The sequence below is a fragment of the Halichoerus grypus genome, chromosome 10, assembly GCF_964656455.1.
Source record: "Halichoerus grypus chromosome 10, mHalGry1.hap1.1, whole genome shotgun sequence".
Lineage (NCBI taxonomy): Eukaryota > Metazoa > Chordata > Mammalia > Carnivora > Phocidae > Halichoerus > Halichoerus grypus.
Window position 1 is genome coordinate 91,549,763 of NC_135721.1, and position 72,089 is coordinate 91,621,851.

The 72,089-nt window shown below is 47.2% G+C and overlaps 1 long non-coding RNA gene and 1 pseudogene across 2 annotated transcripts; one reads left to right on the forward strand and one right to left on the reverse strand.

Annotated features, from left to right (window-relative positions):
* The first annotated feature begins 33,882 nt into the window (after nt 1-33,882).
* On the forward strand, nt 33,883-53,644 carry LOC118531919 (uncharacterized). Of its 2 annotated transcripts, none has more exons than XR_004915458.2 (5): nt 33,883-34,046; nt 34,167-34,331; nt 45,036-47,189; nt 47,871-48,183; nt 48,992-53,644. It is a non-coding gene; the product is annotated as an uncharacterized LOC118531919 (long non-coding RNA). The 2 variants fall into 2 exon arrangements; XR_013441921.1 differs by having other exon boundaries at nt 47,871-48,128.
* Nucleotides 53,645-57,104: 3,460 nt separating this feature from the next.
* On the reverse strand, nt 57,105-59,267 carry LOC118531918 (AN1-type zinc finger protein 6 pseudogene; annotated as a pseudogene).
* Nucleotides 59,268-72,089: the final 12,822 nt, after the last annotated feature.

A 72,089-nucleotide genomic window follows, 5' to 3' on the forward strand; every position in this document is an offset into this window, starting at 1 on the left:
AATAAAGAATACATGAGACTCTCTGAGCTGGTAAGCAATGTTAGGCAGCTCAGGTTTTCTCCAAATGCCAGTTCGAAACCCACTTTTTCCAGTGAGCCCTCTCATAACTTAGTCAGTATTGCTTCTTCTCTTCTCGAACTTTTCATGTACTTTTTTTTTTTAAAGAGTTATTTATTTGAGAGAGAGAGAGAGAGAGAGAAAGAGGGCATGCACACGAGTAGGGGAAGGGGCAGAGGGGGAGAATCTTCAAGCAGACTCCCCACTTAGTGCAGAGTCCAAAGCGGGGCTCGATCCCACGACCCTAAGATCATGACCTGAGCCAAAACCAAGAGTCAGATGCTCAACCAACTGAGCCACCCAGGCGCCCTTCCTGTATTTTTCTACTTAGCACATCCTTAGCAGCTTGCTGTATGTGCTATGATTTAATTGGACTTCATGATTTAATATTTCATTGGGTTGAATGCTGTAAATGTCACTGTAGCAGAATCTGCTGTTGCATTGCCCATATCCCCTCCCTGTTAATACTGCAGGGCACATCAGTCTTCTGGCTGCCTGTGTGAGCAGTTCCTTGCCTGAGGGTCTTCTCTGGCTTCCTGACATAGCAATGCTGCCCACAGGTGGGCTGAAAGTGCCAGGGAATTAAAAAACCAAAGGCTGAAGGGAGTGGGTGTGTTAATACCCCAGCTCTTTCATCTCAGGGCAATAGCAAGTGTGTCTATGCTATCTACATGGTCTCCTAGAGTTTCCCAAGATGATCGCACTCCAGCTGCCCACATGATATCTTAATTGATGAGACACCCTTTATTTGCTGCCTTCCCTTCTTTGAATCAGTTTCCTACTCCCCTACCTGGGCTCCTCGGCTCACCTTCCAAATACACTTGCACTTGGATCCTTGGAGTCCATAGTCTCTCATGGCTCCTTTCCCCCTCTGATTTCACCCCCTTCAGTTTTCCCTTCCTTCCCCTATGGTCCTCTATGCTATTCCTTATGTTCCACATATGAGTGAAACCATATGATAATTGTCTTTCTCTGCTTGACTTACTTCACTTAGCATAATCTCCTCCAGTTCCATCCATGTAGATGCAAATGGTGGGTTTCAGAGGGGAGGGAGGTGGGGGGATGGGTTAGCCAGGTGATGGGTATTAAGGAGGGCACGTGTTGAAATGAGCACTGGGTGTTATACACAAACGATGAATCATGGAACACTACATAAAAAACTAATGAGGTACTGTATGGTGACTAACATAACATAAAAAAAAAACAACAACACCTTGCACTTGGATCCTCAATCTAGAGTTGGCTCTTGGAGAAACTCACCTAAGGAACTTCACTTCACTTCTGAATTTCTTTGCAAGATCAGTTTAAGTTCTACCTCCCACAAGCAACTTTCTCTGATAGTTCATATTGTTCATGTTCAAGTTCATGTTGCTTTCTCATAGCACTAATGTTCTATGCATTATTGATGACTTGCAAGATTAGCTATTTATTGTATGTGATCTGATTTAATTGTTCTGCATGATTTAGCCCTGAATGAGATCATAATATGGCATTTTTTTGGGGGTAATAAGACATACTTTACTCATAAGTAAGTCTCCATAAATTTAAAAGCAGAGCAGTATCTTTACAGAAAAGAGAATAAAAGACAATATACCATTTTATTTAAAATTGCAGATTAGCTTTTTATAATAGAAGAGAATTGAGGTATCATTACATTTCATACCAGCTTCTCAGATTTCTATAAAATAGCACCTTAAATCCACAGTCCAAAGAAGTCACTTCTGAATATAGGAGTGAACAACCAATTTCTTCTGATTCACAAGGGAATGTAACATTCAGATTCTCCTTTGGTTATGATGCCACAGTCACGAGAATGGCAGAAAAACTCACAGTAAGTATTGTGCAACCAAGTAGGAGTTACAGGGCAGTCATCTCCCAAAAATGATTCATCAAGGTTCATATACAAATTGCAAAATATAGTGGGTTCAATCTTGGCATAGAACCAAAATTTGGTGCAGTGTACTTGCATGGAAAAAAGGAGAAAGAGCCCTCTCAGCCCCAGGAAAGTCTTCATTAGCCTGAATTGGAAACCAGATCCCACTCAGGAAACCCACAATATGGCATTTAAATATTATCTTCCCAACTAAGGTTATAAGCAACCTGTGGTGAAGAAAACTGTCTTATGTGACCTCTTAACTCTGCTGGTATACAAGTGTTGGGCACATGTAGGTACTCATTAAATATTTGATAGTCAGTTGGTTTTTTTTTTTTAAAAGATTTTATTTATTTATTTGAGAGAGAGAATGAGACAGAGAGAGAGAACATGAGATGGGGGAGGATCAGAGGGAGAAGCAGACTCCCCGCCGAGCAGGGAGCCCGATGCGGGACTCGATCCCGGGATTCCAGGATCATGACCTGAGCTGAAAGCAGTCGCTTAACCAACTGAGCCACCCAGGCGCCCTAGTCAGTTGGTTTTGATTAAGCAAAAATATTTTGTTCTACTCTATGATGGTTAATTTTATGTGTTTACTGGGTGCCCAGATATTTGGTCAAACATGATTCTGAGTGTTTTTGTAAAGGTATTTTTGGATGAGATTAACATTCAAATCCATAAATGGAGTAAAGCAGATTGCCCTCCATAATGTAGGGCCTCATCTAAGCCGTGGAAAGCCTGAATAGAATAAAAAGTTTGACCCTCCCCAAGTAAGAGAAATTCTTCTGCCTGAGAGTCTTCAAACTAAGACAGTAACATTTTGCTGCCACTGGAGTAAAATTGAAACATTGGCTCTTCTTGGGTCTCAAACCTGTTGACTCATCCTGCAGGTTTTGAGATTTGCTAGTTTCCATAACAATATGAGCCAATCCTATACCATAAATCTCTCTGTCTCCGGAGAACCATGACAAATATATACTCAAACTTGTTAAAAGTATATAATCTGGGTATGGCAAATAGGCCAATTTGCTCTATCAACCACAACACTTTATTCTTTGATCTCCCAGAAGGTGTTATTGTGTGTACCTTTCCTTTTGCAACTGCTCAGTGCATTCCTATTATATTTCTCATTAAACTAAAGTTTTACAATCTAACAGATGGCCAAATCCAATTCTTGTAAACTCCTATGGCAAATTAGTAATTTTTGATTGAGATATCAGAAGTACGTGGCTCAAATGTATTCTTTTTTTCTTCCTTTCTGGAATTAGTCAACAAATACTTACTGAGCACCTACTATAAGTGAGACCCTGGAGATGCAGTGTCTCTCACACGTGATCATAATCCAGTGGGATTCTGAAGATACCCGGAGAAATTGGGCCCACAAGATGCCATTGTCCCAAAGTTTATCAAATGTTGACCAAAGGGTCCATGCACTGTCCACTTGTTTGTCACAATCCATACTCTGGATCTTACAAACAGCAATTCCTTAAGTGTGGATTTCAATTAGAATATCTTGGCTAGAGAATCTGTAAGAAGGCAGACAGATAAGACATTGAACAACAGGGACTCCCTGGGCCTGACAGGTTTCTCCACTGAATCAGTATAATTTCAATCTGCACTCTGTATGCATTACCCTTGAGGGATAAATGCTATGCATGGATTTTCTCTCTATATTTGATGGGATGTCAGGGAGACGTTATGTAACCTGCTATCAGCACCATCCTGGCCAAATATGGCCCTCCCCACTCATCCTCTTTTTTATTTTGAACAATGACTTCATATTCATAAGGGAAATAATAAGATTTGCTGTGGGCTGCAAAGCCAGAAAAAACATGTTTCCTGGCCCAAGTGGAAACCCGCTCCGGTGCCCCTGAGGTATCCTGGAAGCACAGTCTGGCCACTCCTTCATTTCCACCTCTCCTGGCTTTCTCCTGACAGAAGCAGTACAGTGCTGGAAAGTTATTTTTATATTGAAACAAATATTGGCAGTGACACACGAGGCCTATGCTCTTGGCATGGTGTGCCCTTGTCTCTGTTCATTCTTACCCCATGGTTGCTATGGACAGGCAGAATTTTCTGGAACAGTGTCTCTCTTCAGTTTACCTGTTGCCTGGGAGACCCTCGGGAAGGGCATTTCAGGCGGAAAGGTTTAGTAGTGCAAAAACAGTTCACCCTATTTCTCTTTAACTTAACCTCCAGGTTAATTGTCTGGAATAATCACTGAACTCCCATGGCTTTTTCAACTGACTACATAACTTGGCAAAGTCAATGCTTATCTGTGTGGCTAGGTGACAAACGTGGACAGATTTGACTTGTTATTCAATTGCTTATGATATTCTGTCAAACTGAATTTAAGTATTTAGTCATTAAGGTTTTAAAGAAGTATGTTGAGGACATTATAGGGAAAATTGATGGAATTTGAATATGGACTGTGCTTTAGATAATAGGATTGTGTCAGTGTAAAGTGTTCTGATTTTGACAATAACAACTTAGGAATAAAGACGTTGTCCTTGTTCTTGTGAACGACACACTGGACTCGGGTGAATCAAAGGACAATTTCTCCTACTTAATCTCAAACAGTTTAGGAAAAAGTGAGAGAGAAAGAGAGATTGATTAAGTGAATGGAGCAATATGTAAAACTGTGAATCTGGGTAAAGAAAAAAAAGGAGTTCCTCGTACTATTCCTGCAACTTTAAGTTTGATATTCTATTAAAGTAAAAAAGTTGCCAGAAAAGAAAGATGTACAGCAGAGAAAGTAGCTGTGAGGTGTGCACACAGCCAGGATGACCTGCTCCGACAAGCAGGGATCAAATATGGTCTTGCTATTTATTTTTCAGCCACTACATATTCACTGTCCCTGTTTGCCTTAAAGTCTTTTTTTTTAATTTTATTTTTTAAATTTTATTATGTTATGTTAGTCACCATACAATACATCATTAGTTTTTGATGTGGTGATCCACCATCCATTGTTTTCGTATAACACCCAGTGCTCCATGCAGTACGTGCCCTCCTTAATACCCATCACCAGGCTAACCAATCCCCCCTTCCCCCTCCCCTCTAGAACCCTGTTTGTTTCTCAGGTCCATAGTCTCTCATGGTTCATCTCTCCCTCCAGTTCCTCCCCCCCCATTTTTCCCTTCCTTCTCCTAATGTCCTCCATGTTATTCCTTATGTTCCACACATAAGTGAAACCATATGATAATTGACTTTCTCTGCTTGACTTATTTCACTTAGCCTAATCTCCTCCAGTCCCATCCATGTTGATGTAAAAGTTGGGTATTCATCTTTTCTGATGGCTCAGTAATATTCCATTGTATATATGGACCACATCTTCTTTATCCATTCATCTGTTGAAGGGCATCTTGGCTCTTTCCACAGTTTGGCTATTGCAGACATCGCTGCTATGAACACTGGGGTGCATATGGCCCTTCTTTTCACTACATCTGTGTCTTTGGGGTAAATACCCAGTAGTGCGATTGCTGCGTCATAGGGTAGCTCTATTTTTAAATTTTTGAGGAACCCCCACACTGTTTTCCAAAGTGGCTGTACCAACTTGCATTCCCACCAACAGTGTAAGAGGGTTCCCCTTTCTCCACAACCTCTTCAACATTTGTTGTTTCTTTCCCTGTCCGTTTTGGCCATTCTAACTGGTGTAAGGTGGTATCTCAGTGTGGTTTTGATTTGGATTTCCCTGATGGTTAATGATGATGAACATTTTTTCATGTGTCTGTTAGCCATTTATATGTCTTCTTCAGAGAAGTGTCTTTTCATATCTTCTGCCCACTTTTTGACTTGATTATTTGTTTTTTGGGTGTTGAGTTTGAGAAGTTCTTTATAGATCTTGGATACCAGCCCTTTATCTGTAGTGTCATTTGCAAATATCTTCTCCCATTCTGTGGGTTGCCTCTTTGTTTTGTTGACTGTTTCCTTTGCTGTGCAGAAGTTTTTTAACTTGATGAAGTCCCAAAAGTTCATTTTTGCTTTTGTTTCACTAGCTTTTGGAGATGTATCTTGAAAGAAGTTGCTGTGGGCGATGTCAAAGAGGTTACTGCCTATGTTCTCCTCTAAGATTTTGATGGATTCCTGTCTCACATTGAGGTCTTTCAGTCTTAAAGTCTTGAAGGCAGGAAGGCCGCTACGTCTTCCTCCAGCTGCCCTGGGGCTTAGAGACAGAAGAGGGAGGAAAGTCAGTATTCATTCCACGGCCAAGTGGGCAAAGACTGCCATCGCCCAGAGTACGCTGCCATTCCCTTCTCTTGCCACATGGTGTCGCTGTTGAAGATAGGTCTTTGGTACTCGTCTGCGTGGTGCCTCAGACCCCTGCCCTGGCTGCCTTGGACTTGGACGGACAGCTACCGCATACATACAAGGTGCTGTGGGGCGTGGGGAATAGGAGGTTAACGTCCTTCGGGGATAGTGATCAATAAATATGCAGTGAATTAAAAGATTTTACTGCAATCCCTCACCCTTCCCTGTGCAATATGACCTTGCAGCTCCACTCATTTCCTTTCCTCTGGAAGCTGAGCTGACCTTGAGATGAAGCCTCAAGAAGCCTCACATGCTTTTGCCCTCTCTCAGAACCCATGTAAATAAGTCCGTTCTGGCCTGCTGGAGGGTGAGAGGCTACCATAGCAGAGATGAGCAGTCCCAGCTCAGGCCACCCTAGGCCTGCCAGCCCCCAGCTGACCCAGCAGAGGACTGCAGACAGTGAGGGAGCCCAGCTGGGGTCAGAGAAATGCCCAATCGAGCTTGGCCTCGACACTGAGGAGAGTACACAGCTGTTGTTCTAAGCCACCACCAGCCTCCCTCGTCCTGCAAAAGATGTTCACATCCTAACACCCAGAACCTGTGAATATGTTCCATAAAGGGAAAAGAGTCTTTGTAAATGTGATTAAGTTAAGGATTCTGAGATAGGGAAATTATCCTGGATTATCCGGGTGGGCACAATGTAATCACAAGGTCCTTATAAGAGGAACACAGGAAATTCAGACAGAAGGGAAGGAGATGTGACAGAAACAGAGATTGGAATGATGCAGCCATAAGCCAAGGAATGCCAGGAGCTTCTAGAAGCTGAAAGAAGCAGGAATAGATTCTCCCTTGGAGGGTCCAAAAGGAACTGGACCTGCGGACACCTGGATTTTAGCCCTGTAAGACTCATTTTGCACTTCTGACTTCCAGAACTATAAGAGAATAAATCTGTGGTGTTTCATGCCATTAATTTTGTGGTAATTTTTATTTACATCAACATGGATGGAACTAGAGGGTATTATGCTAAATGAAATAAATCAATCAGAGACAGACAACTATCATATGGTTTCACTAATATGTGGAATGTAAGAAACAGCGCAGAGGACCATAGGGGAAGGGAGGGAAAACTGAATGAGAAGAAATCAGAGAGGGAGACAAACCATGAGACACTCTTGACTCTGGGAAACAAACTGAGGGTTGCAGAAAGGGAGGTGGGTGGGCCTTGGGGTGATGGGCATTAAGGAAGGCACATGATGTGATGAGCACTGGGTGTTATATGCAACTAATGAATCATTGAACACTACATCAATAACTAATGATGTACTGTATGTTGGCCAGTTGAATTTGAATAAAAAAAAAAGAGAGTTGCATTCTACAGAAAAAAAAAAAATTATGATAACTTGTTATAGCAGCAAAAGGAAACTTATACAGACAAAGCTTGGGGGTGGTTTGTTATGCAGCAAAAGCTAGCTGATACATATACGCTCTTGTAGCCTTGTAGAAGCTTTAGGACAAGAAAGAGGAAAAGAATAGTGCTAATATGGAGGGACAGGATGTACATTACAGGCACTAAGAAGTAATGTTTTACCAGACATTTTGATGAAAATGTTTTACAAAACACTTGTTTTTTCAATTTCTCTAAATAACCATTTTGAGGTCATTCATTCACTTATGGGTTTATTAATTAGTAAACATTTACGTACCATGTGTTAGGAGTGAAGAAGAAGTGAATTTAAAGATAAATAAAATATTCTCTATGCCCTCACAAAAATCATAATTGCCTAAATCAGAGTGATTCCTTTAAGAAGCAGCCTGGCAGGCGCCTGGGTGGCTCAGTCGTTAAGCGTCTGCCTTCGGCTCAGGTCATGATCCCAGGGTCCTGGGATCGAGTCCCACATCGGGCTCCCTGTTCGGCGGGAAGCCTGCTTCTCCCTCTCCCACTCCCCCGCTTGTGTTCCTGCTCTCGCTGTGTCTCTCTCTGTCAAATAAATAAATAAAATCTTAAAAAAAAAAAAAAAAAAGAAGCAGCCTGGCGTCACCTTGTTGCCCCTCACCTCTGGTTGCACGCTGCCTGTTGCCCTTCATACTGACCTCTCTGGGCCTCTGTAGTTGGTGTACTTCACTCCCTCCTTGTTGTCCGATGAACAATGCAGTCTTAAGTCTTTCAGCCGCATCTTCCTCCCAGGCAATTTGTCTTTCCTCTTTGGCTTGGCACATATGTGGACAACTCCTGAAAAAATGACCTCTTTTATTTCAAAGGCTTCCAGGACCACCCCAGCCTCTTCTGAGAAGGTACCCCCCAGCCTGCCTTCACTTCCTCAGTGAAGGCCAGAGGGTGTAAATTGGGGCTGGACTTAGAGACCCTTCATATTTTCTGAGGAATTCTCTGGTAGCATCATGAGCAAAATGCTATGGGAACATGGGTGTGAAGGTTAATCTTATGTGTTGGCCTAAGTGGGCCATGGGATGCCAGATACCTGGTTAAACATGATTTCTGTCTGTGCCTATGAGGGTGTTTCCAGGGAAGATTAGCATTTGAATTTGTGGGTGGGCATCTTTCAATCTGTTGAGGGTCGGATATGACAAAAAGCAGAAGAAGGTTGAATTTGCTTTCTCTGCCTGACTGCTAAGCTAGGATGTCAGTCTTTTTCTGTCTTCATTGCTCCCTGGTTCTTGGGCCATCAGACTCAGACTGGAATTTATACCATGGCTCTCTGGCTCTCGGGGCTTTGAACCATACCATTGGCCTTCCTAGATCTCCAGCTTGCAGATGGCTGGTGGTGGGACTTTTCCACTTCCATAGTCATGTAAGTCAATGCCTTGTAATGTGTCTCTCTCTCTCTACCAATTCGTATATCTTTATGTATCTATTATCTATGTATCTATGTATGTATGCATGTATTGTCTATCATCTATCACCTGTATATCTATCATCTATCTATCCATCATCTATCTATCTATCTATCTAATCTATCATCATCCATCTGTCCATCTAACTTTCCTATTGGTTCTGTTTCTCGGGAGAACCCCCATTAGGACAATGGGAAAGGGAGAGAGGCTTCCTCCTGGGAGGTCAGGGAAGACTTCCACAGAGAAGAAACACAGAAATGGGTCTTACAGGACAAGCAACATTTGAATAAGGCAGGGTGTCCTGGTCTGCAGGTACAGCATGAACAAAAGTGCAAAAGCACGAAGTACATGACATCAAAACATGATTCTAAAAATGTTAAAACACAATTCTCTCGCTGATATTTTGGTGTCAAATATTTACTTAGTTCATTTATAAGGGAATCAACAGGCTGATGAAGCTAATTTAAAAGATCTGAAAAACTGGTAGAGATGGTGAGTGGATAAAGGAATGATGGAATAAGATGGTAAAAATAGATGCAAAACTGGTTGAAGTTTTATAGGACAATAAACCCATTATCTTTGAGGTTATTTACATTGCCAGAAAAAATCATTTGCCATTTGTCAATATTCAGAAATTAACATCTGGCTTTGTACTCTTGTCCTTAATCAACAGTAAATGTAAGTCAACAAGTGAGTCACCTAGCGCTGTGTAAAAATCACCCCAAAACTTAGCAGCCTGAAACAGCAAACATGTCTTATCTCAGTTTCTGTGCGTCAGGAACTTGGAAGTCACTTGGCTGGCTCAGAGTCTGGCTCAGAGTCTCTGAGAGGTTGCCATCAGGTTCTGAGCCAGAGCTTCAGTTTTTGGAAGGTGCTAGAGGACCCCCTTCCAAGCTTACTCAGGTGGCTGTTGGCAGAATGCTCTAGGTCCTTGCCATGGAGCCTCTTCCGCTCATAAGATGGGGCAGCTGGCTTACCTGAGAAGAGTGATGAGAGAGAGGGAGAGGGACAAGGATGGGGAGGGGGAGGGTAGATGAAGAGGGGAAAGAGGGGGGAAGAGGGAGAGAGAAGGAGGGAGGGTCCAGGTGGAAGCCATACTCGGTTCATAACATAATCTCAGAAGTGACATCCCATCACTTGTGCTGTGTTCTGCCCTCTGGGAGTGAGTGTCCCAGAACAGCACACTTTAGGGGAGGGGAATTAAGCGCCAACATTTGGGGAAAGGATTATCTTAGAACTTGGGGACGTTACCTTAAAACCATCACATTCCCTCCCCTTGAAGATCTGCTGCCACCCAGGCAGACCACTAGACAATGCTCTAGTATAATTTTCAGGGAGTCAGGTGGCGATCTTTTGACCTATCTCCATGTTTTGTACACTTTTTGTTAACAGTAGCATGTTTGGGGGACATGGGGTGGTCCTGTGGGGCTGGGCTAGAGAAAAGAAGTTCTGGAAGGCTGATGTACCCCATAAGCCAGCTGAGGCCCTGTCTTGTGGCTGGTCCCAGGGTGCCTCTGTGGCCTGACAGGCCCTGCAACCAGCCCACCAGGTCAGTGTTTTAGGAGGATAGATTGAATTGGATGTTATTGGCACAAAAGGAGAAAGGGAGACCGGGAGGCTGGGGACAGAGCTTGACTGTGGAGCCTGAGGGAGGGCTGTGGTGGAGGGGGCACAGGAGCAGCTCTGGAGAGGATGCTGGAGTTAGAGTCTCTGCCAGACATAGGGGCTGACCCCCAGCTTTGTTGGAAGTTACAGACAGCGTGGAAGTGGGGAAGGATGGCAGAGGCAGGAAGTGCCAGAGTGGGCCCAGAGAATGGCTGGTGCCTCATGCTGTCAGCCAAGGACCCGCCTTCATTTTTGCACAAAGGGCAAAGGTGACTGATCAGGGAGGGGAGATCTGAAGGGTGTGTGGGTGGTTGACTGAACAAGCCCCAGGCAGTCCAGGCTATGAATGTGCTGATGTCTTCGGTTCAGGAATCTTAGAGCATGCACAGATTTCCTCTTCCCTTGGTGGAGGCTGGTGATGGGGTGGTGGTGATGGTGATTGGAAGGGCAGGGATTTTTCGGGGGTGGAAGGGTCACAGAAAGTTCACAGTAATTGGAGAGCAGCTTTGTCCCAGCAACTGGCAACAAAGAAGCACCACACAACACACTTGGAGCAAGACTGAAAGGCCTGCACTGAAAACACACCAGGTACTCGCAGGCGGTGGGGCCGGGTGGCAGGAAGTTCCCTCTCTTAGATAAGGTGCAAACATTTCCTGCTGGGGCCAGACGAGTGCTTCCGGCCCCAGCACACTCTGGAGCTGGGGGCACGGATGCCTAATGGCACCTTGCATCCAGCTGATAGAAATCCAAGTTCCCAGCTCTGGGGCACTCTCTTCCAGAAGATAAGGTGTGAATGGCGGTGAATCTACAGGTAGCACATTCCTTGCTTTTTGAAAGAACAAATGCATACAGTTGTGCCAGTGGGTGGGAGGCTGGTCTGTTGGCCCTACTGGTGTGTGTATAATTGGGTTATTCCGAAAGCAAACCCTAGGCAGGGCGTTGGGGCAGGTGGTGTTCCTGAGGGTGGTCCCAGGAAGCAGAAAGGAGGGGGTGGGGAAGTGAGAAGATGGGAGGGGAGGAGCCTCCAGCGAGGGAAGGGTGTTTATGAGCAGGAACGGTTGAGGCCTTGTGGGGCTGGGGAGCCCTTACCCCAGAGCTGCCCACTGGGGACAGGGACACTCATTCATCATCCTTTGCAGAGCCACATGCCTGCTTGGGCCTGGCACTTGGGCAGGAGCACCTGCATTTTTGTTTGATTTTATTCATGCCAGAAGTATCTGTCCTTTTCTCCCTGGCCCCGATGTGTAAAAGTGCTGTCCTCTCCGAGTTAGACTGTAAATGTTCAAGTTTCAGGTTCTTTTCTTGCTGCCCTTCTGCCACCCCGTCATCATCTCATTATCCATATTCTGGGTAATTAAAATGATCACGACAAATATCTGCTGCTTGGACGCCAACAGACTTGTAGAGTGGTACCTGCGTGTATGTGCACATGTGTGCGGGCATGTGCGTGTGTGTGTGCATGTGCGCCTGTGTGCGGGCGTGTGCATGTGAGTGCCTGTGTGTGGGTGTGTGCGTGTGGGTGCCTGCGTGTGTATGCGTTTGTGTGCATACGTGCCCGTGCACCTCTGCGCACACTTAGAATGTCTACACTGCTGGGGGCGGGGGAGCATGTGAGGGGGACAGAGCAGGGGAGAAGGAGTGGCAGAAGGGACTTCTGTACAGACCCACCCAGACCTGATCACCGGAGTCCCTTTCCTTTGTTACTGTTACTCATTACTTGGATGTAGGAAGTTGTTTGCTTTGGCTGACATCCCAGGATCTAACGTGGGTGCCTTTTCTGCATTGGCCCTTTGGTCAAAATACAGCCTCCGTGACTTTTGGGGCCATGTAGAAGCAGGTAAGGAACAGGTAGACCAGATATCAAGTGAGGATAGGTGGGCTCCATTGGGTTGTGGGCTGGGGCTGGTATGACAGCATGGATCCCTCAGTAAAACCATCTGGGTTGCTGAAATCTCTGAAAATCTGAAAACTCACCCCCAATATATTAATATTACGTATATATGTACACATACACACATATGTTCTATCCTCAGGACACTGAAGCGGCATATTATTTGGGTTATAGAACACACCTCAAAATAAAAAGATAAAAGTAAAACAAAGATGAAATAAACGATATTGAAAATAATTTTTATTTTAGATTTTTTTTATTGTGGACATCTTTTTTCTTTACTAAAGTAGCACTGGAAGTATTTCTAACATGATCAAGCATGCGCCATTGCTTTTATAAACCTAAGTTCATACTTTCTGATGCAGCAATTGGGACTTCTAAGTTTGGGGTGCTTGGGATCTGGTTCTGGACCACCCTTGACACCAGGAGGCTCAGAAGGGACCTGGCGAGGCACGTCAGCCGCCCTGCCTACATCATCGCACTCACTCTTTCAGTTCTGCTCAGGGATGCGAAGGCTCATGTCAAAATGTGGCCACTAAATTTCCACTGATTTTTGGTGTTAGTGTTTTTTTTTTTTTTCTTTAACAAGGTATTGTGTTTTTATATATTTTTTACACAAACAGTTTCAAAACCCACTAAAACACTTTAGATGATTTTTTTCAACAGATGAGAAATCTATCTGCAAGTTTCTTTCAGTGCACAGATATGAAGGTTTTCAGATGTGATGTGCTTCTGTTATTTCTGGTGACGAAATCATAAGGATGAGAAAGCTTCCATGCTTTTCAAGCTCTCCATAGGATGAGTTTCTTTGAAAAGCTGTTCTGTTGTCACTGTTAAAACATCACCTTGACCTTGAAAATTCAGCTTTGTTTATAGTTTGAGACACTGCTAGGTTGCACTCCATGACTAGCCTTTGTTCAGCCAAAGAAGTAGCTGCCTTTTCATAACAGAAAATTGCCCATCTTGTCTCTAGAATTGCTTCTCTGGGAGCATCAGCTATGGGGATTCACATCCATGGTCACTCCCCAGCTTATGTCAGAGCATTGAAAAGCTTCCTCCATGTACATAAACCCACGTACCCAGGCACATGTAAACTGCACAATATGTAGAAAGAAGCTGCCCCTTCAGCTTTTCCTTCCTGGGGAGTCCCTGCTCTTCCCTCAGGATAGCTCATGGACTTTTGTGACTGCAAGGCTTGGCTGTGCAGGGTCGGTCCTTACACTAAGTACGTGGAGATGTTCTTTATCACATGTGCATGAAATAAATGTAAAGACTCTCCTGTCTATCCTTTCCAGGGGTCACACACCCCACTTTGGGGACCACCGATCCAGGCTCAGGCTGACAGAAACAAGCTTCAGGTACACTTGATGGCTTGAGCCCCCGTACCTGCACAGGTATGGAAAGTGATGCTGGAACTGCACAGCCCACTGGGTCAGGGCAGGTGTGGCCACTGTGGTCACACTGACAAGGGAGGTACCTTCCAGACTCTCCTGTACTGGCTGCTGAGGGTTCCCACTGATGGTCATCAAGGTTCCATGCAGGTCATTTCAGATGTTTATTTCAAGTCAGGTAAGTGCATTGTTCCCATTTTACACATAATGGGACTGAGCCTCAGAAGGTTGAAGATCTCAGGATAGAGAATGCAGAGACAGAAGCTGGAACACAGTTCTGTTTCCATTTGCCACACGCTGCCCGCTCGTCCCATGCCACCAGCCTGCCTCCTTCCGCCTGCCTCGCTCCACTTCCATTTGGCAGTGGGAAGGAGCATCCTGCCAAGGTGGTATTTTCTTGCTCTTTGCTGTAATGGAACACTGCCTTAGGCCCATGAGAGCTAGCTCCAGAAGTTCTGTCCTTTCCCGCTCAGGGCTGGCAGAAAACGCACGGGCACTGCAGGGGCCAAGCCTTTGTGGGGGCTGTGGGTCAAAACTGATTTTTTGCAAGGTTCTGACCCTTCCTCACTCTCCTCCAGGTAAGTGTCATGAGCAAGTGCTTGCTGCTGGTTTCACGGAGCTGGTCTTTTCAATCTGGCCCGTGGTGGTCAGTGCACCTTCAGGAATGGAAAAAAGCTCTTCTGGGCTCATCATGCATATGCCAAATTCCCAAACCATCTAAACCTGTAGATCCTAAGTTCATATCTACTTAGCCAATGAAGACTTCCTGTTTTTAAGTTCAAGGAGTTTCTTTAAAAACATAAACAAATGGAAGTTGTTTTGGACCTTGAGTAAATATTCCCTAAGAGCATTTTGTGTGAAGCATGAATAAACAACATATGGGCCATGTTTCCTTCAAAATACACACATTTCAGAGGAAAGGAGCTTAGAAAAACACATCCTGCATTTTTGCCCAGTGGAAAAATATCTGGAAAAATTACTGGACCTGATTTTCAAATTTTATTTTATTTTTTTCAGTGGTTAATTTTAACATCTAAACACAATTTCTGAAGCTGGTATTCTTGGGATGTCCATGTTGAAGAGCCATGTCTGCCCCTGTCCGCATCGCCCCACAGGGTTTGTGTTCACTGCTGGCAAAACTTGGCATTAGTCCTGAACTCAGGCCTGTGAGGGCTGGTGGGAGGGATAGCCACCTCCTGGTTTTCAAGGCGAAGAGAGGGACACCTGGCCAAACTCTCCGAGGTCCTTCATCCTGGAGAAGCTTCCGCGGGAGCCATCTCACAGTTTCTGCTGCATATCTAGCCAGGCATACAAAACCAGAAGCACCTAAAAATACAGGACAGCTTAAGGTCTACTTTTTGTTCCTGCGGGCAAGACACGGATATGAGCCAGTTGAAATGGAACAGAGAGTTTACTGGAAAGATGCTGGGGTTTCCCGAGGGATTCACAGAAGAGCTGAGCATGCAGGTTTGGAGACCTCTCTTCTAGGCAACCATCACTGACAGGACTCGGCTCCCAGCACCAGGTTCACTTTCCAGGTTCCAGGATCCGGGGGTGCGATGCCTGCCCAGTGCCAAGCTCCCCGGCTCTTCCTTCCTACGCCCTCCTCCCCCGGCATGACCTGGGCGTGACCTCTCCCAGGTTTCAGGAAGGAACTTGCCCTCTGCATTGTCAACCTAAACCACTGGGCACGCTCACCAAATATCCCTCGCCGGACTCTCATGGCCAGGTGGTGTCCACGGCTTTATTTATACATGTCTAAAGGACCCCTGCCCTCCCTCCCACCATTTTTCATAGAAATGTGTATTTATTTCAAATAACAACAACTAATCCAACACTAGCTAATCATTTACTATATTATATATAAAAATATATAGTAATATATAATACACATATGCACATACAAAGTCTAAGGACTTTCCATGTGTTACCTGAAGCTGGGGTCAAAGCTGAGTCCACCCTGCCCTGCACAGACCCGGCACTGAGCCCTGGGTGGGAGAGGCCACCACCGTTATTGGATTGCCCTGACTTTGGTGAGCGCCGAGCTGATTCATAACAAAACCACTGTTTGCCAGGTTTCAGCTGCCATACGTTCAGGACAAATGGCCCTTCCCTGCAAGGTCTAAGCCACCCTGGCTGCCATACCCTGTTTTGGCCAAGCTCAGCCTGCGCCTGGAATGGAACCTCCTGTCTCCTGGGGTCAGAGGGGGCGTGTCTGGGGCCAGGGACCTGCTTACTCAGAGGTTGTGCAATCAGGAAATCGGTCTCACGGGTGGCCCCAGAGATTTATTAGCCCCTCAGGCTGTTGGGCAAGTGGCTCATTTCACCATCTTGCCGAGACTAGGGAGGAAAAGGGGCCGAGCAGCCAGCAGGGGGACGTGGGGCTTGGGCCGCAGGCCGCCAGATCTGTGCTGTGAAACAGAATGAGTTCCCAAGTCCATGTGGGGCTCAGAGTGTACTGGAGGTTTGTTCCGAGGGGAGAGGGGGCATAGATGGGCCCCCTAATGCCTACGTTCTTCCATAATGTTCCTTGTTTGAATTCAAAATGGCTGGACTTGCTCACATTTGTGGCCAGGTAGGGAGCTAATCTCTCCCCCCTCTCCTGCTCTTCCTCTTTGCCTTCCTTCCCTCCTTCTTTCTCCCTTCCCTCCCCCTTTCCTTCCTTACTCCCATTCTGTACTATATTTCACCCTCCCTGGCCCTCCTTCCCTCCTTATCTCCCTCTTTGTTCCAGAAGGGATTTCAAGGCGGCTTAAGCAAGTAGATACACACATTCCTTTGGGTGCAAGTCCCCTTGGATCAGCACAGACACCCAGTTTATTCTGTGAGTGAGCGCTCCAGCCTCACCCTGCCGGACAGCCTAGGACAAGCTCATGGCTGTCATCTAGCCCGGGAGCCCTGTCTCCTGCAGTGCTGGCTCTCTGGCCACGTGGCTGCTTGCAGACAGTCAGCCCTCCGGGTTCTCAGCCCCCCCCCCCCCGCCCCGTCCTCCCTGTGCTCCTCTCCAGTGCCTGGGGGCCTTACGTGAGTGTGTTTGGCCCCGTGGGTCTGGCCTCAGGCCGACCCCTGGTGCCCAGCAGGGTGGGCGACATCCTGCCCTCCTGCTGAGTGCTAGGAGAGTTCCAAGTCACATACTCTTCTTCTGTTCTTCCCTTTCTTGGGCTAAGAAGGTGGATGGAAAGAGAGATGGTGAGAGAAAGTTGCTTACCTACAATGAATGTAAGTCAGTAGTGAGGTAAAAAATGATCGTAATATAACCATGCAAAGATGTGGCTGTTTTATATCTGGAACAGAGAGCAGGGGCCACACAGCAGGGATGGAGCTGGACAGCCACAGAATGGAGGCGGGGGGGACTTTCTCTTCCAGGACAGCCTCTGCCCCCTTCTCCCCTTTCCCTGACTCACGCTATCACCAAGCCAGGCTGCTTAGGGCCCCGATAGGCCTAGGTCCTAAAGTGCAGGGACAGCAACTCAGACAAAGATGTGTGTCCTTGAGCCATTTACATATAAATAACCCCAAACCAGCTATCACAGCTTACAGGACATTTATGGTTCACCTCCTGAAAGATTCTGGAAGTGGACAGTCCAGGTTAATGTGTGGGCCAAAGATTCAGGCCGTCCTGTCCTCGCCATGTGAGCTCTGTCCTCAGGCTTGACCTCAAGGCTGCAATACGGGGGCCACCCCTGTCTGTAGGCATCACTAACAGGGATCAAACTCTCTGGAAGGAAAAGACCTTCCTGGGAGGCCTCCATCCATACTCCCCCCTACATCTCTTCACCACCCCTAGGTACAAGGGAGGCTGGGGAGACACATCTGGATATCTCAGCCTTTGTAAGTGCGGGAGGGGCTGGGAATGGAGACGGGGGGGGGGGTGGGGGATCAACCAAGAGGGTCTACCACATAGGAAAAGTGGCCATTCTGTGTAGTTCAGTTTCGGGGGGTGGAAAGCTTCAGTTGGGGTAGCAAGAAAAGAACACAGACACTTAGGACAGGTCAGCACAGTTGGTGGTGCCAGGACGGATGCACCGCCACCCTCCAGCCTGGAGCCCCGCCTCTGCGAGGTCTCCCTGTGCCAGTGAAGTTTCTTCTTCAGCTTAGCTCCTGGACGGACACAGACTGTTCCAAGTTTCAAAATAAAGGGAGCTCTTGCTCCCATGAGCCATCCGCTTCAAGGGCTCACTTACGACTTTGCGGCTTCCTCCGCTGGAGCCTTGCTCTGATGGAGACAATCGGAGTGTTCTGGCCACCGGAAGGGCTTAGCAAAGCCCTCTGAATGCAACACTGTGAGGCAATCATCTGGAATCGTGACTCAGGCTTTGTCTTCCTGCTCCGGGCTATATGAGGGGCCAGCTGCGAGATGAAGGAGTTATTCAAAACAGATTTTAAAGTTTGGACACAGGTGTCCTTTTCTTCAACCATTAACTTCTCCGCACTCTCCGGCATCCGGTGTCCTAGCTCTCCCTGAGGGCGATGGCTGGCCAGACACTTTTGGAAGTTTGGAATTTTTCCTAGTAAATAGATATGGTCCTGCTCAGTCACTGGCTATTTGACACGACACAATTTAAAACACACAGTATTCATCATGAGCCGAAAGTCTGAGGCAATTTGTTGGTGGGGAGAATGCAGGAGATTAGGCTGTGCAGACCTGAGTCCTGGGTCTGGACCCCATTTCTGTGGGACCTTTGAGAGGGGTCTTTCATGGAGTCTGATGCCGTCTTCAAACCTCCACTTTCTCACCTGTGAAAGAGCAAAATGACAACCTTGACTCCTCCTTCCATCCTCACAGGACCTTGTCAGGATCAAGTACACACTGGGGAGGGAAGGAATGCTTTAGCACTCTGTAAGAAGAAAAAGTCGCCTCCCTGATTCTCCAAACCTTCCGCAACCTGAAACCACCAGCTGGGTTTTCTTTTTTGCTTTGTTTAATTTGAATTCTCCTGGTTTCTTGGAAAAGTGTATGTTATCCCGGGATATGAGCAGAGGCTGGAGGAACGGCAAGCAGTAGAAATTAAGGTAGGCACAGAGGGAAAGCTCACTGTGGAAATTCTGGAGTGTTCACATCAATAGAAATCATAACCTATAATTTACTATTTTTTTTTTTTTAAAGGTTTTATTTATTTATTTGAGAGAGAGAGAATGAGAGAGAGCACATGAGAGGGGGGAGGGTCAGAGGGAGAAGCACACTCCCTGCAGAGCAGGGAGCCCGATGTGGGACTCGATCCAGGGACTCCAGGATCATGACCTGAGCCGAAGGCAGTCGCTTAACCAACTGAGCCACCCAGGCGCCCTATAATTTACTATTTTTAGGTTCTCCATTTTATCCAATTATTAGTTTCATGAAAGGGATACACAATATTTTGGATGCACATCATAAACACAGTACCTTAAACTGGGAACTCTCAGAGGATGGTACTGGGCCAGCAGCATCTACCTCCTCTGTAACTTGTTAGAAATGCAAATTCTCAGGCCAGCCCCTGACCTGCCGAGTCAGCAGCTGCAGCATTTTGGGGGGTGCTGGAGCCCATATCTGGGTTTTAACCAGCCCCGGGGGGATTCTGATGTGTGTACTCTAGTCTGAGAACCACCTGCTTCAACAATGTGGGCGTATATCTGTCTCACACGGGACGAGTCTGGGGTTGAGGCAACCCGGGTGTGGTGTGATCAGCATGCGCCCACACGCCTCTGTTAATCCCGAGGACCGCTTCCTCCTCTGTTGGCTTCGCCCTTGGGCCAGTTCCCCTCTGTGACAGAAGATGGCTGCAAGCTGTAATTAGGATACAACACTCCCTTTTCCATGGCCAACAGGAGGGAGGACCTGTCTTCCAATGGTGGAATAACAGGCTCTGCTCTGGTTGGATTGGGCCAACCCAAGCGACGTCCTGCCTAGACCAAAAATAACCACTAATAATAACCACCAACCTCTGGGAGGGGGGTGAGGTACAGTGATTGGCCAAAACCCAGATTCATGAGCCAATCGGTGGCAAGAGGAGGCGGGATGTCGTTGGCTGGCCGGAACCCAGCTCCCTGGTGCACAGCGCCGTGGGGTCCCGCCATGTGTGAGCCTCCACCTGTGCTCCCGTGCCTCGGTTTCTCCTTTTGTGAGATGACTACACTAGAGAATGGTTGAGATGCTGGGTCATTCCACAAATGGCTGATCAGCTCGCAAGCAGCTAGCAGGCCGGCGCTGCTTTTATGCAGAATGCTGGTAAGACGGGTTTGCACCCCTGCCCTGGGGGCGTGCAGTGGAGCTGAGAAGACTGAATGCAGGTGGGAGAGTGAGGGAAGGGTGAGGGTAACGAGCACCAGGGGCTTATCAGTCGGGAGCAGGCCTCTCCCGGCGGCCGGGTCAGCACTCACAGGGAAGTATGGTGGGGTGAATCCAACGTGCTTGCTTCTTAAAGTTGTGTCAAGTGGAAAAGAATGCGGCATACCTGACATAGAAGCATGTGGTTTACATTTGCAGTGTGAAACTGGTTTTAGACCGACTTTAAGCGGGTATCTATAGGGAATGTGATGACGTAAGGCAGTTATTGCAGTGCTTAAGGGAACATTGATTTTCTATAGTTTTAAGTTTGATTTACTAGATTTAAAAGGGCTGCGTGAGTGCTATACCGGTTTTCCACCGTTGCTGTCATAGATTGCCACAAGCTTAGTGGCTTAAAACAACGGGAATATATTCCAGTCCTATAGTTTGGAAGCAGCAACATGAGTCTCGTTGACCCAGAATCAGTGCGTTACCGGGGCAGTGTTCCCTTCTGGAGGCTCTGGGAGAGAATCTGTTTCCTTGTGTTTTCCTGGGGTGCCTGTGGGGTGGCCCATTCTGCCATCGTAAAGCATTTCTCTGAGGCTGCTTCCTTGGAACGTGTCTTTCTCGGACTCCCCTGTCCAACTTCCGCTTTCTGAGGATCCTTGTGATAATCCAGGGTCATTTCCCTATTTTATGGTCATCTGCTTAGCAAACTTAATTCCATCACCACCTCCAGTCCCTTTTTCCATGCAACCTGACATATTCACGAGTTCTGGGGATTAAGATGTGAACCTCTTTGGCAGAGCCATTATTCTTTCTACCACAGGTGCTTAGAAAAATCTTCCTGGGAGATTTCTAACACTGTCTCGACAGGCATCAGGAGTATATCCCATTTTAAAATACAGTTTGCAAGATTGAAGAACTATAATTCATTAATGTGGTAATTTTATAATAATGTGCCTCTCCCTGTGCAGATAAATCACAATTCTCTTTGTCCAAGGCCCCTTGCAATGTGACATTGCTACCCCTCCCACCAAAAAAGGGTAATTTCTCTACCTTTTTGAATCTGCACCAGACTCCTGACAGGCTTTCTCTAAGAGAAGATGGCTGGAGCCTGGGTCTCAAGTCACCGCGAGCCATCCACACTCCGTTTTTTTGGAATCTGAAATTATCTAAACATTAGCAAAGAGGAAATGAGAATCTATTTATATGTACACAGATTTTACCAGAGATACAAATAGAATAATAATTTGTAAGTCAAACTTAAAGTTTAAGGTGGAAAATGAGGCTTTAAAATGTTCGCATCTTCAGTAAAACATGCATTAATTTGAGATGCATTCAGGCATCTTCTCCTTTGATTTAGTAGGAGATGCGGGTGGAGCCCCCACTCCTGAGCCCCACACTTGAGATCTGCATTCAAGCTGGATGCGCCTATCTGCTAGTGCTGGGAGTGCGGGCTGCTACGGGCTCACAGTTGCCACCTCTCCGAGAATTGCCCCGAGACCACAGGGCCCTTTTCCCACAGATCCCCTGGAGGTGGACACAGCCCACAGTCACACTGGGCTGGAACTGGTTACAGGTAGTCAGAACCCTGGCATCCAGCTGGAGCAGACGGAGGGGTGCAATTCACGCTCCAGAGCTCCCTGTGGATCAGACCAAAGCTTTCTACCTTGAAGACTGCTTGCATCTTGCAGAGGAACCCTACATGGTGGGGTTTCTTGTTTCTTTAATGCATTCCTGGACTGTATTTGCTAATATTTCACTTATGATGTTTCCATCAATAATCATAAAAAGATTAGTCTATTGGTTTTTCATTTTGTGTTTTCTTAGGATTTGGTATCATATGTGCTGAATAAAAATAATTAGGCAACTTTCTCTTTTTATTGACCTAGAACATTTAAAATGGCATTGGAATTATCCGTTACTTAAATTTGGGGGTTTCATCACATTTCATAAAAATTATCTGGACCTTGGGCGGGGGAGGATTCAGACCTTCAGTAACATTCTCAAATGTTCTGGGGTAACTTGTCTGTTTTAATATTCTCTCTCTCTCTTTTTTTTAAGGTCAGAAATTTTTTCTAGGTAAGGAAAAATACAGATGCTGAATATGTTCCCAGAGCACTTTCATTCATTCTGTTTCATTTGCATGGAGTGAAACAAAGTGTTCTCTCAAAATTATTCTATTTTCCTCCGTTTCTATTGTTAGTTCTTCATCTCATTTCTGATTTTGAGTTGTTCACTTTCCTTTTTGTTCTCATGCTATGAAAATAGCATTATTGTTTTTTAGCATGTAAAAAGCACAAGCAATATAAAAAATAAAGTTAAAAAAAGCCACCCCACATTGGATCACCTTGAGAGGAAACCACAAATAATTAGTGGTTGCCACTTTCTTCATGATCTCTTCATGCAAACAGGTACACACGTGCACTATCTAGTGTTACACCAGCCTTAAGCTTCTGGATGAGAACAACTTTGATGTGATCTTCTTTTATTTTTATGTGTATCACATGAATTCAGTTTGCCAATATTTTGCTTAAGATCTTTCTTTTTTTAATGTGTTCATAAGTGATCAGTCTACGGTTTACTCTTCTCTTATTGGCCTTGTCTTGTTTTGACTTGAAAGCTTCAGAGGCAGGAAAGTGTCCTTCTTCTGCTGTCGGAACTGTGCTGACCACTACTGCAGCCCCCAGCCGTGTGTGGCCCCTGAGCACGAGAAGGATAGCTCGTGAGTGCCAAGGGTGAAATACACACCTGCTGTTGAAGACTTGCCATGAAACACGAGCATATAAAACATCTCAATAAAGTCATGAAGGACTAAATGTTGAACCGGTAATATGTTAGATGTATGTCGGGTGAAATAGAACGTATCCTAGAAAGAAAACATGCATCATCAACTAAAAACTACTTATTCTGGGTATTTAAAAGCCTCTGGTGGAGCCAAAAAACAAAAGATAGTGAACAGAGAGCAGAGTAGAGGGTGGATGATGTGGGACGGGCTTCGAGCTAGAAGGCCCAGGGACACCTTGGTCTGCTGGAAGCTCTGGGAACCCTCTCCAGCTCTCTTCATGACCTAGCTCACGTTACTGCATGCACTTGCACTTGGGGTCTTAGGAACACGAAGGTGGTGTCTGCACCCTCACGGAAAGCCCATACCGTGGGCCTATCCTTGGCTCCCAAAGCTGCCATGGGAGGAGGTTGTAGGTCACACATAGAAGGAAAACAGGAGAAATCAATGCAATGCAGATCATGCGACTCTGCTTTTCCCTGGGGCATATGTTCCCCATGGTTTTGCGGGGCTTCCAGCACCTGGAAGGAGGCAGGAGTGTGCAGCCTGCAGCCAGCCGTTTTAGGACCGTATTAAACCAATTAGTCATCTCACAATAAGGAGAATAAACACAAGGGTGGGGAAAGCAAACAAAGATTGTTCCTGCAACTTTTAGAATAAACATCATTTTATTAGACATTTATGGACAGCCATGAATTTCTTGCTGGATAATCAAACAGTGAACGGCTTTCTGTTTATCCTGACAGCAGGGATTCAGACTGATATCATCCTTTCCGAGCGAGTGTCATCATTCCAGTCTTCATGGACCCTCCTGGGCCAATAAATAAATAAATGAACAAGGAAAGATAAAACAAAGACCCGGGTCCTAGGGTGGGTGTGCCCGCGATCTCTTTGGAGTTTCTGTGAGATGTCAGCAGTGATGACTGTATTCCCAACGAGCTTAGCAGTCTTTGTGGCAAAGCTCATTATTTCTTCAATCTAGAATGACCAGTACCAGAAATTGGAAGTTGGCTCTCATTATGGAAACCGGGAGTCTTTGAGCAACTCCTGGGGTCTACGGCAGGGCAAGGTTTGGGCCGTGTGCTCAGGGTTGGGGCTCAGGCCACAGGTGTGTCACTGATCTGTTTAGCAGGTTGGTTTCTGATGGCCACAAAGTGGGGGTCTTTTGTGGAACGATGTCAAGAAGCACTGAAAGCCCCCGTGCACAGCTCCCTACAGAAGAGAATGTGGAAATCCCTGAAATGCCTACCCTAAAAAATGCTTTTCAGCCAAGATCCCAAGACCCTGGTGAAATGCAAATGTTGCATGGTGGGGACCCTCCCATGATGGTCACCCAGTGACACCTGAGCTTGAATCAGTTTATAACTCTGGGTCCAGGAATGATAGGTGCTCAGCCCCAGAGGCAAGGCGAGCAGAGTGGGGATGTCCAGCCACCCCTGCTTCTAACATTTGCCCCAAGCCCACCCTTCATGAGGCTGAGGCTCCATGTTCGAGGCCACAGAGGGGGAGGATGTGGAGGGAAGGAAGGAAGGAGAGACAGTGAGGGAAAGAGCTTGGGTGGTGTGCTTGGGAAGGCCTTTCTAAAGAGGAGGCTCCACAAGGTGAAAAGCCATAAAAGACCAAGGGGCTGGATGGCCTCCCTGGATTCAGTGATGGGGGTGGGAGGGTGGCAAGGGCCAGATCATGTGGGCCTGGGAGACCACTGAGAAGACTCTGGATTGTATCATTACTCCAATAGGATGGATGCATTGGAGAGTTTTGAGAGGGGGAATGGCATGCTCTAGTTCCTGTGCATAAAGGATCGCTCTGGGTAAATGAGAAGGGAGGGTAGACCACTAGAGGGGAGAGAAGAAACAGGAAAGACCACAGGAGGAGAGCTAGCCTGACATGGGGGGGAGCATGGAGGATGGATCCCCTGCGACCCAATCAGGTATGTCTCCCTGTCTGGCTTCATGCTGTCTCTGACACCAAGAACCCTGTTTTTTTAAGCTCCGAGGCCTGAACATCCCCTCCCCCAAAGGTCCAGCTATGAAAACTGGCCCAGCACTTCATCACTTCTCATTAATCGTTTCCGCTGATCAAACACTAGGGACCTTACATTCATGTATCATTCAGACCCCACTAAGATCTGGCAAATGGTGAACATGATGGTCCTCACACAGGTGAGAAGACAGTGCTAGCAGAACTTGTTAACGTGTCCAATGTCACCGAGCTGGGCCATGGAGGAGGTGACAATTGAATCCCGATTGGTCTGGTTCCAGAAGCTGGTGCTCTTCCTACAATTTGGTCTGAGCTTGGCTGGGGAGTGGGGTAGGCCTGGGATGGGCATCTCTCCCCCTTCCTCCCCATCCATCCCTGTTCTAACCAGGCATGTATGATGGTAACAAGAACTATCTGGGGCCAACCTGGAGAGTCGTTTGTTCTGATATTTGAAAAATTCCTTGTCCAACATGTGAGTAGACCAACAAGACTCTACACTCTGGGTGCCAGGTCCTGGGAGGCTCCCCTCAGAGAGGGGGACCTGTTTGGTCAACTTTCCTTCACATGTGTTCCTGAAAGGCTGTGCCCTCCAGTCACAGAGTTGGATGACATGATGCTAACCTGGGGTCATGCCTGGAGAGGGGGATGTGCCATAGGAGAAATGCATGGTCCAGAATAAGCAGGTGACTCCATGGCGTTTTGGCTTTCCTGAGACTCTGTCAGGTGGGAAGTCCATTCTTGGGAAAGCCCACACCCTGGATGGTGGCCAGCAACCCCCAGGGGACCGTCCCCATCTGTGGACAGGGCTCAGACGCCAGGCCTTCCCAGCGATGTGTGTGCAGTGCAGGGCAGGGGGCAGGAGAGCCAGACTTGGGGTCATGGCTGGGCTTTCCACCCCAGGGCCACCAGTGGTCAAGGAGTCTGTTCCCTTGGACTCGTCCATCAGGTCACTACCCAGCTGACAGCTGCTTCTTGTTACTTTTTGGGGAAGCATAAATCTGGATCCATTTTTCTTTGAATGAGATTTCCAGATTTACATCAGTGAGACATAGCTTGGTTTATAATTGACTTCCTCTATAGATATCAGTGGGCTTTACTCTGAGAATATGTCCTACAGGAAAATGTGGACTGATCACCACCACCTGTTTGCCAGGCAGCATGCCAAGCACTCTTCATGCTTTCCCTTCTTTTGTCCTTTCAGACACCCTGTAGGATATATATTATTGCTGCCTCCAACCATACATTTATTCAGTAAGTTGAGGGCCGGCCGGGTCCCCACCTCTGGCTCAGGGCTGGGCCCCTGACGTCAAGAAGGATGGCAGGACACCTGCTTCCAAGCTAGCGGGGATTGCAGGCAAAGAAGCTGGGGGCCTATAGACAGCATGTCAACTGCCGGGTCACATCCTGAGAACTTTAACCCTGGGCTGCTGGTGGGCCACAGGCCACCTTGAGCTCACCTTGGCCTCACTCTGGACACCCTGGGAACATTACAAACTACACGCATACCTAGTGTGTGGCCTGGATCCTGGGAACCACTTGTCTAAACTCTTAGTCATAAGGGAAGGATTTTTGTCTCTGTTTAAGAAATAATGGCAAACCTATGAACTAAGTTTCTACATTGTAAGGACCCCTAACCCATGTCCCACAGCTTGGGCTTGAGGCAGCAGGGATATAAGAAATGGCCCAGTCTCTCAGAGTCTTTTGTGACTCCCACCCCAGTGGCTCTCCCTGAGTCCAGGTGGAGGCTTCATGTCAGAAGATGGGAAGATTCTGGATCTTTGGGTCCCTGAAGGGGCACTTCTGAAGCCAGCAGATTCTTCTTCACTTGGGAAGAGGATTCTGCACGGAACAGTTGAGGCAGTTTGATTTATATGATGATTAATTAATGTGTTTGGGCTCACACAGCCCAAGGAAGGGACACAGGGACAGCCTCCCTTTGAGGTTAGAGCTTACATCGAATGTTCCAAGTGGAGGATTTGGTTTTGTTCTGGTTAGAGGAAACCCGTTCTTCCTCTCAGCCAGGGGTTCTCCAGCATGAGAAGCATTAGTACCATCTCAAGGGCCCTCGTGCCCCACTTTGTGATTTGGGGGGCCCCAGGAGGGGCCGAGAGCTTGCATTTTTTACCGGCTTCTCAGGGGAAGGAGGTGCTGCCACGTGGGACTCACCCTGAAGAATCACAGCTTGAAGGGGAGATGGGACATATGGTCACCAGGTTTTCAGAAGGAGAAATCTCAACATAGGAAAATGGCGTCCTGCCTTGTTTCTACCATCAGCCCCAACAGGGCAGGGGCCGCTCTGGGGTTCCGAGTCATGGCGTCATAAATGTGAGAGCTGAGAAACATCCACCAGGGTCTCGCAGCCCTGGCAGCTTTTAGAATTACCCAGTGGAGCTTTTGAAGAATGCTGATATAGGCAGCTGTCCTGCTCAGTCTGATTGGAACCTTTGGGGTGACGTGGGGACAGAGAACATGTTTTAGTGTTAATTCATTCTAATGAACTAACTGGCTGAGAACTGGATTTAGTATATACGCTCTCAAAGTGGGGGTCCCCGAACCATCAACATCACCTGGGAACTCACTGGAAATGAAAACTCTCAGACTTCACCCCAGACCTGCTGCATCAGCAACTCTGAGGCGGGGGCCCAGCCATTTAACATGCCCTCTGGGGGATGCTGGTGCACGCTCAAGTTTTGAACTGCCACTCTAGAACATTCCCTCACAGGTGAGACATCTGAAGGCCAGTGGTTAAAGGACTGGTCATATCACATAAGCAGCCAGCAGCAGAGTTGGATTTAGAATCCAGACTTCCTGCTTGTTAATGCCCTCCTGCCACCCTATTCTGCTTCCCTTCCACATAATTCAGCTCAGGGTCTTGGTGAGCCTCCCCCACCTCCTCTTCAGGCAGGCACCCATCTCTGCCCACACTGAGCTAGCGAATAGAAATGCAAAGCAAACAGGCGGATCAGCCAAATGGGTAAAAAGAAGCCTGGGGCCAGTGGACTGCTTGTTTGCAGGGTGGCAGGTGTGGTGGCCAGGCCCCAGGTGCAGTTCTCAGCTGCAGGAACAATGCATAGAACCAGAGCATTATGCTGCCAAATCCAGTGATGGAGACTTTCATGTTGGGGGCCGCCGGGCTGTGCGTTTTTAACACTTTGGAAATCCAAGCTTTTCCTGGAGGGAAGAAAGGAAGTAGCCGAGAATAATTAAAGCTGTCTAAGGATGACAGGGAGACAATCTCTGATAAAAAGAAAAAGAGCATTGTGCCTGTAAGGAGCTGGCTGTTTAAGCCGGGCAGTTTATCAGCACAGACAAGGGCCTTTACGTGGTGTTTGCATCCAGTGTGCTGGTGTGTCTAAGCCACTGGATCAGAGAGCAGCAGCTGAAGTTCCAGCTGTGGTGAAAAACCTTCCCTATGGGACACACTGGCTTTGGATAGAGAACCACGTGGAACAAGGGTTGGGAGGGGGCCTGGAGGCAGCCCGTGCCACCACCCTACACTTGCTGACAAGGCTTCTTGCCCTGGGATGTGCACATGAATAGCCTGGGAGTCCTGCTAAAATGCAGATTCTGATTCTGAGGTCTGGGGTAAGGCACAGGATTCTGGATTTCTGACAAGCTGACAGATGTCCTTGGTGTTTTGGTCATATGCATGTTGGTCAACAAGTTCCTAGAGATTGTCACTGAATTTGTTGGAAGTCCAATGTTCCCTTGCAGGATCAGGCACATGACCAGCGGTACAGATATTCAGTGGCCCTAGATCTCAATCCCCAGGAGAGGCAGGGAAGACAAGAGGAGTACCATCAGAATGGGGTCAAAGAAAAACACATCCGGACATAGGAAAGGAGACACTTCATTGACAAAGACCATTGCAATTGGGGAGATGGGTCAGACCATCTCAAAGGGAAAGGAATTTTCCTTGAAAGGGAGGAGTAAGCAAGGCTAGCAAGAACCTGCATGGGGGTGGGGGGCTGAGTGGATTGAGCAGGTGGTGGGACAGGACAGCTGAGCAGGCAATGTCTTTGCCTTCAGCCAGCCAACTCTCTTCTCGGGGAGGGGGTCTAAGGAGGGGGTGTTAAGGAGGGGCCGTCCACATTCTGATGCGTGCTCAGGCTGAGGAATGCCAAAGTTCAAGGGCCTCACCGGGGAAGGAGGGAAGCTTAACTAGAGTTTGAGTAATTCAAGCTAGCAGATTTGTTGTCCTGATTGGTCAGTGGCAACATGCAATTCAGCTAATCATTGATGAGGCAGAGAACGGGAAGTTGGAGGGTCTGTGTGTGGTCTTGTCATAGATAAACAAGGGGAGGTATCTGTGCATCTCACCTAACTCATGTGGGGAGGGTGGTTCTTTACAGAAGGCTGTTTCCAGGAAGGATTTCTTAACAGTGAATTCTTGGGCTCAGGTAAAGATTAACATTGTCAATGCCCACTGACAGGTGTCATCCATATAATTGGCCATTTCTGTCAATATATAACCTTCAGAGAGTTAAAAATAAGACTTATCAGATATAAAGTGAACACAAGCCCAATACCGTATTTAGCTCATCAGCAAGGGCATCAGTAACATGGTGGGCTTGACTCGAAAAGCAGTAGAGAGTCAGGGTTCCAGCCCACCATGAAAAGCATCCCAAAATAAGTTTGCTGACCTAGGGCCACCGCTGGTTGGTGAATACCCTACAGGGCACAAAAAACCCCAAAGCTGTAATACTTGTGATTATTTCCCTACAGGACAGAAATCTTTTTTTAATTTTTTAAAATTTTTTTATTATGTTAATCACCATACATTACATCATTAGTTTTAGATGTAGTGTTCCATGATTCATTGTTTGTGCATAACACCCAGTGCTCCATGCAGAACGTGCCCTCCTCAATACCCATCACCAGGCTAACCCATCCTCCCACCCCCCTCCCCTCTAGAACCCTCAGTTTGTTTTTCAGAGTCCATCGTCTCTCATGGTTCGTCTCCCCCTCCGATTTCCCCCCTTCCATTATTCCCCTCCTGCTATCTTCTTCTTTTTTTTTTTTCTTAACATATATTGCATTATTTGTTTCAGAGGTACAGATCTGAGATTCAACAGTCTTACACAATTCACAGCGCTTACCAGAGCACATACCCTCCCCAGTGTCTATCACCCAGTCACCCCATCCCTCCCACCCCACCCCCCACTCCAGCAACCCTCAGTTTGTTTCCTGAGATTAAGAATTCCTCATATTAGTGAGGTCATATGATACATGTCTTTCTCTGACTTATTTCGCTCAGCATAACACTCTCCAGTTCTATCCACATCATTGCAAATGGCAAGGTTTCATTCCTTTTGATGGCTGCATAATATTCCATTGTATATATATACCACATCTTCTTTAACAGGACAGAAATCTTATGCATTCCCACTAGACAAGGTCACTAATACATCACTGCATTTCACAGTGTCTAACCTCTAATAATAAATAGTAAACAGTACGTCAAGCTCAGGTCCACTCTCCTAGGCAACTGAAGAATCCTTGGGTAATCTTATGGAACATCACCCTGGTATGGTCATAAGAGGTCATGCTACCCACATTTTTGCCTTACTTCCACATTTTAAATGCTTTTATTAACAGCTCCAAGAATTAAAGAGGACCTGCTTATGAGCGGATGTGTTCAAAGCACATCCCCCCTCTTACCTGACTCCCTCCAAGTGTTACAATAACAAGAACAGAACTTGGGGGCCACTCTTTCTGTGCCCGCTGACGGCCACCTAGCGATCCTGTTATTTTGTCGTTTGGTGCCACTGAATTTTCCACAAGGACTATTTTGGGAAACTTTAAAGTATTAAGAGTGAACAAGGGCCTGCTTCTATCTACATCACCCCACAGCGCAAAAACAGTTTAGTAAGTTTCAAAACAAAAATATTTTCCTGAGGACTGAACAATACAAGATATCAGGAGCCTAATGTGTTGAGGCTCTGACGAGAAGTCCTGCCAAATGAAGCTATAATTAGTTCTCTCAAGAGCCAGGAGCCCTTGTTTGTACACCCAGATGAGCCCACATTTCCTAAAGCCATCAAAACCCGCTTTAATTAGTCTGTTAATAGAAACTTGCTGTGAGTCCAGGTACTCCTGGCATCCAAGTTTTGCCTCCAGTCTCTGTTCATTCAGTTCAACATCACGTAGCAGGAGGAATCCAGTGATTTTGTTAACGAAAATAAGTTGACTTATCAGGTTTTAACAATCAGATTGAAAAACAGGAATCGTTTGGTAATCTTTCCAGTTAAAATATGAACAATATGATGTTAGTTCTTGGCAAACTCTCAGGTTTTCTAAATAATTTAATTACCCGTATTATTTATAGAAAAGAGTGTTTTTTTGTTTGTTTTGATTTTAAGCTTGGGATGCCCCTGGTGTTCTGACCAGCAACCCCCACCCCAGCCATGGCTCTCCCCATGCATGGCCTGAGAGCTCAGTCCTGTCCCTGTCATTTAATGTTCTCAGTTAGGGGCTCCTCCACTGGACAGTTGGGAGTGCCCTGAGCTCCCCACCATTTCCTGCCACAACCTTCATGCTTCCTCCTTCTGTCTGAAATAATCTTTCCTTCCTCATCTGCTTTATGAGACCTCTAGTTCAGCCTTCAAAGCCTGGCCCGTGAGTGAGCCTTTTGATTCCATCTGAGCAGTTAACAAACTCCTCTTTCAAGCCGCACCTGGTTTTGGATCGAACGATTAATACTACTGTCTACTAATACCATTAATATTTATCTATCAATACTCCTCTGAGTGATAACAATTCCACTACAACTAATTGCAGAAACCCTGGCTGCTGTGTATCAAGCACCCCTTATGTGCTGGATGTCAGGCCAAATCCTTTATATTTTGTCCCCCATAGTTCTCAGAACATCCCCAGGAAGTAATCTGTCACCATTCGACAGAGAAACTGAAGTTCAGAGGGATTAAAATCTTTTTTTTTTAAAGATTTTATTTATTTATTTGACAGAGAGAGACACAGCGAGAGAGGGAACACAAGCAGGGGGAGCGGGAGAGGGAGAAGCAGGCTTCCCGCTGAGCAGGGAGCCCGATGCGGGGCTCGAACCCAGGACCCTGGGATCATGACCTGAGCTGAAGGCAGATGCTTAACAACTGAGCCACACAGGTGCCCCGAGAGATTGAAATCTTACTAATAGAGGTGACATGGCTCTCAAGTAGGACTTGAAGACGTGTTTGTCCCCAAAGAGCATGCTAATTAAAATAAGGTGACACTAAGTTCCCCCCCGCACCCCCCGCCGTGGGAATAGTTGCTATTAAGAGTAACTCTGATCCCATGGGTTCTTCCCTCACTTATTCTTGTAGGACGTTGGCTCCCTTAAAGTTCCCTCCAGGATTTCTGGTGGGTCTCAGAGCGTCCCTCACATGTGCCCATGAGCTTGTCAAATCCCATCGGCTGTGACACACCTGCTGGGGACCAGGGGGTCCCCTGTGGGCGGCTCTGGGTTGGGTCCTGGCTGCTGGGCGCCAATTCTCCACCAGGTGTCATGCTCTCTCCTTCCTGGCACTGCTCTCTTCCACCCCCTGTGGCCTCTGAGGATGCTGGGTGGGTGGGTGGGGGGACCTGCAACTCCTCCAGGACCTCGCTTTGTGTTGCATTCTGGGAAGGAAGGCCTCAAGTTCATGTTTATTACATTCCAGCATTTTATCACCTTGTTGCTGATTTCCCTAAGACTCAGACATGAGTCCCTGGGAGGTCATGCCACACTGTCCCAGTGTTGATGCCTCAGTGGACTGAGAGCCCCTTCCCCAAGCTGGCGGAGGTGTGCTGACTGGGTGTGCTCACGGGGCCCAGATGCTCCGCCCTTGGGAAGGACAGCCCCCAAGCAGCGTGTGCCATTGCCCAGACTTGTGTGGCCCAGCTTAAGTGTACACTCTTCAGAAGCCCTCAGAGTGGTTTTTTGGTGGGTCAATGCCGTGGAGTGACTGGGCCGGCCCCCAGATCCCTCTGTTCACTTCAGCAGGTGCAGAGTGCTGGGCCTGCTTTCCCCAGGTGGGGGGCTGCACGGCACCACACTGCTCACCATAGCCTCAAGCCCGCTGGTCCAGTGACTGAGTGGATGAAGGCACACACAATGGAATTATGTCTGCTAGCCATGTACTGACTCTAACACTGAGGCTTATTTTACTTTGGTGTACTTTGTCTTTAGGTCTATAAAAACTAAAAATAAAGGGATTTTGTGTAGGTTATGAATAATAATTAAAAAAAAAACAATAGATCACCTCTTGAGTTTCCTTCTGGTCTAAGTAGAGATTACGGCACAGCCTCAGGTTTCATGTCAACAAATAAAAACAAGCTCAAACATGAATCTATCTGTCAATAACCACTCAACTGGGCCTCACTCAGAACCTTTCAGGTTGGGTCCTGCGGTTCTGCAAGCACATTATACTCGCCCAAGTGTCTTTCCCACAAAGGACATTCACTTTTTTCTCCTGATTACTAACTTAATCGCAGAGTGATCAGGGAATGTGTGAAACCTGCTCTTTGGCATCTGCTGAGCTTTGCTCTGTGGCCTCCCGTGTAGTTGGTTTTTATTTAAGTTCTGGGCTGGCTTTGAGGAAGTAGGTGAGGTGTCTCTGATGCTCTAAGAGCTGTCGTGCAGAACCTCAGCTCTCTGTCCAGGATTCTGCCGACCATGCAGACCCCTGTGCCCTCCCCCCTCCTTTTCTCCTTTCCACTCCTGGGAAAGGCTCAATTTGCAAATCATCCACAGCTTTGAGTTTGTGTGGTGGACAGAGTGATGACCAGGCCACGCAGTAATAAAGAGAACCAAAGTCGAGATCAAGTTAAAACATGCCACCATCAGAGCTGTCAGAGTGCCTGTCACATCAGCTTGAGAATCAGCCTTCCTGCATTTGTCAACCCAGTTGGGCAACAGTCAACACGTCATTAATTTGTCATAAGAAATTCTTGACCTTTGCACAGCATCTTACTCTTCGCAAAACATTCTGCAGCTATTTGCTTCTTGGCTCCTTGCCTAGGTCTGTGGTGATCTTGCCTTAGGAATCAGGGATTCCTGACCCCTGTGGCCGCTGTGCTACTCACCAGCATCCCTTCTGTGAGCACACGTGGTGAAGAGCATCACACGTGCTGAGACCCTGGAGGTAAGGCTTCTGATCCCAGCTGGGTACTAAGCTTGCTGTCTGACCTGAGGCAAGTCTTTTGGGGATTTTGCTTCTTCATCTGAATATTAAAGTAATTGGATCAAATTGGTAATTTTTCAGATGAAATCTTCTCAGTATGTAAAATGAGCTGTTTGGATTGAAGTATGAAGGAATGGGCCTGCAGTCCTCTATCTGTTCCCCTCTGGCTTCCCCATCTTCTACAGAATCCTCTCTGGCACTGGCGCACTCCCTAGGGCTCCATGGAAACACTTGACCTCAGGATAAGTAAGTCTCTGTTTACCCTAACATTTTGTGGCTCATTTGGTTTCCTCCTCTGTAAAAGCAAAAGGTCTGGATTCAATTGTCTCCAAAGACTAGTTGACGTCTGTGCTTTAACACCCCGGTTGTAGGATGCTTAGCGGAATGAATGGGCGGCCCCCTCTTCTTGGTCACAGGCCTGGACTTCCCCACCCAGGGGGAACAGTTTCCTCCTATGAGAACTGAGAGGGATCAGGTTTGGCTAGTCTGGGCACCATTTCTGAACATGGGGGGCTGCCGCCTACTGACTTCTGGGAGGACTGTGCTTCCCATAGCATTGACTTATCTATACCTTTCTTTCCATACCACAAATAGTTCCCTGGGGTACCACGCAGGGATAAAGTCCCTCCATAACAAGATCCTGTTATACACTTGGTCACATATTTCCTTTGAATAGTCATCAGTGGAAGAAAAGCTCCTCCCCAAATTACTTCTTTTCCCCTAGGAAAGACTTCATTTGTAATGTAAAAACCCATGGGTAGAATTCTGTTTCTGGGCAAGATGGAATAACAGGGACTGGAATGATACTCTTACCTGAAAAGAAAATAGACACGATATATGAAATGACGATTTTCAGAACAATGGACATCACACAACGGAGGACAGTAACCCTTGAAAGACAGGAAACAAATGACGCAAGCTCTATGATTGCCCCAGCTCACCACTTTGAGAGAGTTTCCAGGCCATGGGGCAAGAAATGGGGAAGCCAGTTGGAGCTTGGTAGATACCCTAATTTAAAAGACAGAGCTGAGAATCCAGAAAGACCAGGGTGACTAGAATTTATAGGACAGACTACCAGAGAGGAGAGACAGGCCTCAAGAGAGGGTGCTCCGGAGATGTGCAGAGGTTACACCTCAAATATTCAGTAGATTATTGCTCAGCTCATGCATGAGCAATGTCAAAGGCTAGGGAAAGAATTGTCTGAAAGGGTTAAACAATGCCCAGTCCTTACACAGGGCTGGAGATAGTGCCTGTTCTCATCAACACGATTTGAAAATCTCATGAAGTTCACTTACATATCTTCTTTGAAGACATGGCTATTCAATTCTTTGCCTGTTTTTCAATTAGGCTGTTTTGGTAGTTGTCATTCAGTTGTGGAAAATTTTTATGTATTCTGAAAATCAATCCATTATCTGTATTCTGAAAATTAATCCATTATTAGATACATGACTTACAAATAGGTTCTCTCATCATTTGTATTGATTTTCACTCTGCTGATAGTGTCTTGGGATACATAAGAATTTTTGATTTTCATAAAGTAAATTTGTGGGTTTTTCTTTTGTTGCCTGTGCCTTTGGAGTCATTGTCATATCCAATGTCATGAGGCTTCCCTCTGTGGTTTTTTTTTAAGATTTTATTTATTTATTCATGAGAGACAGAGAGAGAGAGAGAGGGGCAGAGGGAGAACCAGGCTCCCTGTGCAGCAGGGAGCCCAATGCAGGACTCGATCCCAGGACCCTGGGACCATGACCTGAGCTGAAGGCAGACACCTAACCAACTGAGCCACCCAGGCTCCCCCCTCTATGTTTTCTAAGAGTCTTACAATTTTAGTTCTTACATTTAGATCTTTGATTCATTTGAGTTAATTTTTCTTATGGTGGAAAGTAAGGGTTCGACAGTGTTTGTCTTCATGGCAGATATCCAGTTTTCCCAACATCATTTGTTGAAAGGACTGTCCCCTCCCCATTGACTGTCTTGACACACCTGACAGAATCATCTGACCAGATATGTTACGGTTTATTTTTGGACTCTGAATTCTATTCCACTGGTCTATCTGCCCATCTTTATGCTAGTACCACACTGTTTTGATTATTGGAGTTTTATAGTAAGTTTTGAAATCCGATTTTGTTCTTTTTTTTTTTCAAGATTGTTTTGACTATTGGAGTTCCATGAGATTCATACAAATTTTAGTATGAATTTTTTATTTCTGCAAAAAAAGATGTCCTTGGGATTTTGAGAGGGATTGCATTGAACCTGTAGTTCACTTTGCATAGTATTGGCATCTTAATAGTATTAAGTTTTCCAGTCCATGAATATGGGATGTCTATATTTATTAATGTCTTTAATTTCTTTCAACAGTGTTTTGTAGTTTTCAGTGTACAAGTCTTTCACCTTCTGCATTAAGTTTATTCCTAAGTATTTTATTTTTTAATACTACTGTAAAAAAGAGTCATGTTCTTAATTTCTTTTCTTCATTTCTTATTGTTAGTGTATAGAAATAAGCTAATTTTTGCAGTTGATTTTGTATCCTGTAACTGCTGAATCCTTTTTTTTTTTTTTTTTTTTTAGTTTTAGCAGGGTTTTTTTCTGTTGTGATTTTTTTTGTTTTGTAAAATCTATAGAGTTTTCTACATATTAAATTATGTTGTCTGTGAACAGAGATAATTTTACTTCTTCTTTTCCAATTTGCATAACTTATTCTTTTTTTTTTTTTTTTCTTGCCTAATTGCTCTGGTTGGGACTTGTAACACTGTGTTGAATAAAAGTGTTGAAAACAGGCAACTTTGTCTTCTTACTGATCTTAGAGGAAAAGCTTCAGTCTTTCATCATTGAGTATAATGTTAGCTGTGGGTTTTTCATGTACAGCCTTTATTAGGTTGAAATTTTTTTCTTTTTTTAGTTTTTGAGAATTTTATATGAAAGAGCGTTGCAATTTGTAGATTTGTGAAATACTTTTTTTCTGCATTAATTCAGATGATCATGTGATTGCTTTTGTTGTTCTTCAATTGTTACTTTTTTTTTTTTTTAAAGATTTTATTTACTTATCTGACAGAGAGAGACACAGCAAGAGAAGGAACACAAGCAGGGGGAGTGGCAGACAGAGGGAGAAGCAGGCTTCCCACTGAGCGGGGAGCCTGATGTGAGGCTCGATCCCAGGACCCTGGGATCATGACCTGAGCTGAAGGCAGACGCTTAACGACTGAGCCACCCAGGTGCCCCACTATTTTTTTTTTTTTTAATGTTGAATCATCCTTGCTTTCCAGGAATGAATTCCACTGAGTCATGGCTTTTAATCCTTTTAATATGCTGTGGAATCCAGTGTACTAATACTTTTTGAGGATTTTTACATTAACATTTATAGGATCTATTGGTCTGTAGTTTCTTTTTCTTATAGTGTCTTTGTCTGGCTTTAGTATCAGGCATATGCTGGCCTCATAGAATGAGTTAGGAACAGTTCACTCCTCTTCAATTTTTTGAAAAAAAGTTTGAGAAAGTTTAGAGTTGATTCTTCTTTAAATAACTGGTAGAATTCACCAGTGAACACAAGAAACAACATGTGTTGGTGAGGATGTGGAGAAAAAGGAACTCTTGTGCACTGCTGGTGGGAATGCAAATTGGTGCAGCCACTGTAGAAAACAGTATAGGGGTTCCTCAAAAAATTGAAAATAGAGTTACCCTTCAAACCAGTAATTGCACTACTGGGTATTTACTCAAAGAATACAAAAACACTAATTTGAAAGGATATATGCACCCCTATGTTAATTGCAGCATTATTTATAGTAGCTAAAATATGGAAATATGAAAGCAGGCTGGTGTCCATCAATAGATGAATGGATGAAGAATATGTGATTTATATATATATATATAATATATATATTATATATATAATGTATATATAATGAAATATTATTTATCCATAAAGGAATGAAATCTTGCCATTTGCAATGACATGGATGGAGCTAGAGAGTTTAATGCTAAGTGAAAAAAGTCAGAGAAAGACAAATTCCATTCATTTGTGGAATTTAAGAAACAAAGCAAATGAATAAAGGAAAAAAAGAGAGACAGAGAGACAAACCAAGAAACAGACTCTTAACTAAAGAGAACAAACTGATGGTTACCAGAGGGGAGGTGGCCGGCGGGGGGTGGGGGGGAGATGGGTGAAATAGGTGATGGGGGTTAAGGAATGCACTTATCATCATGAGCACTGACGACTAATGTAGAGAATTGTTGAATCACTATATTGTACACCTGAAACTAATATAACAGTGTATGTTAACTAAAATAATAATAAGACAAAAAAGGAGAAAATACATGAGCACAGACATTAGCTCTAGGGGAGAAATGGGAGACATGAAGTAGCAGTACTCTGAAATGTTGTATTTTGAAGAAAAATACCAGACCTCATTTCACAAGGATATCACTCTATAAATTATGAAACATAACAATAGATAATATACACTTAAAAAAAAAGGCATTTTTATGACTAAATGGCAGCTTTATCACACTTCCTAAAAACTCACTGAAAATCATAATTGATTGGTTTTCTCTGAGCAGATAAACACATTTTTCTTAGTTTTGTCTCAGTGTGCTATCTTTGAATTTATTCTACTTTGCGTTCATCAAGGTTTTTGGATTTGTAGATACACATCTTTCCTTAAATTTCCTTAAATGGGAAATTTTTGGTCATTATTTCTTCAAGTAATCTCTCTACACTGTTCTCCCTCTCTTCCCCAAATGGGACTCCTGTGATGTGTATATTGGTCCACTTGATAATGTCTCATAAGTGCCTTAGGCTCTGTTCTCTTTTCTCATTCTTTTTTCTTTTTCTTCCCTAGACTTGATAATTTAATATGACCTGTCTTCAAGTTCACAGATCCTTTCTTTCTTTTGCCTGTTTGAGTGTGCTGTTGAACATCTCTAGGGAATTTTTCACTTCATTTCTTGTATTTTTTGGCTGTAGAATGTCTGCTTTTTAAATGCTTTCTATCCCTTTATTGGCATTCTCATCCTGTTTGTATTTTCCTTATTTCTTTTAGTGTTTGTCCCTGTTTTCCTTTAGTTCTTGAAGCATATTTAAAACAGTTATTTTGGAGTCTTTGTCTATTAAGCCTCATGCCCGTGTTTCTTCAGGGATGGATTGTGGAAATTTATTTTGTTTCTTTGAGTGGGTCATGTTTTCCAGTTTCTTTGTATGTCTTGTGATATATTGTTAAAAATTGATCATTTGACAAAACAGCCATCTCTCCCAGTCTTTACAGAGAGGCTCTGTGCAAGGGAGAGCCTGGTGTGAGAGCTCATGGTCTCTGCAGGTCTTTTCCAGGCCTATTTTCTTCCTCAGCCTGTGTATATGCTTTTTAAATTCCCCCTGTATATACGGCTGCTTTTAAGTATCTTAATTTCTCTAAGAGTCTTACCCTTGCTTCTTCTCAAGGCCTTAGCTGTTTTGTCATATTTCTCTATCAGTAATCTCTTGCCCTAAGTATCTGCAGGATGTTAGTCTCCCTGCATCTTTCATGAACCATGCCTGTTGCCCTTCATGACTTTTCTTAGCCTGAGTTAAGCTTCTGAGCTTTGAGTTAGGTGAAATTGAGACCAATCCTTCAGGCAGCCCCCAGACAGAATAGAACATTGCAAATTGGATACACTTTGCCCTCTCTGCTTTAGGGAAGGGAACCGGTGACTGGACAGCCACATTCTCTAAATCATACTATGGTATGGTATGTACCATACCAGTTGGGCATGGGATAAGAGCAAGTAAAAACATCACAAACATTCCTACCATTCTGGATGTGGCTTATTCTTGATTGTCTACTTGGTTGCTATAGATTTTTGATTCCCAAATCTTCTATAAAGTTACTTTGGTCTGTCTCTGCTTTACTTAGTGTTTCTATGGGAGAACAAGAGCCTGGAGTTTCGTAGCCTGCCATCTGGGTGATGTCACTCCATCTGAATATCACCTTATTTAACCCTCATACCAAGACCATTATGGAACTCCTGTTATTACCCCCATTTCACAGATAAGAAGCCAAGACCTCCAAATTTAATCAACTCACTCCAAGTCTGGGAGCAAGAACAGTGCAAAGTGGGATTCAGACCAGGCAGTCTGGCTCCAGAGGTCACATTCTGAACCTTTCCATTGTCTTTTTATGTTGGTGGGTTCTCCCCTCTCATCAATACTGAAATTAGACCATGTAAGGGCCCTAATGTCAGGAAACTCACCTGGGCTTAGAACTTTAAACTGTTTTTGTGATTTATAATGCTGCTCTAACAGCAATACCCTGTGTTATATAACATATCATTTTACCCATATGTTGGTATAGGTCACACAAGTGTGGGCATGAAGTGAATTTTGGTAGGTACCTCTCTAAGTGGTGTTCTGCCCACCCTCCATGCTGTGCAGGGCTTGTCTTCCCTGACGTTCAGAGTGTTAAGTTAGATGAATTATGTAAAGTGCTTAGAAGAAAACTGGACACAGCCTATGCCTTTGGCACATGTAGTCTTGAATATTTCAATGTTTTTGTCATTGCTTCATTCATTCTTGACAGCTCCACAGTGATGGCCCAGGGCTGACGGTGCCAACTCAGCTCCACTAGAGGTGTTTCCGGTCCAAACCTCCTCTCAGTGAAGCTCCTAATCATGCTTGATCACAGCTTTTTTGGAATCATCACCTCAGGCTTGCCTCCAAAGCTGGGCTGTGGGAAAGAGGTCTGTTAGAATTGACAGAGGAACAGGGAACAACAACACAAAACAAACCCAGACAAAAGACAACAGACTGAACTTTCAGTCTGGCCTGAACGTTTGTCCTCCACCTTATCTGGGTGAGATAACTTTTGGAGAAAGCCAGCAATCTGAAGATACTTGCTGTTTTCTCTTAAGAGGGGGTTAGCATCTTTGCTTTGGGAATGAGAGTGGAGATGCTTTCCAAACCTCAGCGTGAAGAGTTTGCAAATAAGTCTACATCTGATGATTTCAGGTGCGGTGGTCCAGGAGATTGTGCACAAGGGGATTCATCTGCTTCCTGTCTGTGGCTAGTAAATGACGGGTGTTCCTTACATAATGTTTACATTGTCCAGCGCTTATCGCCCAGAAGCTGGGACCAAGTGCTGGTTCCAGATGTGCTGATGGTGCAGGCTACCTTGCACAAAGCCCTGTGCGGGATAAAAGCACAGTTTATCCCATAGGTTTTGCTTTTTGTCTGAACATATGTTAACACCCCTGAGCACACCCAGCCCAGACCTTGAATGACTGGGTGTTGGTAGGGGTGAAGGTCAGGTGAACAAACGTGGGCTGAGTTGAGAAGTTAATCCTTGCTGCACAGGGGCCAAAGGTGTATACTGCCTACACGTGTATGAGGATGTGTCTGGACAAGGTCTTGTGGCTTAAGAGCCCGCAACACTCAGCCTATTGAGCAATTTTAACAATCATAGAAATGATTTTTCTGTCCAGCACTATCTAAAGCATGGCCATTCCAAAGCTTATCTTGAAAGCTTTTCTCTTCTTACCACAAAACCACCCAATTCCAAACTCCATTAATAACCAATTTCTAATAAAGAGAAGAAGCCAGGCACCTCCAACTCCCTAATTTTGCTTCTTCTTCTGTAAAGTGATTTCTCTTTTGCCAAATCTTGCCAGAACTCTTGTGTATTAAATATTCACAGTGATCTAATCGTTGCAGAGCCTTTACACTCACAGAAATGGACCTTAAAGAGTGAGTTGATAAATCCAGTGACTACATCCTTGAAGAGAATTACTATATATTGATAGTATTAAATATGAAGAACTGACATAACTATTCCTATCATTTCAGATTCTTATTCCATAGATTAAACACACACACACACACACAAAACCTAAAACTTGCATGTTATTTTGATTCCTAGGAGAACAGATATTCATGGTAGAGAATTTGAAAATATAAAAAAAAAGGTACCAAGAAGTGAAATTAAAATCTCCCGTAACCGCCCTCAGAAAAAGTTGATATTAGCACCATAGAGGTGTTTTCCCTGATGTACATATACAGACTTAAACAATGAAGCTGAGTTAGAGCCATACAGCGTGTTCTGTTGTTCAGCCTTAAAACATCTTGTCATATAGTGAATATTTTCCCCTGGCAGACAGAAAGATTATTCTTGAATGCAGATTTTAATGGCTGCCGTGGAATTCAATTGTACGCAGCTCCCAAATGTATTTCATCGAACCCCTGTTGCTGATCATGGTTTCAAAATTTTCACAACTCTAAATAAAACAGCGATAAAATCAGATTTGCATTCACCTCATTATTTTCTTAGAATAAAGTCCTAGAATTAAAATACCTGGGATAGAACGTGTGCACCATGTTCAAGGTTTGGGGATTTGACTTTTCACTGCAGTCCTGAGACATATTGCGGGGTCTCAGGCACAGGCTGTTCCCCTTCTCAATGATTTTCACGCTTGGAAAGGTCATGTTTTGTCTCCTTTTTTATGATATGTTAGGTGTGGCCACAGGAGGAGACATGGGAAAGGCACACACACCAAAAACCTCCAAAGCTGATTATACTCACAGGTCCTAGAGAGGGGTCATCACATGCCATGCATGATCACAGGGGCAAGCACCGGGTTTGGGGAAGCAGGAAATGAGCAGAAGACAGGAGTGAGGGGAAGGTGTTGGCCACCGGTTTCTGTGGGAAAGGCAAGACAGGACAAAGTGTGCAGGATAGGATTGGCAAGTCTGAATAATTTCTGTGGCTCTAACTATTGGGCAGTGTCCAACTGGTTCTGGGATGATAAAGACAGGAATTTTGCCTCCCGGGCTAGGTAGGCCAGCAAGAGGAAGTCTGGCCTGGATTGCTTAGTTTGCAATATCAAAGCCATGCTCGCTGGGCCCTTTAGAATTGGCTAGCCCAGAGAAGGGCAGTCTCTTCCCAGTTGGAAAGTTTTTTTTTTTTTTTTTTTTTTTTTTAAGATGTCAAAACATCACACTGTACAGATAATAAAACCACATACAATTCAGGGAGGTAAAGCAGTAAACCCTCTTCTTATGCTTGAACCTGCTGGACTATGTACAGGGCCATGGGCCTCCCTTCTGTGATATTTCCACATGCAGATTTCACAGGTCTTGAAATGATGGGGTAGATTTTGTAGCTTTTGGCTATTTTAGCTGTCAGTCAACATTTCCTGAGTAGCTGATAAAAAAAGAAAGCACTTGCCCCAAATATACCTCAGGCACTAAGTCTAGAACCAAAATGTCCCTGCTAGTCACACATTAAATGCATTTCTGGTTTGGGATGCCCTGAAGAGGAAGGACTTGAGGAGGGCACACAGGACAGAGTGGGTGTGTGAGGGTCACTGAGACACATTTTGCCCATACCTCTTTTGGCCAGGTTTGGCCCTTTTCAGGAGTCCAGTAGCCAGGAAAACCTCTCCCTGCTGCAGAGAACTTCCTTGCTCATGGCAGCATGGACAAGCTGGATCTTAACAATGGAGAAGTCCCAAGGCACCTCTGTTAGAGACCACAGACCACCTGTTGAATGTCCCTCTGGCTTCAGGACAATGACTGAGCTTGCTTAACAAGGGGCACATTACGTAGGTTCTGTATGAGCTTGGCATAGTTAACAGGGGGCTGTTTGCAAGGATACTAATCATAGAATAACAATGGTACCAATAGTCGCAGTTAGTTATGAAGCATCTCTTGGCACCAAGCACAACTGGCAGAGTTCCTGAAATATATTGCAGTGTGCTGAGGGGGGTTACACCAAGTCACTTCAAGCAACCTCAAACTCACCATCTTCATGGTGTAGACAGGTAAAGTGACATTTCCATCCCAGAGTTGAGAAAAAGGAGGTGTATAGAAGTTATGTGATTTTTCCAAGATCCTAGAGCCAGAATTTAATGGAAACAGGAATTACTCCCACTTTATTCTAACCCTAACCTAATACTCTTTCCACTATTATGCATTGCTTTGTTTGAAGATGAAAGCACATTTGTTTTGTGTTTTTGTTGAGACTGCAAAATCAGCAACAGTTACTGATGACCCTTGGTTGGAGTTTGGATAACTTGAAAATTGCCCTGCACAGATTTACCCCCAGAGGCTGAAGAGCTTTCTGTCTGAGGTGTCTGCAGAGGATCCTTTTGGGTCTTCATTGGGTAGATCTTGTACAGAATGGCTCCAAGTCTGTTAAGCCAGAAATCAAAATTAGTTTCTTTCTTTTTTTTTTTTTTGGCTTCTAATGGATTGCTCATTTCAACAACCTTCACAGTCCTTGCCTTGTAGGAGTTTGTATTCTGGAGGAATTGCAAAGTTTGTGGTTGAGATTTATAGACAAAGAGCCATATCTACCAGCTCCATCCATCCATCCATTCATCCATCCATCCGTCCATCCACCCATCCGTCCATTTATTGTATTTTTGCTGTTAGGCAGCTCAAAAATAAACAAATCTTGTATCAATCAGGATAAGCTTGGTTGTGCTACAGTAATTCACTCTTAGTGAACTGAAACAGGAAAAAATTGATTTCTCCTGCCTGGAACATTGCTGGTCACCATAGCAGAGAGGAAAGTTCTGAAAGCAATTAAATGCTCTGGCACTTAAATGCTCTAACTTGAAAGTGGCAGGTGCCATTTCCATCCTAAGTAAGTGTCCAGAGCCAGCCCCATGGAACCATCAGCAGAGGACAAAGAAGGACAGTCCTTTCCTGAACCTGGAGGGCAGGCGCGGCCAGTGTTTGCGGAACAGTGTTGCTGACCACAGATCTCCTATTTCAACAGAGGGTTTCTAATCATTTGAGGATGTGGTGGTTGCTCACGTTGGTCAAAACAAGAGTTGACCTTTGGTCTGGCGTTGAGGTTAGCATGAGGAACCGAGTGTGGATTTTTAGAAGGTGAATACATACTTCAGGCAAATGTTCGCTAAACCTCACTGTTTGGAAATGGTTTTCCTCTTGCAGCTTAAATTTTTCTTTGCTACCTATTTCAGATGAAGGTGATAGAAAGGGGAGAAACAGAATGAAAAAAAGAAAAGCATGCACACACTCGGCTGCAGACCAAACACTCATCCCCAAACCTCCTTCTTTGTCCCTTTTTGGCTTCTGTTCCTTCTTCCTCCTCAGCTCATGGCATTTGCTTCATTCAAGTCATTTTAAACACTTGACTATTTCCTAAGTCTAAATAAAAATGAGAGTATTAATAGCAGAAAGATTTAAAATCTGCTCTTTTTAAAAAAAATAAATATTTTGGCTCTTTGTCTTTTGAAAGTCTTGGCTTTACTCTCTATGCCTGCTGCTTTATTTATTTAGACCTAGCCAAGAAAATTCCCCTTCCCCATGAGGTATCTGCAAAATCTGCTGTCCTATGTGCTTGTGAAGGCCAGAGAGAGGGCTGTGGCCCCACGGCCGTGCGGCCTCGCTGCCGACCAGGCATTAGTGAAATCCCTCCGAGCCCTTTCCCAGCAGCCAGAGACAACAGCTTTTGGCTGTTTCTGGCAGACACTTACTTTCCCCCCCAAGCAGGTCGTAAATCTCCCTGCTAGGCTGCCTTCCTCCACTGGGAATGCCGGAAGCACGGTGGCAGCTTGAGGTCTCATGGCTTCCCAGAGTTATGACAAAAACACAACCAAAGGATTGGGGGGCAAGTGACATTTGTCCTCCGCACAATTGTTACCTTAGGTTTCTCACCATCTTGGCTCTCCAGGGGACTTCTACCTGGAAGGTAGGTCCAGGAAGTCCCCTGTGACTGTCCCCTCTGCCCAAGCGCACAGGTACCAGGCTTCTGAAGAGAGACAAGTTGGATGCAGCTGAAAGTAGAGTTTTGCTTGAGTCCTTGTCACTCATGGTAGTGTAAGACAAGGATGTGGAGTCACACTGCCTCCCGGTACGGCCAAGTCCTACCCTAGATCTTCTCTGTAGGTCTGGGGACCCATCATCCCCAAGCCTGGGCACCTCCGCCGCCGGCTCCGCCTGGACCACAGTGACTGTGGGACCCAGCCGCCCCCCGACGCAGGTCCGTGCTGACAGCAGCCAGGCCTTGGGCTCTTTCTCCCCTGCCCAGAGGCAGACCCACTGCACAACCGGCCCTCCTCCCCATCTGCCTTGGTGCCCCCAGGGACCGGCCCCTCCACTGCCACCTCGCCCTCTAGACCCTGTGGCTTTTTAACTCTTTCTTTTGTTCCGTCACCTTCTCTGGGGTCTGGCTCCCCCCTCTGATCTCTGCCTCCCCAGGGAAGCTCTGTTCCCTCTGCCTGCAGCAAACATCCTTCCACACGCAGACACAAACACGCACAGCCAGCACACACACCACACACGACTCACACACTCACATCAATACACAGAGATATCACACACACTCACATCACACACAGCACAGCCCCTCACGTACACACACCACACACACACTCACATCACACACACCACAGCCCCTCACGTACACACACCACACACACACTCACATCACACACACCACAGCCCCTCACGTACACACACCACACACACACTCACATCACACACACCACAGCCCCTCACGTACACACATCACACACACACTCACATCACACACAGCACAGCCCCTCAGGTACACACACCACACACACACTCACATCACACACACCACAGCCCCTCACGTACACACACCACACACACACTCACATCACACACAGCACAGCCCCTCACGTACACACACCACACACACACTCACATCACACACACCACAGCCCCTCACGTACACACACCACACACACACTCACATCACACACACCACAGCCCCTCACGTACACACACCACACACACACTCACATCACACACACCACAGCCCCTCACATACACACACCACACACACACTAACATCATACACACTACACTCTCCCCCCACAAACACCACATTCACACAGACATCACACACACCATACTCTGCCCCATAAATACACATACCACACAAATACACACTCATCATACACAGCACACTCTCCCCCTCAACACACCACACAAACACCACACAAACACAGACATGACACACAAACATACACCATGGACACCACACACACGAACCCCCTCACCCCACACACCTGGAGCACCCGGGCAGGCAGTCTGCAGATGGAGATACGTGGAGCCGGAACCGGAAGGATGCCGAGAGATCACCGGTTTGTGTGTGGTCTCTGGCTGCGGGGGAGGGAAGGGGTGGTAAGAGCAGGTGGCAGTGATTTTCTGTCCTGCCTGATCTCCTGGGCACTTCTCGCTGCCCCTTGGCCTGAGGCTTCCAGGCACCACTGGCACCTGCTCAGCCTGCCCAGGACCAGGGACCCTCGGCCAGAGGGACTTCCATGTCCTCATGCATCCCTTTGGAGATGCTTTCTACCTCCTTCCTTGGAAGGTCCTGGCAAGACTGGGCCCACTTGCCCCCCGGGGCCACCATCTCACACTGTGCCCTGCATTGGCTTTCCTTCTTCCCTTGCCCCCTGGGACCAACCCCCAAGTGCATGTGTGCTCCCCAGTCCTCATGTCAGGGCAAGCCCAGCAGAGCGCACATGGCTCTAGCAGCTGGTCTGTAGCCTCTCAGGCTCTTTCAGGGGTGGCTCCCGTCTCCCTCCACACCGGGTCCTGTCCCTGACCCCTTATCCTAGGGGCTTCGGCTCTGTCCCTGGTGCAGGGACTGAAGTGTAAGCCACAAAAGCAGATATGCTGGAGTCCTCACCCCCAGTCCCTCAGAATGTAACCTCAGTTGCTCTAGGATATTTACAGAGGCAATCCAGTCATAATGAGGTCACTAGGGTGGGCCCTAATCCCGAGAGGGTCATCATACAAGAGGAGAAATCTGTTCACAGGGACAGATGTGGAGGGAAGACAATGTGAAGAGGCCCAGGGAGAAGACAGCACCTGGTCGTTTGCCTGTCTTGACCTGGAGCATCAGGCTACACAATGTCTTCGTTCTGAGCCTGGAGGTGCTCAGAAAAGCCTCTCCTAGTGACTGGTGATTCACAGTATTACATGCAGATGGAACGCAAGCCCGCCACTTCCCTTGCTCACCTGAGACCCTGTGGGGTGCGGTGGAGAGGAGCCCTGAGCCTTCTCTAGTTCTGGAGGTGAGAGGGGCTGGCGAGGAGGTGCAGTCCAGGCCCATCTCACTGTGGGCTTCAGGCAAGTGACCCTGGCTGTTCCTTAGTCTCTCCCCTGTGAAATGTAAAATGTAATTCTCGCTTTCCTGACCGCGATCCAAGACAGCACGGAAAGCCCCTCTGAGGAGGGAAAGTGATAGCCAGGGAAGTCACATTGTTGTCCCATAGGGCAGGGCTGGTCAAAATTCCAGAAGCTCTTGGAGCCTCTTGGGGGCCTGCTGGGGTGAAAGAGCATGGGTTTTGAGGCCACACAGAGTTCAAACTGCAGACCCCCTGCTTCCTAGCTTTGTAACTCACCTGAACAATGGGGGATGGGTGACAACCACTGAGTTCCTGTGGGAGCCTTTGGTGCCCTGTGGGCAATCTGTAAATGTCGTCATCAATATCCTGAAAACCACAGTGGCTGCTAGTGGTCTGGGCATGAAACAAAGGTAGTCATAAGAATAGAAAAGAAAACCTGCTGAGCCACAGAGGGTCCAGGGGAAATAAGTTAGAAAGTTCAGGAAAGCACCGGGACTTAGCCAAAAAAGTCTTTGGGGGAAAAAGAAATCAGGCCTTCGGTGAATACCTATTCTTCACTTTGGCCAGGAAGGCACAAGAAGACTTGCTCCCTGATGTTTCTTTATTGGGGGGTGGGGGATGGTCTCACCTCCTGCAGTAGAAGTGACCTCAGGATGCAGGAGGGGAGGGCATGTGGCCCACCCTGCTGGGCCCAGCCTCAGAGACAACTGAGGATTTTAACCAACCTCCTGAGCTGGGCCCTGGGTGACTGAACTCAGGTAGAATCTTATTTTCTCCCTCTTTTCTTTTTTCCTTTAACAAACACATAGGTGACCGCTCATCTGGGCTGGTGTGGTCTGGGAAAGAGCCGCATCTGTCCTTCTCTGAGAACAAGGAGGCTGTCCTCAGTCACCCTCACGATGGACTCTGCAAACTAAAGCATCTCTTGTCCAGAAAAGGGGAAGGGATTGCCCTGGCGCCATGTCTCATGGGTGCCGTGGAGCTCTCGCCGTTCCCGGGCAGGGCCTGGTCTGGGTCTCCTGGGGTGCGCTGGCCTTCTGGGTGGCTCTCAGCAGGACAGTCCTTCAAACCCCACCGGATGCAGGGACGGGAGCCACAGCACTCGGTGTGTGGTCCAGGACTTGGAGAGAGAGACCTAGGAGGGGGGCTGGTGGTGAGGAGAAGGCCACTCCACAGTCCCACGCATGGTCTGCCCTGCAGCTGCCACGGTCCAGTGTTTTCTTCTGACCCTCACTGTGACCTGGCTGTTCCCTTGGAAAGGTTTGTCCAGGCAGCTGCCAATATCCAGGATGGAGACTCTGGGGACAGCATCTCGAAAGCAGCCCACATGAGTTTTAGCTAGAAATAAAAAAAGGATAACATTCAAAAGACAAAGCAGTTCCCTGTTCTTGGCTTGTTACTGTTCCTATTGCTGTGCTCTCAGCGGGGCTCAGGACTGGTCGCCTCCAAGAGGGTTTTGGCCCTGTTGGCACCTGTGTCCTTGTAGAGAGTCCACACAGCTCACAGGGGTCCTTTCTTCCTCACTGGGGCCATTTGCCCAGGTCCTCTGCTTCTCTTGGCTGTGGGAAGGGTCTTTAGAGAGGACAGCTTCGGGTGTGTGCAATAACAAATTTGAGCCCAAAGCCCAACAGCCATCATGGAGCTCTTGCTCTGTGCCACAAAACATGCTTCCTGTGGAACGGACTCTTCTACCAGGGAGGGCTGGGTTCATTACCAACATCCACCACAGCTCTGGTCAAAGCACAGATGTGGTTCCATGCCCATAGGTGGTGATGGTGCTATGAGGGCCTTCCTGGAAGACTTGATGGCAGAGCTGGGTTTTGAGGGGTGAATAGGAGTCTGGGGTAACGGAAGTGTGGGAATGGAGAAGGTAGACATTCCAGGCAGGCCATAAGCATGTTCAATGACATGAGACAGGCCAGTGTGTTTAGGAAACAGAGCATCTCAGAATGTCAGAGGGCTCATTGTGAACAGGCAGATGGGTCTGAGTGAGAATACACTAGGGCTGCCTGATCATCTTCTCTGTACATGACCTCTTCAGCCATATAACTTGTACTCCTAGAGCCCTCCTGCTGGCTCCTCGCTGGAGACCTCTGTGTCCAGCCACCCCATCATACTCACAGCTAGGTTAAACTCTCTGCCCTCTCCTGACCAGGTAAACGTACCCATCAGCATAGCCATATCCCCCCTACATTTCAAACAGAATTCTGAATCAGCCTGTACTTGCTGGGGGTGTCAGGATCTCTCACCTGAGTTATTTCACTTGATTCTCACATTCTTCCCTGAGAAATGGGTTTGCTGAGCCCCATGTCCAGGCGACAAAATGGAGGCTCGAGGATCATGACTTGTTTCAAGCCAAAGAGCCAGGAAGTGTAAGCTGGGTCTTGCCACCTGGTTCAAGAAAAGGTCCACCAACAACAACCCCCTACAACCCCACGCACACCCACAGGTATTGTAGCGCCCACAGACGGTCACTGTAGGTGACAGGTATCTTCCCTGCAAGAGATGGGTCCTGCAAGTCCAAGTTCAAAGGGCTGTGATCTGGTGATGATCATGGCTGATGTCTCCTGGGTGCCGAATACTCTATGTGCCTTCTCTGGTCACCCCTTGGGAGCCAATGATGTGCGGGCTTATTTCCCAGCTCTTCAGGTGAGAAAGCTGAGGCTGGGCCCAGGTAAGCGACTCATCCAAGTGCCCAGTCTGCCAGGCGAGGACAGGAAAGCCGTGTTTGCTCAGGGTTCTCCTGCCTTGTGGGTCCAGCACTGCAACCTCAAGAGGGGGCAATAAGCTGCTGGATCCTGCCTTTGTTTCCCCCGAGCAGAAGGGAGAGGAAGAGGACAGCCTTTGCCTGCCAATGCTCCTGTGCTCTTCAGCACCAACAGGAGCCGGCCGTTAGATGTGCTCTGGCTGGGAGAAAACACAAACGCAGGACCTGTGATTGATGTCAGGTTGCTAAGGAAAGAAGAGCTTCCAGCCTGGGGCACAGAGGGGACTCACCCATTCTGTCCCCTCTTGTAGTCCTTCCTCCTCAGGGCTGCTGGACATAGGAGATGACACTGCTGCAGGCTTCGAGGAACCCCAGTCCTCCCTGGACCCCCTCACCTTGCTCATCTCATCAGCCCTGCACACATCTTATCAGACAATTTGGGTGCAATGACCAAATGGTGTGGATAGCATAACGATTGACCTTGATTAGTAGTGGGACTTTGGAAACGTTGGCTTTGCGTGTGTGAAAGTGCTTGCTACTTGGCATTCTGTTTTCAAATTTAAAAATGACATTTGTGGCTGGTGGCCCCATGGAGGCCATGGAGGCCTCCTTACTTTCACAGTTGAGGAGACAAGCTTAGAGAAGGCACACTATTTGCCCACTGTGATCTGGGAGCATACCCTGTGATAAAGGCGTGCATGCTGGAAGCATCGCTGAGCCTTGCTCCTTCAGCACCCTGACCAGAAAGCAGACTGAGGAAGTGGGTGACTGACAGATGAAAAAACGATGTTCCTGTGGCTCCCAGGCAAGGAGGATGTGCCAACTACAGGGACAGCCCAGAACTTTGTAGCAGGAGAAAGTCCTCAGTAAGATCAGGAAGAACGTGCAGGTTGGGTTCTCAGGGAGGCAGACCCTGGGGCAGGTCGAATCTTAGGGATGCTCCTGGGATTCCATCCCCCCTGCCCCTCAGAAGAGATAAGAAGGACGCAGGGTGGGGCTGAAGAGAAGAGGCCCTGTGACACCATCTGGCCAGAGAACCCAGCACACCCTGTGGGGAGCTCTGAGACTGGGATTACCCTTCGGAGTTGTCCTAGGAGGGACACGTGTCCCCAGATCTTGGGTTACATTACTCAGTCTTTGGATGCCTCCCTCAAGGAAGGGGGCATGACTGGGTGAGGTGGCTCTCTGCAGCTGAGACAAATCCCCAGGGAGCTGACCATGCAGCTGAGGGCTCTGGAGCTAAGGGTACACCCTTAATTCCTGAAGGCAGCTGAGGGTTACATTTCAGCATCCTCTGCACACCACCCCTGAGACATCAGCCTCTCTCAAGATATGAATCATGCCTGGCAGGAATCTGAAACCATCTGTCTTTCTGCAGATACCATGGCAGCCTCCCCAGCCATCATTCCTTGTCAGCATCACCCAGTTTTCCCAGCCAGAGTCAGAGAATTTTGCATAGACATTCCATCAACTGACATCCTCAAGGGTGACTATGTGCCTGGTTCTACTGGGGAAGTTGAGGCAGCTGGGCCGGGGAGAAAGAGGCCAGTCAGGCTAAGAGCAGCTGTCTCTGGTGTAATTAGAACTGCACAGTGTCCTTCTGCATGCCTCTGCTCCGACCCAGGTGGCAACAGGAACACAGTATACCACACAGAGATGGTCCCATGGGCAGCTCTCAGGTGCAGGCACAGATTACTCCTGAGCTGAAGCTTGTCCAGCTCCAACATTGGTCCCAAGACCATCCTGTGGGGACAAGAGAAAGTCTGGTTCATTTTTTGTGTGTAATAGTCTTCTGATTCCATCTGGTTTTGTTATCAGGGTCTATAAGGTGGGAGCATGCTAGAGAGGTAGCCAGAGGCTCATCATGGGGCCTTGTGGACCTTGGATTCCTGAAATTTTTCCCCTCTAGGTGTGATGGGAAACCACTGGGTGTTCTTTCTTTTTTGCTTTTACCTTTGTTACTCAAATGCAATGTGCATCCAGAAAAGTGCACAAATTAGTAGGTGTGTAGATAGCTTTGGGGTGTATTGCCATCTCAAGATATTAAGTCTTCTAATCCATGAACATGGGATATCTTTTCATTTATTTAGATCTATTTTAATTTCTTTCAGCAATCCTGTAGTTTTCAGTGTACAAATTTTTGTACCTCCTTGGTTAAATTTATCCCCAAGTATTTTATTCTTTTTGATGCTGTGGTAAATATAATTGTTTTCTTAATGTAATTTTCTGGTTGTTTATTGATATTGTATGGAAATACAACTGATTTCTATGTGTTGATCTTGAATCCTGTAATTTTGCTGAGTGTGTTTATTGCCTCTAGTAGTCTTTTTTTGTGGATTCTTCTGGGTTTTCTATATATCAGATCATGTTATCTGTGAATATTGATGATCTTACTTCTTTATTTTTAATTTGGATACTATTATGGGCTAATTTTGTTCCCCCCAAATTCATATGTTGAGACCTAAACTCTAATACCTCAGAATGTGACTGTATTTGGAGATAGACTTTGTGGAGGTAATTAAGGTGAAATGAGGCCATGTGGATAGGCCCCATTCCAATCTGACTGGGGTCCTTATAATAAGAGAACATTTGGATGCAGGATGTGTGTACAGAGAGGGACAGGCATGTGAAGAGGGTGGCCATCTGTAAGCCACGGAGAGAGACCTCAGGAGAAACCAAACCTGCCAACACCTGATCTCAGACTTTCAGCCTTTGGAACTATGAAAAAATAAACTTCTGTTGTTTACACCCCCCAGCCTGTGGTATTCTGTATGGCAGCACTAGCAAACTAATACAGACACCTTTGTTTTAATAACAGTGACCTTCCAGAAAATTGTTGCATCTGCTTCATGATCTTTGCTGGGTCACAACCGAGGTCTTTCTGGGGACTGTCTGCAGAGTTGAGGCCCTGACTAGGATTTTCTGACAAAGAGTTGCAGATCTTCTACTCATGTGGGGAGAAGAACTTATTCTGGTGTATCGGTTTTCCTGGCAAGGCTGGCTAGGTCGGGCAACATCCCAAAGAAACAGAGGTCTCTCCTGTTTTCCTTCCTTGGTCCCCAAGCCAAGACCATCCTTGCCATTTTAGGACAGCTTTGCCCTCCCCTTCTCCTTTGGCCTTTACCACCCTCTACCCAAGATGGGTGTGGGCAAGTTAATTTGATGGCAAGACTCATTGTCCTCTTCTTTTCAGTGATTATGTTGTTCCCCCTCCTCTCTGTTACCGTCTGGTCTCAGTGTTGACTTTCATCAGAGGGGTGACTGTATCCTCTCTGTGGTTCCCCAAACACTAGGCGCTCTGCCTCACCCTCTCTCATGCCAGACAGTTGGGCCCCATGCAGCCCCAGCTTTGACCAACCCACCTCCTAGTGACATGGAACAAAAGACCCAGGAGGAGGGTGGGTATCCCACCCTTTTTACCTCTTCTGGACCTCCTATAACAACTCCCCATGTCCCCCGGTGGGCCACTGAGCTTTGCCTCCAGTGCCATTTCCCTTCTTGTAAAATGGGAATAATGACATGATCCACCTACTCTTTGTGGTGGTCAATCTAAGAGGTTGTAAATGCAACATGAAGAAATGGCAGCTCAGGGAAAATGCCTTCTCCAGACAATATCACCTTCAAAGGTCATTCCATTTGGAATTGTGCAACCACCTTCTAGCATGGAGAAAAATTCTCCAGAATGACCAATAAGGCCATTCATTGGTGCAAGAAATAGGAAAGGCCTCTGCATGTAAGTCTGAAGCCTGAAGTGTTCTCAGCTTCTGCTGCATTTCCCTTTAGACCAAGTCAGACCTCAATTTGTTGTTTATCCATCCATGGCTCAATTTTACGACCATGATGCTTCTCCCCTTCAGACTTGGGTTTGAATCCTGGCTCTCTTACCACTGAGGTGAGAGACTATAAGAGCTGTGTCCACTTGAATGTTGCCTCAGTTTCCTCTTCTGTAAAATGGGGGTGCTAATCCCTGTTTCATGGTGTTATCATGAAGATGAAATGAAAGAGTGGTTCTAGGTACTGGATCTAGAATGTCCCAGGAGATTCATTCTAAGATAATAATAAAGTATTTATGTACAGGAAAGTTCATAGAGAGTGGTTTATTACAGGGAATAATAGAAAACAATCTAGGTGTTTAGGACTAAGGGAGTCAGTAAATCCATTGAGACCCAGGAGACCCATTACAGGACAGCAGGATATGGTCCCTACAAAAGATGATGTAGGTATACTTTCAGTGACATGGAAGGGTGGTCACAATAGAGTGTAAATTGTTAAAATACAGATTATGGCACTTTTCTTTAGAATAGTCTTTGGCAATGGGGCCATATTAGTTGTATCAGTCAGCATCTTCCCACCCACAACTGTTTCAGGGAGCTTCCCTTTGCCCATGTCCTCATGGCCAGGCTTGGGCCAGGGACCCTGTCCTAGCCATGTTCATCAGACCAGGAGTGGTTAGTTGAGCAAAGCTGAGCAACCAGATTATTTCTTTTGAGAAGAATCTTGGAAAGCAGACAGAGTGCTAGGCACAAGCATTTTGGAGGTGACCCCCCCCCCCCGGGGGTGTGGAGCAGGGAGGATGGTGGGTCAGGAGCCAATAAGGGAAGCTATTCTGTAGGAGGCCAACTGGACTAGGAGGAGGTAGGGTGGAAAGATCTGCAGCCTCAGGGAACGAGAGTGAAGGAGATGATGGAGAGTCTGAGAGTCACCACAGACGCCTTGTCACCATCATGGAGCTCAGCTGCACCCTGCCCCCTTGCCATTGAGAGGTGTCTCTCTGGGGATGGTCAGTTTGCCATCATCATGAGTGGTCCTGGGCCTCCGGGCAGAGAAAGAAAGTAGAGCCCACAGTAAGTATTGAAAGAAGCCTGAGGATAAGAAATAGAACCTTCCACATGCCATACAGTAAATGGGGGTCAGTGCCTGTCTCTATGCTCCCACCTTCACCAGGTCAGGGCACACAGACTGGCTTCCAGCTACCAGCGTTGTGGTCTCTCTGCCTTCAGCTCACTTAGTCCATGGAAGTCTGCTGGTGTACAGGACAAAAATGCTGGAGAATTAACATTTCCCACCCCTAGCAACAGACCTCAACCAATGACTCATGGGGGTGGGTGTAGAAATACCCCAGCTCCCTTGCTCCTTGGGGGTGGGGTAACTCAGGATTGCATGTCTACTCTGGGTCCTAAACTTCCAAGAAGGATAGAGTCTCAGTTGCCCTCAGTGGTGACCTGCTTGCCAGCACACCCTTTGTGGGCTCCCTTCTCTTTCTGGCCTCACTTCCCCACTCCTCCACTCCTGTATCTTGGGATGAGATAATCTACTCACACCCACATCCTTGTCTTGGGTCTGCTTCTGGGAGGACCCAAACAGGAGCATATCACCAAGTTTGGTTTTCTCTGCCCCTTCTTGCATCCTGTAGACTTGTCATTTTGCAGCTGACATGGGGTGTGGGGGGGTGTTATGGACGGAATGTTTGCATCCTCCCACCCCTCTGAATTCACATATTGAAACATATTCCTCCAAGGGGATGGCATCAGAAGGTGGGGCTTTTGGAAGGTGCTGAACTCATGAGGGTGGAGCCCTCGCGAATAGGATTAGTGCCTTCATAAAAGAAACCCCAGAGAGTTCCCTTACCTTCCCATCACGGGGGGCCCAATGAAAAGATGGTGGTCAACCAACAAGCAACAGGGTCCTCACCATACACCAAATCTGCCGGCACCTGGATTTTGCACTTCCAGCTTTCAGAACCGTGAGGAATATATTTCTGTTTTGTTTTGTTTTGTTTTGTTTTGTTTTGTTTTATGGTTTTCCTTTTTATGTAATCAAAGACTGGTGGATAAACATAAATACAGCACAGTTACTTCAGATCATTCTTCATATTGTATACACACAGACCGATGAACGTAATCTGAAAGAAACCTGCAGTCGGCAATGAAACGCATACAACTTTTCCTTCCCTCGCTCAAAAAAATTTAAAAACACACAAATTTAGAATCTCATCAGCACACACTCTCTTGTGACAAATGATTCAGACATAAATAGTGGGTGCAAAGAAACTATATACTAACATATGTAGAACCTTTGTTAATGAAAACCCAGAAGCAGCTGTAAGGATGAAGATACATTCAGTGACTGGTAACTAGTTGTGCCCTGAGGGGCGCCATCGACAGAGATCGTGCTGCAGAGAAAAGCTATGTTACACACACAATGAGAAAATAAACTGCAAGATCAATGCATTCATGTTTAATACTGGAAAAATCACGACCCTCCAAAATTTCTCCACATTTGTTATAAAAGCCCTCTGCACTCAACTAAAATTAAAATGATCTTAAAAGGATAATACTTGTAAAGTTACTTAAGTCTTTTCAGCCACAGAAACTGCAATGGAAATAAATGTTCAGAGTCATTTTCAAAACAAAAACAAAAATCTATTCTTCTGATGACATGCATGATTAAAACGTCTATGCAAGATACATTGCTCTACATTCCCAATGACTAGGAAAAAAAACCTCAAGTCGATTTTTAGTTTGCAGATGGTCAAAGGATTTTGTATTCCAGCAGGAGTTCAAATCTTCTGGATCTTTTCACCAACAACTACTGGATGTTCTTTTCTGATTTTCTCAGCAGCATCAGCTTTGTAACTGTAAGAGCAATTGTGAACATCGGAGTAACGGTGTACCTCACAGTAAACATTTCCACACCGGCATTCAAACCCAGTAAGTCCCACTTTCTTCCTGCACATGAAACAGCGATTCTTTTTTTGTTTTGGTCTTTCAAGAGATTTGCTTTGCTCTTCAGATGGCTGTCGTGCTGTGTCTGACACGGAAGCTTGCAGGTCTTCTGTTTCAGGTCCTGCTTTGTCCACAGATGTACTGTCCACTTGGGAAGATGCTACAGATTCTGATAAAGTGACTGATTTGATACAGGGCTTGGTTGCACAGATGAAGAGGTGGGGTCTAACGGTGACCAAGCGTCCAGGACGCCGCCGTCTGTGCATTGGACGGGTAAACATTCAGACAGACTACTGACAGGAGCTGCAGGGGGGCTTATTCTGCCATTACTACTATTCTGTCTCTGAAGATGTTCTCTATAGCACATTGCACACATGCCATTTGTACGAGGGTTTCTGTAAAATCCGCAGCCAGTGGAACAAAGCACAGGCACTTGGCTGTGATTAGTTTCTTGAGCCATGTTCCTCTGTTGCATACCCGGTGGCGGCCCTCCCCGCCTGCCACATGCTGCCCGCCGCCACCGATCACCGCCAAAGAGTGGGGACAGGTGAGGCCGCCGAACCCCTGCTCCCTCCATCCCGCCGCCGTGGCCGCCGCCCAATGTATTTCTGTTGTTTAAAATCCACTCAGTCTCTGTGACCCTGCAGCCCAAACAGACTAGGGTGGGTTTGTCACCTTTAGCTGTCTGAGGTCATTGACAGTCACCATCTTCTGCTCTGACTCCCGGGTCTTAGGGGCACTTCTTGTGGTTTAGAGACTCAAAGATCAGGTTCTTTCGCAACAAAGAGCTTCTCACCTTCGTCGCACCACAGCCGTGTGGTTGAGTCTGTCACCCCAGAGGGAAGCCGCTTGTCTGGCTGGAGTGGCTCCCACAGCGGCGCGGGGAGAGGTTGCCCTTGGAGTCCTCTGCTCAGATAAAAAGGGATTTCAGCTAGGTGCTGCCAAGAGTTATGCACGGGGGCAGGGGGCAGCTTAAATGTATTAGCGAAGTTGTCTGCTGAGTAATGGAATTGCTGAAATAATTTGCCGCATTAAACAAACACGGGAATGCAAAACACAAAACCAACCAAACCAGACAAAACCTCCCTTCAACCTGCCGTGCACCCAACAACTGCTTGTTTGCCTTCTCTACGGTACGGCTACGGAACGGCCGTGGCCTGGGAAAATTCTGTTTGTGGAGACAGGACATCCTGCAGGGGTTATTCCTCGGGGTGAAGGGTTAAGTTGTCCCCTGCACGTCGGCACATTCACACTCCAGATGTCAAGATGCAATTTTGTTTGTCTTTGCTGGGGAGACTCAAGGCTATCTAGTGATGTCAGATGTTTTCTGCTTGCATTTCTCAATTAACATTTTCTAAAATAAAATTTCTTTTTTTTTTTAAGATTTTATTTATTTATTTATTTAAGAGAGAGAGAGAGAGAGAGACAGAGAGTACAAGCAGGGGGAGAGGCAGGGGGAGAGGGAGAGGGAGAAGCAGACTCCCCACTGAGCTGGGAGCTCGATGTGGGGCTCGATCCCAGGACCTGGAGATTGTGACCTGAGCCGAAGGCAGATGCTTAACCCTCTGAGCTACCCAGGGGCCCCTCTAAAATAAAATTTCTAAAGAAAGCAAAATTGAGAACACTGGAGATGTGGCAGAAATCACACGGGACCCTGCTCACTGACTCTACATTTTCTAGGCCACTCAACCTTCCCGCTTCCCTCACTATGGTTCACCCGGTGGTGTCCTGCCCACTTCTTGGCGGGCTCTGTCTGACTTTCCACCAGCATGGGGTCATTCCTGTCCCCGCTGGCTCTTCCCAGGGCCGTGAGAAGCTGTGCCACTCACAGCTCCAGGTGGTTGCCAATGGGGGACTCACCCCAAGAGCAGCTCTCCCCCAAGGCCTGAGGGAGCTGGTCAGCACATGCCCTGCAACCTGGCCTTTGGCTGGGGTAACGCTGAGGCATGTGATTTGCAGTCTCTAGAGTTTCTCTAAGGCATTAAGCTCATTGCCCACCTAATGCCGCACTGGCTTGCTGGTGCCTATTCACTGGCTACCTTCTTCACAGTTCTTGACTGAGATTTGGGGGAACCCAAACCAAGGCACACTGCCCCGAATTAGTTTTCTAAAGCAAGTCTGACCGTGTTATGCCCAGGATCAAACACCTCGAGGATTTTCCCACCACTGCCAGAAAAAGAAAAAAGCCCTTTGTTTGGTGCTAAGACCTTTCTTCATCTGTCCTCAAGCTTCCTTACCAACCTCACCTTGTGCCCGCCACCCTCGAACCCCTGCAGGTGCCTCTAGAGCTGCACCTGCTCCAGCCTGCCCCTGTATTCTTGCACAACCTCTTTGTCAAAATGAATGCTGTTGGCCTCGTGGCCCCAGATCAGATGGCATCTCCTTGAGCAGCCTCCCTTGATTTTCCCAAAGTTCCTGTTGGCTCCTCTCTGCTTCCACAACTTTCAGTGTGACCCTCTATACAGCTCATGCGCGTATGATGCTGTGTTCCTGGGCTCGAGGTGAGTCCCCTCCACCAATGATGAGTGTCCTGTCCCCTGGGACACAGTCTTATTCGTCTTATAGCTCCAGAGATGACCAAAAGGGCTGGCTCTCAAAAGTGTTTTATTTTTACCAAAGAATAAGCAATGCGTGGATTTGTGTCTTATTCTCCCTGGAGTTCTGGGGGCGGGGGGGCTTTGTACAATGTAACTCAAACCCTGCCATCATATGCTTGGACATGGCTTGTCAGCTCACTGACACGTCACCAGCACCTATGACTGATGCTGTGACCTGGCCTCTGCCCAGCTCTCCGAAGGCACTTCCCTTCTTCACTCAGCCACACTGACCTTTACTGTCCTTTGCACATACTGGCCTCATCAGGCTCCAGGGTCACGGGACTTGCTGCCCTCTCTACCCAGGAGGCCCTGCCCGGAGACTTACCAGCTGGCTTCACCCTAACGACAGGTCGGAGGTCACTCTTTCCCTGGCTGCCCTGCCTAAGGAGGCTCACCCTTCGACAGGCACAGAACCCTATTTGGTGTGAGCACCGGAGCCCAACTTCTTCCTTGGTTAGTTGTCTGCTCGTTTGCTGTCTCAGGGTGAGGGAGCTTATGCTCGTTTGCATAAGCCCCATGAGTGCGGGGACTTTATCAGTGATCTCTGTTTCTCTATCCCTGACATCTACCCAGTGCTGGCCTGACACACGGAGCAACCATTACCTCCTGAATGGATGTTGGTTTCCAATTCTCAAAGCATTCCATGCATCCAGAGATAAAACAGCCACACGGACATGAATACTACACTCAGGTCCCATTGTCTGGCATCCTTAGGTTACGAGTGAAATTTTCCACACTGTTGAAGTTTAGACATTGAAAAAGTAAAGTGCAGTTTCCAGACATTGTTCTAAAATATATTAAACACAGACTTCTCGGTCTTCAGGAAATAAGCGTACCACACAAATGTCAACCTTTTCCTGAGCCATCCCTTTCAAGCACATAGCTCTCTCCTGCACTGGGGCATGGCTTGTCGCGGACTGGAAAAGGCTTGGTCCTGATCCACCCAGGTATCAGTGCCAACCAGCGCGAGGGTGCTGGAGGTTGGAGGTCCCCGGGGGCTTCTGGAGCCAGAGCTGAGGGCCAGCCATTCGGCTGGGGTGCCAAACGAGTCGCTGCTGAAACAGCTTCCGCGGGCGTGGGCACATTCTAGCAACAGCCTGGAGCGCCTCCGCCCAGAGCGCGTGACTCACGGTCCCTACCCGCCCACCCCCACGGGGGACAAGTGCCCCCTGCCCCACTCCCACCCCTGAAGTTTTCTCCTTGCTGGGAAGGCCACCTCAGGTTTGTTCTGATGAGAAGTTTCATACCTCTTTCTCCTCAAAGACTGAGTGCTGCAAAAGCAGTTGAAAAATAAATAGAAAAAGCTCCTCTTTGAGGCTGCACACAACAGTGAAGAGAGACGCAGAGAGACGGGAAGGCCTGGAATGGGGTGCGAAAGGAGATCTGAATAGGGGTAAACAGGGAGATGAGGGAGGGGGACACAAGAAGGGAGGTGCAGGCTGGGACGGGCCACTTTGCCAAAGAGTCAAAGGGGACAAATCATGACCCGCAGTCACCCAAGCATTTTGGTCAAGTGGGATGGATAAAGGAAAAATATTTGTTTATCAGATATTTCAGGAATGTGTGCTCTTTCTCACAGTTGATAGCTTTCCCTGGAAAATGTCCCACGTGGACAGAATTGGCAGGGGCAGAACACAGAGCAGCCAATGTGCGACCACCAGGGCACGGCCCAGAGGACAGCCTTGCGGCCGCCGCCTGCAAAAAAAGGTGGCCCTCCCTCACCCTGAACCGACCAACGGTGATCGGCAAGGGAGACATTTCCGGAAAGGCAAAGTGCACGGCCCCGAGCCCGTGCCAGCCACTCACTGTGGATGGGCGTGAGAGCCAGCCATGGCTTGGCACCATGCAGGGGCTCTGCTTATCAGCTGCCAGACCGGTTCCCCAGGACGGGTTTTGGAACTGATGGTCTTGCGCTTTCTTTCCCTCCACTTCTTACTGTTCTGCGAGGCTCCAGAGAGTGAGGGGGAGAAGCAAGCAGACTCTTGGTCCTGTTGAATGCATGGGGGAGACGTCTAGACCCTGGGGTCTCCAGTGGCCAGGAGGGCCATAACCGGCTAGAGTTCCTGTTCCTGCTTGCCCCTTACTGCCACTGCCCAGCCTACCGGTGCCACCCAGCCCAGGCTAGAGGGAACTTTCGGGGACTCCAGGGCACGCTCTTAAACCTTGGTACTTATCAGAATCATCTGCATGAAATCCAGATGCCCAGGGGTCCCGGAATCAGCATCTTGTGAAGCTTGCGGGTGATTCTGGTGTGCAGACAGGCCGTGACTCACGGCTTTGTAGGAAAGAAGAACTGAAAGTGCCTTTCTGACTTAGTTTCTGGGCCCCATTCATGTCACCTCCCTGGTGTTTCTCGAAGTCCACCTGCCCGTGTCCATCCTCATCCAGGGCCAGCTGCTCTCCCCAGGCTGTGGCAGGACCTTCCTCTTTGGTGTCCCAGCTCTGCTCTGTCCCTTTCCCCAGGCTTTTTTTCTTTTTTAAGATTTATTTATTTTAGAGAGAAAGAGAGAGTGTGTGCACACAAGTGGGGGGAGGGGCAGAGAGAGGGCGAGAGAATCTCAAGCAGACTCCCTGCTGAGCATGGACCCTGACACAGGGTTTGATCTCAGGACCCTGAGATCCCAACCTGAGCTGAAATCAAGAGTCCGATGCTTAACTAACTGAGCCACCCAGGCGCCCCATTCCTTCCCCTAGTTTTAATACACTTGCTTTCAGGCCAAAGACCAAGATGCCAAGAATGTCCTCCAGGGCTCTGGCCTCCTTTGCAGCCTCCTTCTCCTTAATGCCCTCCAGCCATGGGGCTTTTCCTTTCAGTTCCTCAGTTGTGCAGGCCTCATCCTACTCAGGGGTTTGCACATGCTGATCCCTCTTCTAAACACTCCATTCCCCACCCTAGATCATTCCTCCCGAGGATTGCAATATAGCACCTCTTCCTCTGAGAAGCCTTCCTTGACCACCATCCCTCCACCACTCAACATGAGATGTACTCCCCGTCATGGGTCTTGTCACCTTTTTCACTTTGTGTGCTTGCATGTGCAGGTGTGTACAAGTGTCCATATGCACGTGTGCATGCCCATGCATGTGTATGTGGTTGTAGGACGATTTGACCCAGCGTCAGCCCCCTGGCTCAGCCACCAGCTCCACACAGTGGAGAGCCAATGCAGTGCCTGTTTGCCTGCTGATGCATCCCCAGCACTTTGCAGGGAGCCCCTCCCACAGTACGTGCTCCACAGATTTGTGTTAACTGAAGAACGGATTCTCGTACCTGATCCGGCGAGAAGACGCTCACAGACGTGCCTCCCCATTTGTGAACCACTCCTTCTGATCTCTCTGGTCTCCTGTTCCCAGGTTGGACCTGTCCTGCTGCCTGTCGGAGTCTAACAGATGTGGCTTTCAGCTCTCGCCCCAGCTGAGGCCTGGGGTGGTGTGAAGTGTCACTGCTGCCCCCTCCCAGTGTTGGCCTGGGGTGGGGCGGTACCTGTTTTCCAGTGAAGGTCCTGCCCTCACCACGGTCGTGGGGCTCCCCTTGGGACCGGCTGTCAGGTGTGTGGCCTCTTCTGATGTCCAACCTGGATTCAGCCTTTATCCTTGAAGCCTGGATTTACTTTTTGGAAACTGCCATATATAATTGGGTGTCAAATGGCTGGGAAAATGTCGGCTGTTTGGTCATAAAGGATCGGTGTGGCTTTTCCACTGAGGTTTGTAAACGGGTGCAGAGGCAACTCCAAAGTGAAGAGACAGAGGGTATGTGAGTGATTCCCCTTCGGCTGGCCCACCCTGTCCCCTCTGCAGCCCTGCAGAAGGACCTGACCAAGACCCAGCGGGTTCTGAACCCAGTGTGTCAGCCCAGGCTGCCTCCTCCTCCTTGCCTTGCAGACCTGTTCCTACAGAGTGTTCCAGACTTCCCCTGGCTGATTTCCCAGGGCTCTGCAAGGTCTGGCCAGCAGAGGGCACGGTCCCCTACATTCTGGAGGCAGGAGGACAAGAGTAGCCTTGGGGGCCTCTGCGGCTCCAACTTCACCCTTTCCAAGCTATAGGGAGCCACAGAGGTGCCTGGTGGGAGCTCGAGGAGGCATGGGTGTCCCTGAGGGAATTTCACAGAGGTGGCCGTTCCCCAGATGGGGGTCCCCCAGCAGAGCTCTCCCAAGCTGGGTGCACAGATGCCCCCTCTGCCCTCAGTCCTGGCCCAGGCCCAGGCTCCTCTGTGCCAGGAACAGACCATTGTCCTAGACTGGGGTCTCCCCATGGGGGGGCAGCCGGGAGAACTCAAGAAGAGACCCCTGATCTGCTCTCCGTGTTTGCCTTGGGCTGGGCCGGGTGAGAGGCAGCAGCTCAGGCGATTTCACGTTTATGTGGACAAATGCTACCGAGTACCTTACGACACGCCAGCCACAGTGATAAGCACTGGGTGAACCAAAACGTGAAGGCCCAGCCCTCGTGCCCTGTGCTGTCCGGTGGGGAAGACACATTCAACACATAATTGCATGCATTACTCCAAATTACAAATGTGGTGAGTACAATGAAAAACAAGAGAGGGTGCCCTGCGAGAACATTGGGGGTTCCGCCTGCTGTGGGGGCTGGGGGTGGGTCCATGAGGCCCTCCTCCTCCTGAAGGTCAAACACCGGGGCGTGACCTCCCTCATCCCTCTGTTCCAACCATCCCTTTAGCAGGGATGCCCTGGCCTCACTTTAGCAGAGCAATGTGCCCGTCCCCCTTTCAAGGCCTAAGTTAAAACGCTTTTCTGCTCTGAAGCTGCCCCTCCCATTGGGCTCCACGCACCTGTAGCCATGTCAGCTCCGGGGAGGCTCCTACTCAATTTTTACCATTTCCAGCACTGTTTTCCATTTGCATCACATGTGTTACTCTGCTCTCCCTGTACTGGGTGTGAACTCCTCGCAGAAAGGCATTCCATGTTGGAGGGCATCAGAATGTCTTGGGATTAACCTGTCACTCGGCACGTTATTTATCTCTCAGGCTCCTGCTATCCCTGCGGGGTCCCAAGGATAACAATGATGAGCCAAAAAGATAGAAAAATGGGGTGAACTGTGCACAGATTTTTAGGGAAAATGCCTGGGTGAGAGCAAACCTGGGGAGAGCTGGGATGAAGCCGGCGCTGTATCTCAGCCTGGCCGCTCAGAAAGGCTGTGCCCTCCAAAACCAAGAGGTGGCCCGATGTTGCGTGTTTGCACAGAGATTTCCTGTGCTTGTGTTCACGTGCTAGTATTGCTCAAGGACTTCCAAAAGGCTCAGTCATAGTGGATTCACCCTCTGTCCGAATCCCTGTCATCTGAACAAAACGTGAGTCCCTGCTTAGTGACAAACCAGGCTGGAGGGCTCGGGGGTTCCTGGCCTCAGCCTAGGACACCCCAGCTGGAGACAGGGCATGTGCCTCCAACTCATCTGCTTTGTCTGGCCTCGCCTGTCCCCGCCTCCCACCTGCCTCAGTGGTGCAAAGGCAGGATGTTTACTTGGTGGTGCAGCCTCTTGCGTGGGTTTTCGCACAACTTTGAGACTTGTGAGAAAGACACGGGGTGTGCAGCTTTTGAGGGTCTGAGAAAGGTCCCTGAGGGGTGACACGCTCCGGGGAAAAGTCTCCCTGTGCGTGAAGGGTTCGACTGTGAGTGGGAAATGCCCCTGCGTGGCCCGTTGGATGCTGGCTCTTCTTTCAGAAGCCCGCAGAGCTTGGCCTGGGAAGTGCTGCTGCAGCAAGATGTATTCGCACGAGAAATGGGATTTCTAAACTGCATCCCCTGCACATTGCCCAAGAAAGAGCATTGGAAATGCTGCTCCCCAGCCTCATCCCTCCTTGCTCCCGAGGAGGGTCGGTGCTGGCCTCTCAGGTCTGGGATGCAGACAGCGTGGAGCAAGTCCAGCCTGGGTGCGAGGAAGGACAGGAAGGAGGGTGGGTCTGGCTTCTGGCATCGGCCTCTGGGCCAACTTTGGTTTTGGGGGCTTCAGGCAATGGATAAAGCGGAGACCCAGTTTTTCAGTCAGTGCGAGAAGCTGATAGAAGGCCCACAGGGATTAAACCAGCAAAGACTTAAAGGCTGGAAGTAAGGAGAGCTTTTGCCAATTGAAGTGTGAGCCTATGGAATTCTGGAAGAACAAAGGGATCAAACAGAATTTTAAGAAGTGCTGTTCTGGTTCATCCCCCTTGTCATTCTTCCAGATACTCGAGTGAAAACTGAAGCTAACTTCATATTTTGGTTTTGGGGCTGTGTTCCTTTGAGTGTGACTCCATGTGTAGACCAGGCTATATGAAGCTCCAGTTTGTATTTCGGTTACACACACACACACACAGAGCACACACACATACACACCACACATATATCACACACACATACCACACACACATCACATACATGCCACACACACCAGATATATGCCATACACACCACACACATACCACACCACACACGCACATACACTACACCTCACATACATACCACATACACCACACACATCCTATACATGCTACATATATCACATACATGCCACACACACCATACACACCACACACACACACACCACAGACACATCATATACACACCACACACATACCACACCACACACAGACACATCACACCTCACATACATACCACATACACCACACACATCCTATACATGCTACATATATCACATACATGCCACACACACCATACACACCACACACACACACCCCACAGACACATCATATACACACCACACACATACCACACCACACACAGACACACCACACCTCACATACATACCACATACACCACACACATCCTATACATGCTACATATATCACATACATGCCACACACACCATACACACCACACACACACTACAGACACATCATACACACACCACACACACACACCACACATGCACCACACATGCACCACACACACCAACACATATGCCACACACCAACACACACACATACACACCATACATATCACATACAAGCCACACACACACACACACCACACATCACATACACACTATGCACACAGCACACACATCATATACACACCAACACATATGCCACACACACAGTGCACACACATACACACCATACATTCACACACATGCCACACACACCACACACACACATCATACACACACCATACACACATCGCATACACCCCGAAGACACACTACACACACATACCACACACACCACACATGCATACACACACTACACATACACCACACACACATCACATACACACCACACGCATACCACACACACACCATACATATCACACACCACACACACAATCGAAACACATCTGAGAGATTTACTTCTCAGGTAAGAGTTGAGATTATTCAACCCAACGTGCAAATACATTTAATCAATTGTTCATTCATCTATAAAACCCCATATCTATCTTCCAGATGGATTAAAGTGCAGTTTTATTTCCTTTCCTCATTCATTTATTGTCTCCTAGGCAAAGTCATTTGCACTCCAGCTACCTTCAAAAGGCATGTTGCCCAGGCTAAGAAAGTAAGCCTCCTCTCTGGTTGAAATTTCACAGTGAACCTTGGTCCAGAAATAAATCATAAAAATAGATAGTCTTTCCTCATTTGCTGTAGGCAGCAAAGTGTATCCAGCCCTGTCAAATTAAAACTGCTTACCAGGAACCGTGTCAGCTCTGGGTGAGACTATTATAGACCAGACTTGCCAAACTCCTCAGCATTTGCGGACAGAACAGCTTCCCAGGCAGCTAAGAGCTGATGTGCCAGGAAAAGTAAAATCCAATGACAAGATGGATGAGCATTTCTGCTTCTTGTTTTGTACCTAATTACCCAGAGGAAAGGGCGACAATGGGGACTGTAAATTGTGCTTGGAAAACAATCCTGGGTGTGGCTCTCCCCTTCTGTGGCCTCCCAGAGGCCAACCCCACAGCAAAGCAGTATCTTTCCCCGGGCTGTTTCTCCTTGGCCAGGAGGGGCCTCCTTCTAAAGCAACCTCTTCAAACACGCTTTCCTGCTCCAAGTGCCCTGCCCACCCTTCCTCAGCATTTCCCTTCTCCAAGCGAGGCCTCACCCCCTTCCTGTTTTCCTGGCCCCTAATGACTCCAACCCAGGGAAGGGAAATGTGATACTGATCCCTCTTCTTTGTTTTCACTCTCCAGACCTGCCTTAGCACTAGATCCCATCCACGAGAGGAACTGCTTTGGGTATTTAAAAAGGGGGTTCACTGAACCACACGACTCATTCCAGCGTGTGTCTTCGGCCAGTGTCGTGATGCACTAGGACCCTTGTCTTTACATACACACCCGCATGGGTGCAGAAGCCGCCGCGGCCCCGGCGAAGTAGCTGGGTGATAGATCACCCACCCACAAAGGCTACAGTCGAGCTATGAGACAACAGCTTAACAGCATCCAGATATTAAAGTAAAACATTGAGAAAAAACAAACAAAATGTGATTTCTAGTTTTTAGGTTATGCTTCTTTAAAACACAAATATTGTCAAAGGGAAATTTTGGACATTTTAGGCAATGTACTTGTCCCAAATTTTGGAGCCCGCTGCTATATATTTTCCCCAGATGTTGGCACTGGTGCAATGTAAGTTTTCCAGAATTGCTACCGTGTGGGGTAGAGAATGACAATAACTGGTTTCTTACCCAAAGAGACACAGCTGGGGGTGGGGATAGTGTAGGGGGCCTGGCCCCAGGGTTTGGTCTCCCCCATGGAGGAGGGTGAGGAGATAGATTCTCCGTGGGTGTGATGCATGGAAGCAAAGGTGAGTGGCTGCTTCTGACATGGTCGGGAGGCCTATGCACCATCTGGCCTTTCCCATACTGCCCTCTTGACCCGAACTTCCAGCCTCAGTGTGGAGACACAGGCTGGAAGGAGCTTCAGAGGCAAGGCGAGGCCATCCAGGATTTCTCCTTCCCTGATCTTGCTGGATTAGCACAATTGTATTTCCACCAAGTAAATATTTAGGCACATTCTCAAAACAGAAGGTGCTCCTGTCTCAGTGGAGATGCAAGTCAGCAGGCGAAGGAGCCTTCCTGGGCATCGGTGGCTATTTCTTGACCATGAGTCACAAAGACTACGGTCACATGCTCTTTCTAGTGCTGAATACACTGCAGACATTTTCATGTCCTTGAATTTCATTTCATCCCCTGGATGGTGCTGGAAGGAAGCCAGAAGCTAATCTCACCATTTTGTTGAAACTGAGGCTCAGAGAAATCAAATGATTCATCCAAATTGACACATGCATCCAGCAGATATTTACAGATCATCTGCTGGGGACCAGGGACTGTAGTTGGCCACGGGCATATGGGGACGAAAAGCAGCCGCATCCCTTGTTCTTTTGGCTCCTACAGGCTGCACCCAGGGCTTCCTGAGACTGGGGAGGATTTGCTCCCCTAGAACGGGGAGCAAAAATAACATTTCTCTGGTGTCACTTTCCAAATGAACTGAGCTGCCCTTTCGAGATTTTGCTGCCTCAACAAGATGCACCTTGGAGATAGGGCTCCTTCAATCACAGGACGGAGTAGGTGCTGGGCTCTCCAGCAGCACCAGCCCATGAGTCCCAGTGTCCCAGTGAAGGGCAGGGTGCAGAGAACAGGAACACGATAAAATATGCTTGTCCTATGACAGGAAGGGAAGATTCAGAAGACACAGGGATTTTGCAGGGCTTTGGGGAAAAAAATGAAATAATGTATATGAAAGAGATTTTTTTTTTTAAATGCTTTGCCTATTTTTTTTCATTGAAATTAAAAGTGCTTTTTAAGGAAGCATTAAAACATTGTTCAAATGCAATTTGTACTCTTTTATTTTCTACAGAGATGGAGGAATATTATAATAACAGAAGTAGAGAGATTAATATGAATAAAATATAAAAATGCCAAGTAAGCATCATGCCCTGAAAGGGAAGGGAGACAAAACCATAAGATGAAATCTATTCTAAGGGTGACTGTTGATTCAAGCATGTAACTCCCATCTGAGTTCCCTGGTAGCCAGGGGGAAAGGAGGAATGCCATGAGTTCATGGCTTTTCTTCATTAGCTAACTAAAGAAAGTATGCCAGGCTAATGGTGAAGAGACATACTTCTCTCTGCACTGGATTCCAGAGGGCATCCTTCCCTGAATCTCCGTATAAAGCACTGTAAATATAGCCGGGGTCTTCAACAGCTTTTTATTTGACTGGAAGTATTCTCCATCTGTTCATTTATTATAGCCAAGCTTTATTACTAAGAACCTTTGAATTCTCATCATTTCTGAGTCTGCTTAAATATTGCCTGATAGTCCCTGCCGGTAATGAGAATACCAGGATATGGAGCAACTGCTCTGAGGGACAGTGGTCAGGGTGACTTGGCTTGGTGTGTCAGGGTCTCTGACAGGTGGATTCCACTTGTGGGCAAAATTTTGATGCCGCGTCTAACCCACACTGTCCACCTGGCTCGATGCCTCCAGTTGTCATCTTGCTCCAGACAGTTCTGCCTCCAACCCTGCCGCGTGTCCTCAAATGCACAATCAGGTGGCCCAGGGACGCCAACCTTCGAGCACTCCTGTTACCGTAGACCAGATGCCTGTCCGTTACTTGTCAGCTGGGTGGCCCCGGACAAATTCCTGGTTTCTCTGGAGAAATGGAGGGGCTGTGTTGGTGGCTGTAAGTTCCCTTTCAGCTTGCATTTCTGCCTTTCCTTCAACAATAGGTGCTAGTCCCGGAGGTGAAGGTCCCTGCTGAGATCCGTGGCTGCTGACCATCTGAGAACGACTTCTCTGAAAGCTCTTTGTTCCGAGAACTATGCCATTTAGCTGGGTCTTCTGCTCTGGCTTTTGTTATGGTATAGTGATGGGGCTCAGGCTTTCATATTTTAATCAAACCACAGTCCATGTTTATTTGGAAATGGTGATGACAGGCAGACACTGTCCAGTGGGGTCACTACAGATGGTTAATAGCCTTGAGAATGGATTTGGGACAGCTTCTGCCAGACTCAGCTCGGCTAAAACAACAGGCAGTCAGACCACAGGCTGGAGTCGGGGCTGGGGACAGGGGACATGGTCCCAACTTACTGCAGTGAGCCCTCACCCCAAGGCAGCTTTCTCCATGCTGGTCGATGAAATCTTTACAGTACCCATGAGTGAGTAGAAACAGGAGTTCACATCCCTGAAGACAATAACATGTCTTCAGCAAACTTACCCTCGGGGGGGCGGGCTGCTTGCACGAGGCTGGCTCTTTGCCACCTCCTGGCTGGTGGGAAAACGCAAAGGAGAGACGTCTGCCCTGGCTCCGTCCCCTGCTCTTGCCAGCTGAGGACTCCAGTGGGGATGACATGATCAAGATATGAAGACCCCTTTACGAAGAAATGAATCCTCACCTACTGTGATGAAGTTGGAGGTCAGAGTGGAAAGAAAAAAGCTTCTCACTATTTTCTCTGTTAGGTAGTGAAAAGCAGAGAGGGCCAGGTACCGATCTGAAACCCTTTCTGTGAGCCGCAAGTACATTTGTTTTTAGACTTGGCTCGTAGCCCTGGGAGTTTGGAAGGCCCAGAGGGAACGTGGCTGGCTCAACAGGAGTGGGGGGGGGGCGCATTTCTTCTTTTAAACTCATCAAGGGTGCACTGACCCAGCACTCACTTCTTGTCCTTCAAATTCCCAGCCACACCTGCAGCTCTTCCCATGTAGGGACACTCTCTTATTAAGTCCAGTGATTTGAATGGGGCCATCTCTAACTAGTATTGTGGTTGTGTTGGGGGGCTGTTTGTACTGGGGGCTCCTGCCTCTTGGCACAGGCTGACCCAGGACAGGACTAGGAGGGAAGCTGCTTCTGACGAGCAAGGCCTTCTTTTCTGGGTAGGGGAAGAACACCAGCCTGCTGTTTCTGCAAGACCCCTCCCCACCCTTGAAGCAGGAGGCTCTGTCTGGCTTGC